The sequence below is a fragment of the Denticeps clupeoides genome, unplaced genomic scaffold (assembly GCF_900700375.1).
Source record: "Denticeps clupeoides unplaced genomic scaffold, fDenClu1.1, whole genome shotgun sequence".
Lineage (NCBI taxonomy): Eukaryota > Metazoa > Chordata > Actinopteri > Clupeiformes > Denticipitidae > Denticeps > Denticeps clupeoides.
In genome coordinates, this window is record NW_021630089.1 from 300388 (window position 1) to 369630 (window position 69243).

At 48.6% G+C, this 69243-nt stretch overlaps 6 protein-coding genes across 15 annotated transcripts in view; 2 read left to right on the plus strand and 4 right to left on the minus strand.

The window, feature by feature from the left end:
• The first annotated feature begins 4174 nt into the window (after positions 1-4174).
• On the plus strand, positions 4175-25002 carry gabrb4 (gamma-aminobutyric acid type A receptor subunit beta4). Of its 2 annotated transcripts, XM_028968679.1 has the most exons (11): positions 4175-4276; positions 5555-5649; positions 15016-15083; positions 19046-19266; positions 20421-20503; positions 20986-21123; positions 21310-21462; positions 23911-24167; positions 24288-24377; positions 24466-24516; positions 24582-24742. In XM_028968679.1, the coding sequence occupies exons 1-11, from the start codon at positions 4197-4199 to the stop codon at positions 24600-24602; spliced, it is 1257 nt and encodes a 418-aa protein (XP_028824512.1). In that variant the 5' UTR covers positions 4175-4196; the 3' UTR covers positions 24603-24742. The 2 variants fall into 2 exon arrangements, with proteins under 2 accessions (XP_028824512.1, XP_028824511.1); XM_028968678.1 differs by having other exon boundaries at positions 24466-25002.
• Positions 25003-34329: 9327 nt separating this feature from the next.
• LOC114782986 (V-set and immunoglobulin domain-containing protein 1-like) lies at positions 34330-39824 on the plus strand. The gene is made up of 7 exons (XM_028968634.1): positions 34330-34465; positions 35054-35217; positions 35656-35863; positions 36102-36257; positions 36340-36456; positions 37715-37853; positions 39758-39824. Exons 1-7 carry the CDS (start codon positions 34423-34425, stop codon positions 39822-39824), a joined length of 894 nt encoding a protein of 297 aa, XP_028824467.1. The 5' UTR covers positions 34330-34422.
• A 2407-nt stretch (positions 39825-42231) lies between these two features.
• LOC114783005 (probable ATP-dependent RNA helicase DDX52) lies at positions 42232-47718 on the minus strand. The gene is made up of 15 exons (XM_028968668.1): positions 47127-47718; positions 46975-47050; positions 46818-46903; positions 46553-46738; positions 46126-46269; positions 45930-46041; positions 45772-45844; positions 45493-45696; positions 44814-44904; positions 44386-44508; positions 44161-44311; positions 43993-44068; positions 43849-43920; positions 43543-43635; positions 42232-42436 (listed from the first exon to the last, which is right to left on the minus strand). Exons 1-15 carry the CDS (start codon positions 47211-47213, stop codon positions 42376-42378), a joined length of 1635 nt encoding a protein of 544 aa, XP_028824501.1. The 5' UTR covers positions 47214-47718; the 3' UTR covers positions 42232-42375.
• A 167-nt stretch (positions 47719-47885) lies between these two features.
• Positions 47886-59351, minus strand: LOC114783004 (HEAT repeat-containing protein 6-like). 3 transcript variants are annotated; one of them, XM_028968665.1, is made up of 20 exons: positions 59131-59351; positions 58751-58858; positions 58262-58402; positions 58053-58168; positions 57841-57955; positions 56029-56130; positions 55770-55919; positions 55428-55663; positions 55168-55345; positions 54684-54890; positions 54489-54588; positions 53082-53350; positions 52895-53017; positions 52727-52801; positions 51196-51330; positions 50956-51069; positions 50102-50226; positions 49920-50004; positions 48725-48929; positions 47886-48470 (listed from the first exon to the last, which is right to left on the minus strand). In XM_028968665.1, the coding sequence occupies exons 1-20, from the start codon at positions 59296-59298 to the stop codon at positions 47938-47940; spliced, it is 3285 nt and encodes a 1094-aa protein (XP_028824498.1). In that variant the 5' UTR covers positions 59299-59351; the 3' UTR covers positions 47886-47937. The 3 variants fall into 3 exon arrangements, with proteins under 3 accessions (XP_028824498.1, XP_028824499.1, XP_028824500.1); XM_028968666.1 differs by lacking the exons at positions 57841-57955; positions 58053-58168; positions 58262-58402; positions 58751-58858; positions 59131-59351 and adding an exon at positions 57361-57832; XM_028968667.1 differs by lacking the exons at positions 57841-57955; positions 58053-58168; positions 58262-58402; positions 58751-58858; positions 59131-59351 and adding an exon at positions 57275-57832.
• Positions 59352-64099: 4748 nt separating this feature from the next.
• LOC114783002 (serine/arginine-rich splicing factor 1B) lies at positions 64100-67794 on the minus strand. 5 transcript variants are annotated; one of them, XM_028968664.1, is made up of 5 exons: positions 67418-67794; positions 66108-66292; positions 65863-66035; positions 65162-65754; positions 64100-64671 (listed from the first exon to the last, which is right to left on the minus strand). In XM_028968664.1, the coding sequence occupies exons 1-4, from the start codon at positions 67609-67611 to the stop codon at positions 65578-65580; spliced, it is 729 nt and encodes a 242-aa protein (XP_028824497.1). In that variant the 5' UTR covers positions 67612-67794; the 3' UTR covers positions 64100-64671; positions 65162-65577. The 5 variants fall into 5 exon arrangements, with proteins under 5 accessions (XP_028824497.1, XP_028824495.1, XP_028824496.1 ...); XM_028968662.1 differs by having other exon boundaries at positions 65162-65281; positions 65551-66035; XM_028968663.1 differs by having other exon boundaries at positions 65551-66035.
• A 178-nt stretch (positions 67795-67972) lies between these two features.
• The window catches only part of LOC114783001 (GPI transamidase component PIG-S-like), a 5150-nt gene continuing 3879 nt past the window's right edge, over positions 67973-69243 (minus strand). For all 3 annotated transcript variants that reach the window (XM_028968658.1, XM_028968657.1, XM_028968659.1), the window contains 3 exons: positions 68732-68832; positions 68437-68647; positions 67973-68360 (listed from right to left, as the gene is read on the minus strand). In XM_028968658.1, the coding sequence (XP_028824491.1) occupies positions 68082-68360; positions 68437-68647; positions 68732-68832 (591 nt within the window). In that variant the 3' untranslated portion in view covers positions 67973-68081. The remainder of the gene's footprint in view (positions 68361-68436; positions 68648-68731; positions 68833-69243) is intronic.

Consider the following 69243-nt stretch of genomic DNA (forward strand, 5'->3'; position numbering starts at 1 on the left):
CTGGAAATGAGCGAATGGCAAGAGCTGTAGCAGGTGTGGTCACCGGGGTGTGTCTGAGGGCGTGGTCTTCTTGCTGGGGTTCTTGATTACAGTGCGAGTGTCTGTGCCAGGAGGAGATTGTCCAGAAGTGCACCGAGAAAATCAGAAATGATGGAATACGCCGTATAGAACTGCTGTGAGAGGGATTTGTAGAAATGTATTTTCTTGCAAAACACAAATGAAAGCATCAGCTCAGCTACAGCGGTGCATAAAAACCAAACAGCCCTTGGGAATTTGGTTGGAAACCTGCAACTGTGCACTAATGCTTAGAAAAGCGAGACTTCGTGTGAAAAAAAACACTTAATTAGCTTTCAATCACAAGAATGAACGACACTTTTAATAAGAGAAACGCTGCAACACAAGCAGAAGAGCTTCCAAAGCACAATTTCACACCACCCTCCTCGCTCACTTCTAATCACTTCTCCTCGCTCGTCATCGTTTCTTCTTACTTCTTCTCAATTCTCAGCATTTACAGGGACACTTGCTCAGGGACACGATGTCACCCACTAGGCAATTTCTCATCACTTCTTGCTTTTCGCACACACATATCATACCTACACACTCCTTACACAACCATACACTCACAAACATGGCAACCACACATTCCCAACACTACTACTAACACAAATACAGGCGTACAACTCACGGCCATGAGCATCCCCACACAGTCCCATCAGGCCATGGGGCTTGGTGGATGATGCCAGTCCGCTCTGCTGCTCTGCATCGCGGCTCCTGCGGTTGCTTAGCAACTAGGCTGCACATCTAACCCTGCAGAAATCCTTATATCCTGCCAAAAAAATATTTCTGCTCTGTTGATGCCATATTACTTCTGGGTTGGTTTTTTTTATCTTTAAATTAGGCCTAAATTTCCAAAAACTCTAAAGACAAATCCTTAAATTGCTGAAACGTTCACTGCTCAGGTCAGAAACAGAACTATCCACTCAAAACCATGCAATCCTACATCGAGTCTGGCTGCAACAAATCACACGAAATGCATCAAATACATATATATACATATGCACTACAAACCAGGGAGAATTACCTCAAAATCTGTTCTGGTTTTTCCGGGACACATTTTCATCTTTTTTTCATTCCATGCTGTACTGTAGCCACAAGACCAAACTGAGTGGGAAAGTTAATCAACTAAGACATGCAACAGATCACGAGCATTGAATGCACTACATAAAATGACCAATGTGCTGTGATGCAGCAGTCAACGGTTAAACCGGCCAGAATAGTTGCCGACAATAGTCATGGTCACAATGACACAAAGCCGCCTCTCCTCAGGTGAGATCATAAAGTTGTATGTTGCCGTGGGGATATGACACAGGACACCAACATTCCTCTGTCCTGGAACTGTAATAGTGGCCCTGTCCTGCTCTTAACTGTAACTACATGTTAGGACAAGATATAACAGTATACTAATGTTTTCTTGCCTCCACATATTCACACATTGTTTGGCAATGCTCTGGATTTGTGAATATACAATATATACAGAAAGATATTTATGTATATACTGTACAGCATTTATATTTATAACATGATCAATAACATTTACCCAAATTTCATCTGAAACTTGAGCCCTTCCAACTACACCTCTACATCGCACATGAATTGGACCCCTCTTCCTCAGACCCCTATTCCTCGGAAACCTATTCCCCAGACTCCTTCATTGGACCCCTCTTCCCCAGACCCCTCTTCTTCAGACCCCCTTTTCCTCAGACCCCTCTCCCAGACCCCTCTTCCTCAGGAGACCTATTCACCAGACTCCAACCAAGCATGAAGTAAAAGGAATTGTCTGTAGACCTCCTAGACGGTTTTAAGGTTCCAATGAGCACAGTTCAAAACCACCAGACTCTTCCTAGAGCTGCCGGTCACCTAAACTAGTCAGTGAGGTGACCAAGAACCCGATGGTCACTCTGTCAGAGCTCCAGAGGTCCTCTGTGGACAGCAGAGAACCTTCTAGTAGGACTACCTTTTCTGCAGCAATTCACCAATCAGGCCTGTATGGTAGAGTGGCCAGATGGAAGCCTCCCCTTAGTAAAAGTCACATGGCAAATGTGCCTAGGCAAACACCACCTGAGGGACTCTCAGACCATGAGAAACAACATTTCGGTTTGATGAGACAAAGATTGAACTCTTTGGTGTGAATGCCAGGTGTCACGTTTGGAGGAAACAAGGCCAATACCATCCCTACAGTGAAGCATGGTGGTGTCAGCATCATGCTGTGGAACTGGGAGACTAGTCAGGATAGAGGGAACGATGTCTGCAGCAATGTACAGAGACGTCCTAAAGCACTCTTGAACTGAGACTGGGGGGACAGAACGCAGCCAAGATATGAAAGGAGTGGCTTCAGGACAACTCTGTGAACGTCCCTGAGTGGCCCCGCCAGAGCCCAGACTTGGTTCTCTGGAGAGATCTTAAAATGGCTGCACCGACACTTCACATCCAAGCTGATGGGGCTTGAGAGGTGCAGCAGAGAGGAATGGGTGAACCAGGATAAAAGTGAAGTGATAGTCATTGTGAAACACTGTAGCGCAGCACACAGTGAAATGTGTCCTCTGCATTTAACCATCACCCTGAGTGACAGGCTTCCTTAACCACTAGGCCACCACTGCCCCTAGGTGTACCAAGCTTGTGGCATCATATTCAAAAAGACTTGAGGCTGTAATTGCTGCCAAAGGTGCATCAACAAAGTTTTGAGCAAAGGCTGTGAAAACTTTTTAATAAAAAGTAAACTTTTTTTCCGTTGTCATTATTGGGTATTGTGTGTTGAAGTGAGAAAAAGTGCATTTAATCCATTTTAGAAGAACAAAATCTGGAACAACTATCAGGATCCAGTCCGGGGGGGGTTACTCCGGGTCCGGAGTTTCATGTACGCCGCCTCGCCGAGGTCCAAGGAGCCGGGAGGACGCCACCAGCCCCCTTGTCCCTGGCCAGTCGGCTTCATGTTCTGCAGGGTCGAGGACGCTTGCCCCATAGTCCCATGTCTGGTGGTGTCCGAGGTGAGAAGCAGACAGGGGGGGCCGGGGCTGAGGCCGTCAGTATTCGGACGTCCTCCCCATGCATGGACTGTGCCTGGGGGGGGAGGGTAGTGTCAGGATCCGGTCCGAAACAAGCGCAGGTTCTGATTGGCCGTATTACCTTCTGGGTAATTGTGAAGGATCCATATTGGCTCAGCAGAAGGTGCAGGTGTTTAAGACACGTACAGGGGCATCTTTTGGTGTTTGGTGATGATGTTTCGGGAAATTCCGCTTATAATCCTGGTAATAGTGTGTAAGCATTCAAGGAAAAAACGAATCGAATCGTCTTATAAACGCAGCAGCCAATCAAATCAACAGCACACACGCCACACATAGATGAGTGTGTGTGTGTGTGTGGGTGTGAGAGTTGCTTGGCTTTGATTGTGGTGTAGAATGTGGGGAGGTGGGAGGGACGCATGAAGACGCAGGGGAACAAGCTCCCAGCATCCTGAGCGCTCCACTCCTCAGCGGCGGCGCGCCCACGGGCAGCTGTGCGTCTGCGCTTCTCCATCTTCCACACTTCATCTCCACTCGGTGCGAATACAGCAGGGACGTTCAGGGCGAGCATGGTGGCGCTTCAGGACACCTTCTCCAGCCGGAACTCTGCTCCCGTCATCTAGATCCCTGCTGGAGGAGCAGAGGAACATGCGAGAGGGGCAGCCCTCAGCCGGGAGATCAGGCTTTTTCCAGAGGAGCTGATGGCTTTCTGACGTCGACCACGGGGGCATGAACACACCATCTCTCCGTTTTCATTTCTTCTTCCACCTTTTCCAGCTGAAAATCCTGCTGGATTCTGGCGCGTCACGGGGAGGATGAGGCTCCCGGAGACTCGGCGACAGTAAAGGACACGAACGCTTCTGCTGTCTGGGGAGAATAAGCGCGTTTCAGCGGGGACGTGTGGGTGTGTGCGTGTGTGCGTGTGTGTGTGAGTGTGAGTGTGAGTGTGTGTGTGTGTTTCAGCAGGATGGAGCTGGTTCTGGGGGTCCGGGGACCTGCGCGGGTCTCCTGAATGAGTCCGGATCCCCACCTCCGGATTTCACCTGATTTACCGCTCATCCCACCCCGCACTGTCCGCTCTTCTCACTGGAGCTCCGGAGGCTGGAATCAGTGAAGCTGCGGACAGGATTAGTGGAGATGTTGGGTCTTCAGGAAGAGAAAATGTGTGGAATTTTATCCGCTCTGGCAGCCCTGGCTTTTCTCCGCTTCGCGCAAAGGTAAAATTCCCATAAAGCGCGCGCTCTCTCTCTCACACACACACACACACACACACACACACACACACACTCTCAAAAAACACACACTCTCATACACACACACACACACTCTCAAAAACACACACTCTACACACTACACACACATTCCAAACACACATCTCAAAAACACACACTCTTATACACACACACACACACACACACTCTCAAAACACACACACACACACACTCTCAAACACACACACTCTCATACACACACACTCTCAAAAACACACACTCTCTCATACACACACACACACTCTCAAAACACACACACACACACACTCTCAAAAACACACCCGCCTTATAACACAATACACACACTCTCAAAACAAACACTCTCAAACACACACGCTCAAAGCACACACCCACACACACGCTCAAAACACCACACTCGTCATACACACATACACACACGCTCATACACACACACACACACTCTCTCTCTCAAAAACACACACTCTCATATACACACACACACACACACACACACACACACTCACACAGACACACACACACACACACACACTCTCATACACAGAAACACTCTCTCGTACACACACACACACTCTCTCTCTCTCAAAAACACACACTCTCATATACACACACACTCTTACACTCACACACTCTCACACACACTCACACAGACACTTACACACACACACACACACACACACACACACACACACACACTCTCATACACACACACTCTCTCATATACACACACACACACTCTCATACACACTTACACACACACACACACACACACACACGCTCTCTCTCACATACACACACACACGCACACTCTCTCTCTCACACACACACACACAAAAAGACGTGTATACAGACAAACGTCTGTGTGTGTGTGTGTGTGTGTATGAAACATAAATCTCAGGCGCAACAGCAGCATGGATGATGATGATGATGATGATTCTCACACATCTGTGAGAATCTGTGGAATAGATTTCAGATTTTATTCGATTCATAATTACATGATAGAAAGTGACCAATCACTCTGTAGCGCTGATATGCCGAGAGATGAAAATGATTCCAGTTAAAACCTGGCTGAGATCTTCATCTATGCAAATGAGCTCATTTAAATCCATGTGCTGGGAATGAAGAGCAGGCAGACAGACAGGGGCTGTGAGATGAAAAGATGTGTCCATTAGAGCTCCTGTCCATCACATGAAATGTCCTCCTGCTTGTATCTGCCCTAACCTGCTTTCATCCTGTCGCCCTCAGCTCGTCCACTGGAAACACTGGAATATCTGTGGCCAAGAAGACCGTGGACAAACTGCTGAAGGGATATGACATTCGTCTGCGTCCGGATTTTGGAGGTGGGTAGCTTGGTGGACTTGCTGAGACGGTAAACGTTCTTGTCATGTTGTTATCCTGGTGAGTGTGTATTTGCACTGGGGCCTTCTTGCTGGTAGGTGCTCCGCTCGCCCCATGATGGAGGATCACATGGTGCATGGTCCCCCCTGGTGCTCTGCTGCTTCTCTCGCTGCTCCTGTACTTTGTGTGGGTTTTGGCTCCATGCTCTCGGTAAACAGCCCATAGTGGCAGCATCTGATGGAGAAGGTATCAGGAGAACAAGCTCCATAAATCTCGTAGTTCTCTTTGGCCTGTGGGTGGCTGTTGTCTTGAGGTGGTGTGTAAATATGGAAACCTCATATTTAAGGTTTAAGTTATTTTAATAAATGCATTGCAGTCACCCCTGTCCCCATTTTGTAGGTTTGGTTTGGTTGCAAATGAATGGTCAGTATTACAAACCTGTGTTGCCATAATTCTGCCATGAATGAGGCAGAACCTTCTGATTTAATTAATGTTCCTGAACGTTAAATTAGGTCTAAGTATCGTTATTTAATCATCACCGTTCCCAAAAGGGACCCTTCACTTGTCAGAAATCTCGGTGCCACTGTGAACGTCTCAGTCCTGCTGGAGCCCGTCCTGGGACGTTCCCCAGTCTGAACTGGGAATTACATTCATGAATTTGAAATATTAATAATGAAGATGGCAATACTGATTAACCAAAGTGGAGTTTTGGAGATCATGTTAACCCATTAATCAGCCATGTTACCCTAATCAAGAGGGATTCAATGAAGCATTTAAGAAGGTGGTGGAATTGTGCTCTGTTCACTGACACCAGACCAGTATAGAGAACCAGTCAGGAGTTCTATAACATACCTAATAATGCAGCTTCTTTATGGACATGGATGACCTGTGGTTTGAAGCTTGTGAGATGTTCATGGTGTAGAGGATGAACAGAAGTTATCCCAGTATTGAGCCTTGTGGTCCTCCTGTTGGAAGGTGCTGCAGAAGACTTCTGACAGGTTCTATTTGATATGAACAGGATATGCTACGTTTTTTGATATGCTGGTTCCCTCAGCTTCATTCAGAACCTTCAGGAATCACTGCAGTAAGGTTGGTCCTCCTGTATGTGTTCTGCGTCCATGTCTTGATGGAACAGCAGAGTAGGGCACTTCAGTCTTGAAAACCCTTGGTTCACATCCATGTTGGTGTGTTCACATGTTTAACCTTTTGTACAATCGTAACTGATGCGTGATGAAGACTTTTAAGGTCTGAGGTTGACCGGAAATGAGTTCATGTCTTGATGTTTCTTTTGGGAGCATTACAATTGTGGTTCAGGTTCTCCATACCTGGTCTACATCCATATGAATGGGCTGTTTATGGCCTGCATTCAATCACAGGATCATTTCCCTCAGATTACACAGATTGGCTGCTCTTCATTTATATGAAGGATTAGGTTAATCTCCTAACCCCAACCAACCACCAAATCCCCACTGGAAACATCTGAACCATGAAAACTGAAGATCATCCGACTGGTTCATTTATGTAGTCAATATTTTGGTAGTAGTCTGTAAGTGGTAGTAGCCTAGCGTGTAACAAACTCGTCTACGAACCAGAAGACCCAGGTTCAAACCCCACTTACTACCATCGTGTCCCTGAGCAGGACACGTAACACTGAGTGTCTCCAGGGGGGGGACTGTCCCTGTAACTACTGACTGTAAGTCGCTCTGGATAAGGGCGTCTGGTAAATGCTGTTAATGTAATTGTAAATATTTTTGTGCAAATAGTGTGTTACAAAATGTGGTAAAGTGTACTTCTTACAAAAGGTCCTCCTTGTAACCTGTGGTGTCCTACATTCCAGCAGCTCTGCTGCCGAGGCTAATTAAAGCAGGGAAAGTTCAGTCTGCAGAACGGAGCACAGTTGCCTGGATACCCGGCGTGTCACACCCGCGGCTGTGATTCACCGCGCCTTCGTACGGCAAGATGTTTTGTGCTGTTTGTTGTTTTAGTGAGCAGACTGTGTGAAGGATCTGGTGACTAATGCAGCAGCAGTTAATGTGTTTTAATTTCGACTGTGCGAGCACTCAGCATCAACCCTCATACACACACACACAACATGATCATCACCACCAGGAGACCACCATGTCACTCCAGGTTCTTTACACACTTGTGAGCTGTGCACCCTGAAGCCCCCCAAATACACACACACAACATGATCATCACCACCAGGAGACCACCATGTGGTCAGTGGTAGGTTCCTGGTGGCCTAGCGGTTCAGGAAGCCGCCCCCTAAAGCCGGTTTGAATCCCGATCCGCCAAGGTGCCACTGAGGTCCCTTGATGAAGGTCCCGTCCCCACACGCTGCTCCCCGGGCGCCTGTCATGGTGCCCCCTGCTCACCAAGGGTGATGGTTAAATACAGAGGACACATTTCACCGTGTCACCGTGTGCTGTGCTGCAGTGTCTCACAATGACAATCACTTCACTTTCATGTCACTCCAGGGTCTTTACACCACTGTGAGCTGTGCACCCTGGAACCCCCCCAAACACACACACACACTCACAATGAACACTGAGCAAACACTCCTGATGGACATTCCTGAAGGTAGTGTTGGTGTTGGAGGTTCAGGTTGGATGGATGTTATTCCACAGTAGAAGGTAGAAGGTTGCAGGGACAGGAGTAAATGTGTTTGCTTGACTCCACATGGGGTACGTGGGCCAGCGGTGGCCTAGCGGGTAAGGAAGTGGACCTGTGATCAGAAGATAATCTCCAAGGTGCCACTGAGGTCCCCTTGATCTTGGTACCCTCCCCACATCCTGCTCCCCGGGCGCCTGTCATGGTGCCCACTGTCACCAAGGGTGATGGTTAAATACAGAGGACACGTTTCACAGTGTCACCATGTGCTGTGCTGCAGTGTTTCACAATGACAATCACGTCACTTTCATTCTCAATGTGGTCACCAGACATTCTGCTGCTCCATGTTACTGTTTAGTCTGCTAATGCTGACTGTGAGTGTGTGCGCGTGCGCTGTTACACCATGCTGCCACAGTTGTGTCACTGCATCCCGAGGTTCTGGTTGTCATGGACACCAGCATCATCTTGTTGTCATGGACACGCAGCATCCCTAAAACACCTGCAGCATTGAACACATACCACACACACAGAGAGTCCCCTCACACACATCTTAGATGAGCATGTTTAATGCTGAAATAAATAGACATTTAAATAAAACCCTTTTACACCGAATTACAGTGATGATGTACATCTCACTGACGAATCTGGACAAGGGCGTCAACTAAATGCCGTAAATGTAAATCTAAAAATGTGGGTTGCATCCTCCAGAGTGGTGGAAATGTAAGAGGGAGGAGGAGGGTGGAGATGCTCTTCTCTGATTGATGGGAATCTGTGTCCTTGGGAGGTGGGTGTGGGGCACAGAGCTCTGATGTTTATATATATGAAGAGGGAGAAGGCCTGCCGTTTATGGCCCTTCCCCCAGCAGGAACACACATACACACACTTTCTTCTTCCTTCCATCCTTCCTTCAATGCTCATTGAGCTCCTCTTGCTGAATACATGTCCGCTCAGGCTCTGCATGTCACTGCTTGTGTTATTAGCTTCAAATATGCTAATTATATCTGGGCAGCAGAGAGCTACTCTGAACATCTAGATCACATGAATTCATGGTGATGATGAGAATTCATCTCGCTCTCAGATCTGGATTGTGATGTTTTTTAATAAGTACCTGTTAAATGTGCCTTAAACCGCCAACGTGCCACTGAGGTCCCCTTAATGAAGGTGCCGTCCCCACACACTGCTCCCCGGGTGCCTGTCATGGTGCCCACTGGTTAAATACAGAGGACACATTTCACCGTGTCACTGTGTGCTGCGCTGCATAATAACTACATATGGCTTCATTCCAGCCGTTTCCAATGTTGCACAAGCTCCACCATCTCTTGCCTGTCTGCTGTGGGACATCAGGAGAGAAGTATTAAAGGATGACACTGATGGACTGGAGGAGAAAAACAGCAGTTGAAGATTGAACAGAATGTGCGACAAGCCATATAGTGTTTTTCTCGCAACATTCCTGCGACAATAGAGCACTGTTGCTAAGGAACCCTCTGTTGCTAAGCAATGAGTGGATGATAGAATTGTAAACTGGTGGAAGAGCAGTGAATTCTGCAAACGCAGCTCCGGGTTTCTTCTGTGCGACATGCTATTTTCCAGAATAACAATATACACACAATACATTTCATACAGACGCCCGTAGTGCATTTGCACAAGTAAATACAAAGATTACATGTCCGCAAAGCTACATTACATTAAAAGTGTTTTTCCGCAATTTCGATAGACCTAACCACCTTATACGGTGCACCAAAACACAGAGTACGAAAATGTTCAGCACCCGGTGTACACTAGCAGGCCATCATCTTGGTCCCACGAAGGGAAATGGGTGGACATACTTATTATTCCAACACAAGCACGTCCTCGAACTTGCTGAATGACACATTGTGCAGTTGGGGAGGTAAGTATAACCCTGGAAGATGGAGGTTCTCATCGTACAGCGAATTTCTCCTCCATCAGCACCTGAGTATAACACTGAGTATAATCTCGCCAGTTCCCCAACTGTGGAGGCAAACAGAAGCATCAGTGGGAACAATGTGACCTCCTGAGGGGTCAGATAAATATCTGCACTGAGAAAGATGCCATCTGGCTTCAGAGCACAAAAACACATTGAGAATATAAATAAGTTAATAAAGCCTCTAATAGTACAGCAAATGATTGGGTGACGATTGTGTTCTGAAGGACACTGAAAACAATTCTGTTCCTCATGGTTCATTAGATTTATTTTTAAGTAACAAGTTATCTTATTAAGTTGATCAAACGTGGCATTGAATCCAAATTAAAAGTGGTATTCTTGCATGATTAAATATTTTTTTACTTAAAGCTGAATTAACTTCATACATATGGTTTGAAATAATGCAAAGGAATTAGGACAGCCTAAATCAAATGAATCGTGCGGAATTCTTTTTCAGATTCAGTACAGCACAATACAACACTGTTACAATGCAGCCCAACGTCATAAAATTACACACAGTACAGTGAAGTGAAACACTGCAGCACAGCACACGGTGACACATCGACACGTGTCCTCTGTATTTGATCCATCACCATTAGTGAGCCGTGGCAGCCATGACAGGCGCCCGGGGAGCAGTGCGACTTTCTGATTACGGGGCCGTTTCCCCTACAAGGTATTCCCAGGCGGACTCCCAGGCCTGACTCTGCTTAGCTTCTGAGACTGGACAAGATTGTGCATTCTCAGGGTGGTAATAGAGTCCAAACACATTTACATTTACTGCATTTATACAGTCAGTAGTGACAGGGACAGTCCCCCTGGTAGTAAGTGGGATTTGAACCTGGGTCATTGTGGTCGTCTGGTTTATAGGCGAGTGTCACACACACAACATAATAGTCAAAACACAGTCCTACACAGTACCGCACCACACAAGCTTAGTACAGCCAACAACAATACAGTCTGAAGAAAGGACACCTGGGTGAAGACGGGTCCACTAGCATGAATGGAAGTGTACAGGCGTGCAGGAGATCCATGACATGACGAATGATTAAGCAGCTCAAAAACACGACTGGACCGAATCTGTTGTCAAGACCATCACCAACAACAACTATTTCCTTTGTATAGCCGTAGAAGCAGCATGTCTCCATGGTCTTCACAGCCAATACAGATGACACCCATACGTAGACCCTCTCTGGACAAGGAACTACAGAGATATCTGCACATGCACTCAGACTGGGTCCATAGGCGAGATTTTAGGTGGTGCCCCCGGTTTGAATCCAGACCGTTTCCACACTCTGCTTCTTGGACGCCTGTCCCAGGACGCAGGGGTGACGGTTTTTCACCTTTTATACTCACAAGGAATAGAGTAGCTTTGTCTGAGACGTTCTTTTATTTAAATAAACCAATTGCAAATACACAAATATGTTGAATTAGACAGAGGGCTCTCAAGTGTCAGTCCACGAAACTTGACACAGACAATTCAACAAAATGATTTAGCCTATTTGGAGAGAGAGATGATTATAATGTGAACGTGAAGTGAAAGTGATAACTTTTATTTCGCAGACGCTTTAATCCAAAGCGACTTACAGGAGGACGACACCAGCAATTCTCATTCGGTTTCTATAGATTTTGAGTTTACAAAAACTAAGAGCCCTGATAAGGCCCAACTTGTCAGGAATAGAGCATGCTGGGAATTGTTAAGTGCTGGACCATTTGTGTGTGTGTGTGTGTGTGTGTTAGTGTTAAATTCGTCTGAAATACTTTTTACATTTACAGTATTTATCAGACGTCCTTATCCAGAGCGACTTGCAATCAGTAGTTTCATGGACAGTCCCCCCCTGGAGACACTCAGGGTTAAGTGTCCTGCTCAGGGACACGATGGTAGTAAGTGGGGTTTGAACCTGGGACTTCTGGTTCATAGGCGAGTGTGTTACCCGCCAGGCTACTAACACCCCTTTTTAAACAAGTTATTAGTAAATGTGAGAATATGTCCGTCATCCAATGATTCCGAAATGTGACCGAGACTACTTGTTGTCATGCTGGTTGGACATGGCGAGACAGTAGATCTGGAACGATGGCTGGACATGGCGAGGAAGAAGGACACGTATGCACAACATCATGAAACAGGGGTTTAATACGAGGTGAACAGGACGGGGGACGTCCCGATGGCAAACAGAGACAAACTGGGCAGCTTTATACAATCATACACAGGTGTCACTGGCCGAGTTCAGGGACACATTTGCAGGCATGCTTGGAGCGAGGGGACAAGTCGTCATGTGGGGAGTAGACACTGGACGAGCTGGGGAGGGGGTGAGTAGGGACGGGAGTGTAGCCTGGTCTGGTGCTCTCTGGTGGGCTGGAGACAACAGGTCAAAACACACAAATACAGCACAACACAACCAGAACACAACCAAACATATTACATTTTAACAGACACAGTACTGCACAACACAACATACAGCACAGTCATTACACAGCCAGAACTCAGCCAAACACAATACAATCTGAACACACTCAGCACACAGTACAGCACAACACAATACAAGTAGAACACAACCAACAATAATACAATCTGAACACACTCAGCACACAGTACAGCACAACACAATACAAGTAGAACACAACCAACAATAATACAATCTGAACACACTCAGACACAGTACAGCACAATACAAGTAGAACACAACCAACAATAATACAATCTGAACACGCTCAGCACACAATACAGCACAACACAATACAAGCAGAACACAACCAACAATTATGCAGACTGAACACACTCAGCACACAATACAGCACAACACAATACAAGTAGAACACAACCAACAATAATGCAGACTGAACACAATCAGTACACAATAGTATGTTTACTTTAAGTAAATACAGGAAGTAGATCTTGTGTTCTGGACTACTACATGTTTGTGTGAAATTGTGCGTTTTTAGTCTTCCTTCCTCTTCCTTGGGGTCTTGGTGCGAACCTGAAGGCGATTATTTTGTTCACAACAGACCAAACGAACTGCACCAAAAGGTGAAAGGAGTTTGATTAAAACAGACTGACCCTGACTTAGCGGCGTTATGCTAACTCTACACAACCTACGTACCAACTTACCAACACATGCAAACCATTAAACACTAAATATCGCAAACAGCTGTTTACCCAAGAGGCAGCGGTCAGACAGCATGGCGGGCGTATACACGTATCGGGCAGAAACAGACACTACACTCTGGGAGAAAAGGTTGGAGAAAGACTGGGCTATAACTGGAAACATCTGAGGGATCGATGATGGATTTCTTAAAAACTAGGATGATAAAGGGTCAATAAATGGATGAACCTTTTGGGACAAAACCAGATGCGACAAACTTATTAAAGATAAAGGGTGAAGGGTAGTGGTCATGGGAAACCGATTGAAGCATTGTAGGATGAATTGGATCCAGTGGACAGGTGGTTGGGTTGAATAAAGTTGAGTACCTCATCTGATGTTAGGATAGAAAAGTGTTCCAATGAAGAGGAAGGGGAGATCTTCTGTCCCTGTCCGCCCTGGATAAGGGCGTCTGATAAATGCTGTAAATGTAGAGTTGAGATCATGTTGGGTGAGGTGATTGTTGGGTTTTGGTGGAGAGGTATCACAGAAGGTGAGAAAGAAGTGGTCTATGGAGTGAACTCACCTTGCTGACTATATCCTCATTTTTGGGATCAGCCCTTTCTGTTTCATTATTGGCATTGTTAAATCAACTTAAGTCTGAGCTCCATTTCCGAGGTGACTGCTGTATCTGAGGAAGAATCAAAGGGCCGTGGAGTCTGTACTAAATATGGGATTAAAGCTGCATTTCAGTGCCTTGCTCCTGTCTCTACGGTGGGCCCATCCTGTACCACAAAGAACGTGCTGAGATCGAAGGCAGAGCTGGCAGCCAATAAAACATCATGAGCTGGCCCAGTCTGCAGCAGGGCTCACACTCGATAAATGAGGCTTAGAAGGATCTGCTGAGTTCTTTACGTTTTCTCATGCTGCTTGCTTATAGAGAGACTCTGTCCTGTACTGCAGGTTCCTTCCACCTGTGGAATGGTCAAATGGGATCTTAAGGGTTTGCTGGAAGTAGTTCTGAGTAGACAGAGGTCACTGAAATGTGCAGTAAGAAACTGATGGAAGAAGTGATGGAAGATTTTGTTTACAACCACCCAACAAATGGACTCTGACATCTCTTGGGAAAATTCTTCCTGGTTGCCTTCGTACGGCACTCTGGAAAATGGCTGCACTTTGTCTTTTTTAAGGCAGCAATGGAGCAGCGAGGAGCATGGCCGCTGGGCCTTTAACATGCGAGTTGCTCTGTGTCAACATGGCAGCGATGGGGGAGGGGGTAAAATCTTTACTACATTTATTTATATACGAGATGGATGCTCAGCTGCTTAATATTTCAGGTTTCGGTGGCTAAATGAAAGAATGTCACTAAACAGAGGAGTGAGTGAAGAAGCCCTGATGGACATCTGTGTGTCTGTACCTCCAGGCAGATGCTCAGCCATTTTGAAATCAGGGGGAGGAGATTTGAAAAATAGGCAATGAGGCAAACAGCTTCTAAAATATAAAAACCTTGACCAATGACCATCAACCACAATCTCTAGCCTAAAGTGCAAGGTTTAAGACTAATTTGATTGTGGTGTTTATCATATATATATGTCACTTACACTCACATCCAGACAACATCCAGTGTTATGTTTGCCTAAAAAAAGTCCAGTTGCGCTATCTGACCATGTCCTATTGGCCTGTCTGTGTTTGTGGGTGGGTTACTGTCTCTGCTCATTTCTGTCTGTCTGAACACACAGGTCCTCCCGTGGTCGTGGGAATGAGCATCAACATTGCCAGCATCGACTCCATCTCAGAGGTCAACATGGTAAGTGTCATATGACCCACCCCATCCAGCCAGGCTTTGTTGTGTCTGATTGTGTTCAGATTTACAGTCTTCATTTATGCTTGATTACCAGATGCTTTATTTAATGTATCAGATGATTTTTTTGAAAGTAACGGGCCCTATTTTGATAATCCGATGCATAAAGTGGAAAGGTATTGGCATATTTTGCTCCTCTACTGGCTGCTTCAGCGCAAACCAGGAAAGTGGATGAAGTGGAAATGCATGAGCACCACTGTTCCATCAAATAATAACTGTTCACTGTATACGGTGGATACGGAAAGTATTAAGACACCCTTAAATGTTCTACTCTTTTTTTTTTATGTTGCAGCCATTTGTTAAAATCATTTGTTAAAGTTAATTTATTTCCTCATTACTGTACACACAGCACCCCATATTGACAGAAAAACACAGAATTGTTGACATTTTTGCAAATTTATTAACAAAGAAAATCTGTCTGGGCCATTCACAGAGTTGTTGTGAAGTCACTCCTTCGTTATTTTAGCTGTGTGCTTAGTCATTGTGTTGTTGGAAGGTCGACCTTCGGCCCAGTCTGAGGTCCTGAGCACGCTGGAGAAGGTTTTCATCCAGGATATCCCTGTACTTGGCTGCATTAATCTTTCCCTCGATTGCAACCAGTCATGCTGTCCCTGCAGCTGCAAAACACCCCACAGCATGATGCTGCCACCACCATGCTTCACTGTTGGGACTGTATTGGACTGTGATGAGCACTGGCTGTTTTTCTGCACACATACCGCTTAGAATTAAGGCCAATAAATTCTATGTTGGTCTCATCAGACCAGAGAATCGTATTTCTCACCATCTTGGAGTCCTTCGGGTGTTTTTTAGCAAAGGCTTTCATGTGTCTTGCACTGAGGAGAGGCTTCTGTCAGGCCATTCTGTCATAAAGCCCCAACTGGTGGAGGGCTGCAGTGATGGTTGACTTTCTACAACTTTCTCCCATCTCCCAACTGCATCTCTGGAGCTTAGCCAAAGTGATTGTTGGACTGAAATAGGGAGGAATGGGTGATTAATGCAAAGTTATTTTCAATCATATGTGCTTCACATACCTATAATTTCCTCTTTGCATATGGTACAATAAGGCAGAAAGAAAACAGGGAGGTTTAGTATGCATGTAAAATGTTTCAAAAACAGGTATGTTATTGTCTCTCTGGTGTTCCGTAGATTGAATTTTGCATCAGGCTAAACCACCCACATTTCATGAGACCCATTACTCTCTCACATTGTTTACAAATGTGTCTAAATCTGTGTTAGTGAGCATTTCTCCTTTGCTAAGATAGTCCACCTGACCTCACAGGTGTGGCATATCAAGGTGCTGCTTAGACAGCATGAATATTGCTCCCACAGAAGTGGGGTATCTCAGTATCTTGTACCACTCAGTATCTGGCGTAGCCATATACTCAGTATCTCAGTATCTGGTACCACTCAGTATCTGGCGTAGCCAAATACTCAGTATCTCAGTATCTGGTTACCACTCAGTATCTGGCGTAGCCAGGTTAAATACAGAGGACACATTTCACTGTGTCACAATCACTTCACTTTCATCATGCTGCAACACAAGGCGATGGCCCTCAGGATCTCATCACGGTATTTCTGTGCACTCAAAATGCACCTGTGTTTGTTGTCCATAACATACCCATACCATAACCCCACCTCCAGGAGAGAGAAAAACAGAAAGGAAGAAACGTTGGGAAGGAGTGATAAAGAGAGGGAACCCCTTCCAGGTAGAGTGAGCGTGCAGTTTCTGTCCAGACCGCGATGAGGACGACGAGCATGCAGATGACCTTCCCTGAGACAGTTTCTGACAGTTTGTGCAGAAATTGCCGCTGTCTGGGTGACCGTCCTGGGCTGGTGTGGTTACGCGTGGTCTGCAGGTGTGAGGCCAGTTGGATATACTGCCAAATTCTCTGAAACGCCATTGGAGACGGCTTATGGTAAAGAATTCATTTCACGTGCAAAACCTATGGTAAATATTCGGACTGACAAATTTACATTTACCGCATTTACCAGACGCCCTTATCCAGAGAGACTTACAGTCAGTAGTTACAGGGGCAGTCCCCCCCTGGAGACACTCAGGGTTAAGTGTCCTGCTCAGGGACACAATGTGGGGTTTGAACCCGGGTCTTCTGGTTCATAGGCGAGTGTGTTACCCGCTAGGCTAATAACACAGTCTAAATGCATGCTGCCTCAAAAGTTTGTGCTGTGGCCTGCACACTGTCATGGCCGCCATCACACCAACGGGCCCACAGGGGCGCCTGGTCACCTACCAACACGCTGATTCGGAAGGGGGAGACCCCAGGGTCAGTACGGCCATAAAGACACGCAACCATGTTGGTTGCAGCAGACTCATTGTTGATTCATTCACGTTGTGCCAACCGCTCCATGTTTCGTGCTGACCGTTTCTCCTGACCACGACTTTTGGATTATCTTTGTCTGTTCCTGGTTGCCCTTGATGTTGCTTGACCCTCACTATGACCAGGGGACTGAACTCTGACCGCTTCCAGCCAGCAGTCTTCAAGTACAGCTGCACCCCAGTAGAGACGGCCTTTCCTACACCGTGCTCACGCTCGCCATTTCCGGCTCCTTCACGAGCCAAGCGTTGCCAGGCAACAAGCCCCAGCACCATCGGTGTCCAACGCCTCCGCACATGCACCCCTGATACACTCCTGTGCAATATTCATGCGGTCTGATCAGCACCTTGATATGCCACACCACTGATTTGGGAACAGTGCTGGGTCTTTTCTGCATATTAACTATATATATTTCCATGAGAAACCGGGACAGTGGTGGCCTAGCGGGTAAGGTTGCCGGTTCGAATCCCCTTGATGAAGGTCCCGTCCCCACACACTGTCACCAAAGGTGACGAGCTGGAGTTAAAGCAACTGCACAAATGCTACGTACACAGGCTCCTGTACTGGAAGAGTGTGTGTGTGTGTGTGTGTGTGTTTATACTCGCTACCTACGCACACAATCATACATACACATGGGTGCTCATAAACCTACAAGCGCTCTGAGGGGGCGGGGCTTTTTCTTCTCGCAGCTGTAGGCGTGGTCTAGTCACTGGTATCCTGTTCATTAGTTTTCATGGAAACCTGTGAGCTGAAAAAGCATCAGCCAGTAAATCAGACATGTTTCACATCTGTTTCCTGAGGTTTCACCTGAAGGTTCACTGCTGCTGCTGCAAATTCCCGTCCGCAATCAGGGCCAACAGCTTGTAAAACAAAGCAATGGCTTTAATATTTCATGTCTTTCCATTTTTCATGATGCGGAAAGTGGATTTTTCTGATGGAAAATGTGACTTTCCCTCTCTGAGGAGCAACGCCACTCAGGGAATGTAGGTCATTTCCTCTTTACCTGAATGAGTTTCAGCCTTTAAAGCACAATAGCGATGGTGGCACTGCAGCCGGCCAGCGAGGCCTTCGCTCTGACGTCCAAACGAATCGGCTTGTTTTAAAATGAAAGTGACTGTGGTCATGGTGACACTCAGCCACGAATGGCAGCCGGGGACATTTTAACCCACAATCTTCCCTGGACCAGTCCACTCGGCCACCGCTGTTAACATGCAGCGCGGGCCTGAAACAGACCAACCAGACTACAGCTGGACGCCGTCACCCGACACTAACCCTCCAACGCCGCGGTGCCTGGAGGGAACTCGGGCCACTTCGTCACCTTGAGGCGGGCATCTGTCTTGTCTTGATGAGTTCATGACGGACAGTAAATGTAGTGAAAATCAGTCTGGACGGAGACATGTTGTCCTGCTCTGTGTTTTAATGTCTCGGGACTGACGTGATGGAAATGAACAGGTTACAGCAGGTTTGACTGGTTTATTTACATAGTGGCAGTGCAGAAATATTAGGTGGGACGAATGAAATACAATTAAATACAAGTTTATCCAGCGTGTAATTATGCGTTTGTCCCCTGCACAGGACTATACCATCACCATGTACTTCCAGCAGAGCTGGAGGGACAAGCGACTGGCCTACGCTGAGATGGCCCTCAACCTGACCCTGGACAACCGTGTGGCTGACCAGCTGTGGCTCCCCGATACCTACTTCCTCAACGACAAGAAGTCCTTTCTGCACGGTGTCACAGTGAAGAACCGGATGATCCGGCTCCACCCAGACGGCACTGTCCTATACGGCCTGAGGTGAGACGTCCTCCCACTTCACGTCTCTCCCTCTGGCCAGAGAGAGAGCGTATTAGTAGTATTAATAGTAGTGTTAGTTTTAGTAAAAGTAATAGTAATACACTGTAAAAAGGCTAAACTTACACATAATATTTTAGCATTGTAAATTTATCAATCAAACCTGCTGTAACCTATTTACATTACATCAATACTAAAATATCTCTTTATGCAGTGTGTATATATATCTGTAAATTTAAACTGTTGCACACCCTTGGTGAGCAGTGGGCGGCCATGACAGGTGCCCGGGGAGCAGTGTGTGGGGACGGTATCTTCATCAAGGGGACCGTGTCCACACACTGCGCCTGTCATGGCCGCTCACCAAGGGTGATGGTTAAATACAGAGGACACGTTTCACCGTGTGCACTGTGTGCTGAGCTGCAGCATCACTTCATTTTCACTCAAATCAATCGATTTCTGGCCAAAAAATGACGTGGAAAAAACAGTTTCGGCATCTTTTACAGCATCTTCCTCTTGGACTGTCAGTCAATATAGAATGGAGCAACACACACACACACACACACACACACTGTTCTGCTGGTGGAATGTGAACGGATGAATTTGATATAAAGATATATGAGTTGATGGGTGTGTCCACCGCCTGACACGATATTAGTGAATTGAACTGAGTGCAGCAGCCGCTGGCGCAGGGAACACCCACACCCAATCATGCTACGGTGGAAATGGCTGCTTGGTTGCCATGGCAACCTTTGGAGATCCAGGGCTTTATTTTCCTGCAGACATGTTCTGAATGTGTAACACACTGCGCTTCAGCAGCAGCACCTCGGCATCCGGGACCATACTGACCCTCTCGTTCTGGACCACCAGGTGTGGCACACTGGTCACCGATCTTCTGATCCTTCTTCATCTCTCAGGATTATTTGTGTCAGGAATTGTTCATCAGTACGTCTCCAGCTGCGACCCCTGACCCTTTTACCTTAAAAACCATGAAGCACTCAGGAATACAGTAGACCAAGATCCCCTGTCATTGCCCAATCAGAGCTCGCTCTGTTAAACGCCATTCATATACGATCACATGGCTCAGTCAACACTAAGCTACTTCTTCCTGAAGGTTTCCACGGTAACGGTGCTTGTGCCCCTCCTCCTTTCCACTGCAGAATCACCACTACAGCCGCCTGTATGATGGACCTGAGGAGATACCCGCTGGATGAGCAGAACTGCACACTGGAGATCGAGAGCTGTGAGTTTACACACACACACACACACACACAGCCATGAACAGTGTACCCCGGTGTACGGTCAGCACGTGCGGCCAGATTCTGATGATCGGACCATCGACCCGCTGACACACAGGTGCCACCCGCTGTGATGGATCTCCTGGAGTAAAACTGCAGAGTGGGGGGGTCTCAGGTGGGGAGGGAGAGTGAGTTCTGACACAGCAGAGGGACACACACACACACACACACACACACACACACACACTGGGCAGTCTACAGATTCACGAAAGGGGTGATATGGTGGAAGCCTAGCAGGTAACACACTCGCCTATGAACCAGACCACCTTAAATTCACTAAGCAGGACACTGAACCCCGAGTGTCCCCAGGCGGGACCGTCCCTGTAACTCCTGACTGTAAGGCGCTCTGGACACGGGCGTCTGGTAAACGCTGTAAATGTAATGATGATCCCAGAAGTGACACTGTGTCTCTGTGTCCTTTTGACAGATGGGTACACCACAGACGACATTGTGTTCTTCTGGCAGGGTGACGACAAAGCGGTTACTGGGGTGGACAAGTTGGAGCTGCCCCAGTTCTCCATCATGGAGCTGCGCTTGGTGTCCCGTGAAGTGAAGTTCACCACAGGTGTGTTGAACCATCGTGGTCGTTACTTTGCTGATGTGAACGTCAGCCCCTCTGGGGGCGTCAGCAGCACCGGCTGCAGAAAAGCTGCCATTCTGCCACTTTCAGGACCTTTAATTGGACAGGAACTCCACCGGCACCAAACCTCAGCACCTTCTAATCTATCGACTGTTCCTCTCCTCCCATTAGGCTCCTACCCGAGGCTCTCACTGAGCTTTCGGATCAAGAGGAACATTGGATACTTTATCCTGCAGACCTACATGCCCTCCATCCTCATCACCATCCTGTCCTGGGTCTCCTTCTGGATCAACTACGATGCCTCTGCTGCCCGTGTGGCCCTGGGTAAATCTGAGCACCATCTACACCACATGATCTTCACCCTGAGAATGTCCTGCTTTAATACCAGCCTGATTATAAGTACCATAGTAAATCTACCATCTTTTATCCTGCCTACTACACACAGTGTACAGTCTCAAAAGCTGTTCATCTCTGCAGTTCATTTATAAATATGAAATCCATCCAGCCAGAGACAAGCCCTGCATGAAGATGGAGCTTTCAGGGACGATTCAGATCATTTTTTCACCCAATGCATCTGAATACGTCTGTTTTCAGGTGGAAAGTCCGATCCTGCAGTGTCTTTCCTGAACATTCCCTGTATGAACTTTTTTCCCATACTAGTCTCTCTAAACTATTACCTGTCCAAAAAAATCCACTCACTCTAATTGTTTCGGTTTGTTTCTGCAATGTAACTAGTTTTGTTTTTATCAACGAAATTTCTGCCGAAAGATCTTCATCAACAAACATTTTTGACGTGATTAAGACGAGACGTAAATGCTGGTCATGTGATAATAACTATAATGAAATATATCATCTAATATTGTTGAAAAGTGATGTGATTGTCATTGTGAAACACTGCAGCACAGCACACGGTGAAACGCGTCCTCTGTATTTAACCATCGCCATTGGTAACAGTGGGCACCATGACAGGCGCCCGGGGAGCAGTTTGTGGGGACGGGACCTTCATCAAGGGGACCTCAGTGACACCTTGGCAGGTCGGGATTTGAACATGTAACCTTCTGATTTCAAGGCCACCGCTGCCCTTGATGAATAAAAACGAGACTAAATGGTGTTTACAAGATAAAAACTATACTAAAATATACACTTCATTTTCATTTTCGTTTAATGGAGTTATTATATTGTGGTTTCTGCTTCCTGTGTCTCTTTTCTGGTCACACAGATGATGTAACTTCCACTTGTGATGGTTTAGCAGATGGCTGGGAGAAAATGATGAAGCCATCTTTCTTTACAATGAAGTGGAAAATGTGCGGTCAAAAAAATATAGAACAAATCCGAACGTCTTCTGTAGACACTTGAACTATATTGACTGGGTTAAATAGAATCACATTACATGGCCAATCCGCCAAGGTGCCACTGAGGTGCCACTGAGGTCCTCTTGACGAAGGTCCCGTCCCCACACACTGCTCCCCGGGCGCCTGTCATGGTGCCCGCTGTCACCAAGAGTGACGGTTAAATACAGAGGACACGTGTCACCGTGTGCTGTGCTGCTGTGTATCACAATGACCATCACTTCACTTTCACTTGAGCTTTATTGTCATTTCAGCTTCATACACAGACAGTACGTAGTGAAACGAAACAACCTGGCGCTACATGTAACGTTTAAACAACGTTACGTACTGATATAAAGTGACCGTGTGACACAGACAAACTGGGCGACAAACACAGACAGAGCAAGATTAACATTTAATAAAAAAAACATGTAGACAACAGCGAGACTGACAGAACTAAACTAGTCAAATGATAAATGAATGTGCAAAGTAAAATAGTGCAAAATAGATTATAATTATAATAGATAATATAACAGAGGTAGTGTGTGTGTGTGTGTGTGTGTGTGTGTCCAGAGTGGAAAGTCCCTGAGTGTTCAGGTGTCTGATGGCCTGTAGGATGAAGCTGTTCTGGCAGTGAGGGCCCGGATGCTTCGGTACCTTTTTCCAGATGGTAGGAGGGTGAAGATGCATGTGAGGGGTGTGTAGATTCCTTCACAAGGCTGGTGGATCTCCTGATGCAGCGTGTGTGTAAATGTCCGTTATGGATGGAAGAGAGACTACGATGATCTACACGGCTGTCCTCACTGTCTGCTGCAGGGAGCAGTTCCCAAACCAGACAAAATGTTCAGTGGAGAGTGGTCCCTCCGTTCTCTTCTCAACAATCATCTTCATTTGTCCACGTTCAGAAACAGATTGTTGACCTTACACCAGTTCATCAGTTGATGCATCTCCTCTCTGCACCCTGACTCATCGTTCTTGCTGATGAGACCCACCACGATGAACTTGATGACGTGGTTGGAACGGTGCATCGCTGCACAGTTGTGGGTCAGCAGGGTGAACAGCATTGGACTGAGCACACAGCCCTGAGGAGCTCCAGTGCTCAGTGTGGTGGTGCTGGAGATGCTGAGGCCTCTCCGTCAGGAAGTCCCAGATCCAGTTGCAGAGGGAGGTGTTTAGGTCCAGCAGGCTCAGCTTCTCGACCAGGTGCTGAGGAATGATGGTGTTGAATACTGAACTGAAGTCCATTAACAGCATTTGTGCGTATGTGTATGCGATTAAACATGATGCATTTTCTGCAAGATGTATGAGGTTTGGAGTCGTGATTTGGTGGTTCTGACGAATGATTGGTTTGCTGAGGGTGAAGCCGGATGTCTGTCTGGAGGTTTGGGTAAAAATGTCTCTTGTCAATCACAGTTCTCAGTTCTAATGCCCGTTTCAAATGCAGGTGTTACTACGGTGCTCACCATGACAACCATCAACACCCACCTCCGGGAGACGCTCCCAAAGATCCCCTACGTGAAAGCCATCGACGTCTACCTCATGGGCTGCTTCGTCTTCGTTTTCCTGGCCCTTCTTGAGTACGCCTTCGTTAACTACGTGTTTTTCGGCCGGGGACCCCAGCAGCAGAAGAAGATCAACGAGCGACTCAACAAAGCCAACAACGAGCGTCCACGCTACGAGGAGAAGCGCCTGAGAGAGCAGGTGTGGCCTTGTCCCCTCCCTACCTCACACCAGTAGACTGGTCAGCCATGCCTGACCAGATTCTTCATGGCGTTTATGGCGCGTTTAACTTTCTTTTCACTTTGTCTTTCACGCCACAAGGACTCCATGTCCACTCCGTTTCAAAGCAACACCCTCAGGTCATACACACAGCGGAGAAACCTGTACCTGGAGGAACAAAGGAAAGTGGGGGTACGTGTCTTCAGTGCAGACACTGGCCATGGGACACCATGTTCTGCAGAGTGTGGGTGTTTGACTTGTTTCTCACGCTGTCCTGCAGGTGGACGCTTACGGAAACATCCTCCTCACCACACTGGACATGAACAATGAGGTGATGCCGACCGACGTGGGCAGCAGCGTTAGTGACTCCCGTAACTCCGTCATGTCCTTCGACAGCTCTGGCGTGCAGTTCCGTAAGCCCATGGCGTCCCGCGACGGCTACGGCCACCATTCGCTGGACCGCGCCGCCATGAGGGGGCGGGCCAATTGCCGGCTGCGGAGACGCTCGTCCAAACTGAAGCTCAAAATCCCCAACCTGACAGACGTCAGCACCATTGACAAGTGGTCCCGGGTCATTTTCCCCATCACCTTTGGATTCTTCAACCTAATCTACTGGTTGTATTACGTCAATTGATGCGCATTCCGCTAGGAATCATGGGCCATATTTTGAGAGCACATTGAATTGGCTTTGATACAGTTGAGAAAATATGTATACACATATCCAGCAATGATACATATGTATATGCATATTTCTATATATTATATTTCTGTACACACACACACACACACACACACAAACCCACACTCACTCCTGTCAAATGAACGTTTCTGTAAAAAGTATGAAGAGAATGACTTGAATGTTTAAGAGTAATTATGGGAGAAACGTTTTGAGCGTTTTTGAATTTCTTTTCCTTTCTTCAAACGGCGAACATCCGATTCCCTCTCAGGGGATTTGGGACTGAAGACTGCATGATATTTTTGCTAAGAGAACGATCTCAAGAACAGAACAGAACAAAAGACTGGACTTTTTATCGATACTCACTGTTATCTACGCTCCTGATTGTGGCTCATCATATCCGGTTCCGTTCACTCTCTCTGCTGACCCCTGACCCCTCACCCCCGACACAAACACACACTCACGCACCTTCCTCGGGGGAAAACACACAACTTTCATCTTTACTACTCTGTACAGCGGGCGTCTTTTGGATTATGTGGCTTTTTGTTCTCTTTATTGGCCAGCTGACTGGCAGCCATCTGGGTGGTGAACATGGCTGCATTCTCTTCATTTGCCCGCCCTTCTTATTCTCGTGGATTTTGGAGCGGCTCCTCTGGGTATCTGTCGGTCCGGTCGTAAAGATTTGTCTTGGTGCCATTTTGGGAGAGTGTCATTAGTACATTATTAGAAAAGCAGACATGTCCGCTTCACTCATTCCACTCGTTTCGAGTAAATCAAGTGTGCATTCGCTCCTCCAGCATCCTCGCCCACATCATGGCTGATTAGTATTATCGTGCTCTTTCTTTGACCCGTTTGTGGTACGCCCGGCGTTTGTAGATACGGTCCTCATTGTCATGTTGGTTTTTTACGTGAGAAGGCAGTGGTGGCTGTGGTGGTCTAATGAGCGAACGTCTGAAAGCCATTTAATGTTCTCCAGAGCGCAAGATATTTTATCAACCTTACTAAGATTTTACAATGTTGTGTATTAGGGGGAATTTGAGCATCGTTTTCTACTGAAACTGACATTCAGCCCATCATGTAACCTGCTGCTTCACCTTCGCTCTACTGCTTCACCCTGATGATGATGATGATGATGGTGGTTGGTGAAATGTGCCTGTTCAGGACTGTTGGAGGTGTCTTCGTTCATTCTGCTCATTTAGAGTTCAGCACACCTGATGGTCCTGATGTCACGTCTCCATGGAAATGGTCCTGAAGGGTGGTGACATAATAAGGAAATCAGGAAACGAGCATAATCAGGGTGATAAAAGCCATGAACTGAAGTAACAACCAAAAAGGCCTATAATCCATCTCCTCTTGGGTTCCTTTTCACTTTTTGTTCTTGTTTTGTTCTGACCTGCTCCTGATTCCTCCAGCACTTTCATCTCCTCTCAGCCTTTACTGAAGTAGCTCACTCTGCATTGTAGCTCAACTCTGAAAGTCATAGTGGGATCGAGCGAGGTGGCCTGTGGCAGCTGACCTCTGATCAGAGGTCTGACGTCTGTAGCCAGATCCAGTCTTTGAGGGTCTGTTTTTTCACCATTGACTTCTCCATGTAGCATATAGTCCATTCTGAAGTGTTCTTTTCAGGAAAAATCTCTAAGTGCACTGTGTCCAACAATCATTAATGCTCCATCCAGAGAGTCAGGAAGAGCAGGAGATGGGCTCACGTGAGACGGACTCACTGTCATTTCACACTAGACACCACCGTCCCTGTCCAGTCAGTTACTGACCCTCCTGCTGAATGTGACGCTCCTTCGTGCAGATCAGCTGGCCAGTGGTGCTGTGTGGATGCCCTGCAAATCCATTTTTAATAGTCTAAATTCTGCTTAAATCCTATGATGTGGTCCATTTGAAACTGTGAGGAACGTTCACTGCTAAATTGTTTGAACTCTTGTCTCGAAAAAGAGAGTAAAAAATACAAGAAGATCCCAGGGCAACAATCTCAAATTTCAACCAAATTCCGATAAGACGTGCAGTGCAGAGTAGCTGTGGTGTAATGACGGTGAGTCCCACGCGGTGGGAGTTACAGAACCAGCAGGGCTTCACTTTAGCACTCCATCATCCCACGGTCCTCCATCTGCTCCAGCAGGAAGTCACCTCTGTCCCTGAACACGTACGCATTTCATCTGGTGTCTCATTGGTTCATTGAGGAGTAGGACATCAAAAATCTGTTGAACTGATTTCAATGTGAATTTTCTTGCCTCTTGTGTATATGTGTAATTACATGTGTATTGTACTGTAAATATATCTTTCACCTATATTTCTTACTGCATGAAACAAACAGGGCCGTTGGTAACAGCAGCTCGCCTCACTGCTAAAGGCATGAAGCGCTAACAGCACCGGCGCTCCTCCGCAAGCAAAACCTGACGTTCAAAAAAGAGCCCAGTCAAGAAAAAGAAACTGGTTTTGTTTTGCATGACTTTGGTTTGGGAAGTTTATTTTCATACTTTTACTATTCTCAGACTCTCCCTCGCCATCCATCGCCATGTCCTTGAGGCTACCGGACGGTGTTAGAGCCGGTCCTGGTGTTCAGACCTTAACAACACTGTCAAGCTAAAACAGAGAAGAATATCGGAGCGTTATATCTCCATTCTCTACCGGCTTTTTACGTACGGCAGAAGACGGTGAATAGACACGCCGACTGGTCTGCGGATAAAGCAGGACTTCTCAGCAGCTTTAAGCAGGATGTCCGGCGAGCACGAGAAGATGTCCTGCAGACGACCAAGGCCAACAACGTTCCACCGTGACTGACTTGGGTTTGGTTTCTAGTTGCCTGTATTTGTTTGACTTGTTACTATCGTTGTTTTCTCATAGGAAGATGATCACGGTACATTCTGCATTTTGTTTTGTACTCTGATGATTTGTTCTCATTAGTTCTGCTTTTAAGTTGGTCTATTAATGAGTTCGGTTTGATTTTAGGGTATGATTTGTCTTCATTAATTCAGCATTTGTATAGTATACAGTTGTATTTCCTTTTCTGTCAGTGCCAATTAATGTAATGGTGTCAATCAGCTTTTCTAGGTGTTTGAGCAAAATGTGTTTTTTACCAATACAAGATGTTACAGTAAGTGGTACAAAAAGGGTTACAATTAAACCAACTGACTTTTTACAAATAAAGGCTTCTACGGTAACAATGGGAGCAGCCCTGTCGTCTCTATACCGAGCTGATGAACAGTAATTCATGGGACATCATAAAAAAACCCATCTGGTCTTTACCAGGTTCGAGAATTATTTCAATATAACCTCAAGTTTACAAAACACAGATCCCACCAACGTTCCTACTCGTCACCCCTCTCCATAACTACTAAACCACCGAGTCCTCACACGCCAGCCCACCCAGCGCACAAGTCTCTGGATGGGGGGAGGAAACCGGGACAGAACCCCTGGCCGCTTCCATATAACTCCATTTACAGCGTTTAACAGGGACAAGCCCCCCGGTCAAGTGTCTTGCTCAGGGACACAATGGAAGTAAGTGGGGTTTGAACCTGGGACTACAGTGGGGCAGTCAACGATTTTGCAGGTTGTCCCACATAAAATGAGGTCGAATGTTCATCACACGTACACTTCAACTGTGAGAGACAGGAAGTCTCTTTTTTAAAGATTCTTCTTTTATTTAATGATGCCAATCAAGGTTACAATACAAAATATTGAGGTGAATTTTTGCATTTTTTTATTGTAACCTTGGTTGGCAATGACAGAGGTCAAACATTTCCTGCAGGTCTTCACACACTGTGGCTGCTATTTTTGCCCATTCTTCCATGCAGATCTTCTCAAGAACTGTGATGTTCTGGGTTGTTGCCGGGTCTGTTACACAGACTTTCAAATGGAGGTCTGGAGCCATGTTTCTTCTTCAGTGCTTTCACGGTGAAGGATGGAAGGAGTTTTCTGTGCCTTCCTTTCTTTCCTACTTTTCAGTCGTCCAGTCCCCTTTGTAGAACAAAGCCACCATCATGCTTCACAGTAGGTATGGTGTTCATGGGATGCAACTCAGCATTCTTCCCCCTCCAAACACAAGTTCTATTTTGCTTTCATCTAATCACATGACATTCTCTCAATCCTCCTCTGGACCATCCAGATGGCAAACTTTGGCATGGACACGTGCTGGCTTAAGCCGGAGGACCATTCGAGCGCAGCAGGACGACGTAGTGTGTTACTAATAGTAACCTTTGTCCCAGCAATCTTCTCAAGGTGAGAAGTCAGGACCAGAGTTCCATGTTTGTCCCGTGTTACTATGCTTCCTTATGGTTTTCACCTGTGTACCTGTATAAAGATGCCCTGTTTGTGTCTGTTCTCCATCAGGTCATTGTTTGGTGAAGTTTCCCCTGTCATGTGCTCCATGTAATAAATGTCCTGTCTTGTCAAATTCCTTGCCTTGTCCAGCCATTGTGACATGAGATCTCGCATGGATCCCCTGGCTGAGGGACATTGTCAGTGGGTCCATTTTCTGTTGTAGATTGGCTCGTCCCAGTCTTCTGTAAGTGTTCAATCTTGTCCCTGGTGGAGGTTGGAGTCTGACTGTTTGAAGGTGTGGACAGGTGTCCTTTATACAAGAACCAGTTCAAACAGGTGCCATTAATACAGGTAGAAGAGCTAGAACAAGTTGTGAGGGACAGACTTCTTGCTTGTTTGTTGGGGCCAAGTACTTGTTTTCTGCATCATTATACAAATAAATGATAAAAACCATAAAAAGTAACTTCCTGGATATTTTACATTGTGTCTCTCACAGTTGAAGTGTAGCTGCGACAAAACCTCCACCTCAATACAAACCTCCACCTCAATACAAAACCTCCACCTCAATACAAAACCTCCACCTCAATACAAACCTCCACCTCAATACAAAACCTCCACCTCAATACAAACCTCCACCTCAATACAAACCTCCACCTCAATACAAACCTCCACCTCAATACAAACCTCCACCTCAATACAAACCTCCACCTCAATACAAAACCTCCACCTCAATACAAAACCTCCACCTCAATACAAAACCTCCACCTCAATACAAAACCTCCACCTCAATACAAAACCTCCACCTCAATACAAACCTCCACATCAATATAAAACCTCCACCTCAATACAAACCTCCACATCAATATAAAACCTCCACTCCAATACAAAACCTCCACCACAGCACAAACATTCACCACTAGACACTCACAACTGGAAACGTACCTCCACCTCAACATTGTCCTCTTTCTATATATAATGATGGATTTGTCAGCTCTGATCACATCAGTGTCTCACCACCCAACATTCTGATCTACTTTTTGGTCCTGTTTTACATGGCTACATGGCGAGATGTGGTGACCACCCCAGCCTGGGAGCAGAATGGGACCCAATGAACACAGAGAGAATCTGTTGCTGCTCCAGACTAAAAAATAAGAGAGCAAAAAGCTCCCCATGCTGCAGATGATGCATCCTGGAAACACCCTCGCCCCTCCGTGGATCTGCTGCTTTAAAAAAGTTGGGAAACTCTCCCAAAGGAAGAAGAAGTGGTTGTGGAGGCACTCAGGCTGGTGCAGTTGGACTGCAGAGTGGCTGAAGTAGTCCTGCACTCTGCTATTGTCAGCACTCCATATAAAAACATCAAATATTGAAAAGCTGCATTAACATGGAGCACAAACTGCACCAGAGGGGCTGCTAGTGGTAAATAACTTCTTCATAGTGTCTGACATGTGTGGCTTGTAGGAATGTCGATGTTGTAATGGTCATTTTTGTGTCAGTTTTGGGGGACTTGAGTACGTGGTCACCAAACAGACTCCAGTAGCATTCCCAGCCCATAACATTCGGAGGCTGTAAGATGTCTGAAGATCTTCTGTACTGGGCTTCTGTACTGGTGTGTATATAATGCCTACAAAGTGCAGCATGAGCGTTCTGTCCCCTGAATGATGGATCACAACAGCGACAAGTGAACTGGGGGGCGGGACTTACGTAACTGAGTGATGCAGAAACAGCTGAGGGCCAATTCTGACCTGAGAGATGCTGCCCTTGGAGGTGTCCAGTCAGTGGTGTGCGACTCCGGGCTTCTCCGTGTGATCAATGCGGCTGAAGAAGTGTGATGCGTGGAGGGGAGGAACGTAACGGATGAAATATTAAAACCCTCCTCTTTTATCCTCACGGTACAGTATCTGCGCTACAGAGCTGGAGCATCTCCTTTTCTCTCCATCTCAATCTCACGCTCATGTTTCTCTGTCTATTTTAACACACAATGACCTCTGTGTGGGAACTAGACGTTGGTGTTGACCAGTCCAACTGCAGTTTCCAGAAACGACAAAACATCACTACTGCACCTAAAGTGAAAGTGATCTTTGTGATCTTTGTGATTGTGTAGTGGGGCAGTGGTGGCCTAGCGGTTAAGGAAGCGGCCCCATAACCAGAAGGTTGCCGGTTCGAATCCCTGAGCAAAGCACCGTCCCCACACGCTGCTCCCTGGGCGCCCGTCATGGCTGCCCACTGCTCATCAGGGGTGATGGTTAAATACAGAGGACACGTTTCACCGTGTCACCGTGTGCTGTGCTGCTGTGTTTCACAATGACAGTCACTTCGTGTCACAGCACGCATTATACATGAGTAGTGGGCAGCAATGGGGATGGTACCTCAGAGAATCTGAAACTGTGACCTGATCTTGTGTCTGATAGATCGTTCTATCACAGGTAGAGGAGAAGGGAGAAGACAGAAAGTCTCTCTTCTCTTCTGTTGATGTCCTTGCTCCTCTGTAGCTATGTCTCACTGATGCTCCTCTGCCTTGTTGACCAACGCTGCCCTCTGCAGGTGCTGGGCAGCACTGCGCTCAAGGGCTTCCTTAGTGGCATGTCCTACTTCCAAAAGACAATAATGCTGTCCTAAAAGCCACCATGGCCACGTTCATCTGCTCCAGTTCAGTCTGCTGGTCTCTGCTGGGATGACCTGCTGGAGATGCTGCAGATGCCAGAGGGCAGAAAGGGAGGGTGAGTGGCGAGCAGCAAGATAAAAGTCCCAGTCAACCAGGTCGTAACTATGGTGAGAAAAGTAGAGACAATGAGATGTTCCTGAAGCAGGTCACATGACCAGCTGAGATCAGATAGGTTGGTAAGGAAACAACAAAACCTGGAAGATGTTTGCATTCTGTCAGAACAGAGGACAGCTGAACTGTCAAAAGCATTTCCATGGCAACCCTGATTCTGGGGCACAGTGACAAACATCGACTGCGGTTATACGGTAAGGATGCTCAAATTCAGTATGACATAATTTCAGCAACATCACAAATAACACCGGGATGGTGGGGCAGCAGGGTGATGGTGCTGGAGATAGCAGTGTCACGACATCGTAGCGAAAGGAACAACACATTCGCACGGCACATCGCAGAAGAAAAGAGTTGATACACCACACAGCCGGTACACCGGGCACGCCGGGCACAACGGGCACTCCGGGCACGCCGGGCACAACGGGCACACCCGGTACACCGGGCACAACGGGCACTCCGGGCACGCCAGGCACAACGGGAACTCCGGGCACGCCGGGCACAACGGGTACACCGGGCACGCCGGGCACGCCCGATACACCGGGCACACCGGGCACACCGGGCACGCCCGGTACACCGGGCACGACGGGCACGCCGGGCACACCGGGCTCGCCCGGTACACCGGGCACGACGGGCACTCCGGGCACGCCGGGCACAACGGGTACACCGGGCACTCCAGGCACTCCGGGCACGCCGGGCACACCGGGCACTCCAGGCACTCCGGGCACGCCGGGCACACCGGGCACGCCCAGTACACCGGGCACTCCAGGCACACCGGGCACACCGGGCACAACGGGTACACCGGGCACTCCAGGCACGCCGGGCACGCCGGGCACACCGGGCACGCCCAGTACACCGGGCACTCCAGGCACATCGGGCACACCGGGCACTCCAGGCACTCCGGGCACGCCGGGCACACCGGGCACGCCCAGTACACCGGGCACTCCAGGCACATCGGGCACACCGGGCACACCGGGCACTCCAGGCACTCCGGGCACGCCGGGCACGCCGGGCACACCGGGCACGACGGGCACTCCGGGCACGCCGGGCACAACGGGTACACCGGGCACTCCAGGCACTCCGGGCACGCCGGGCACACCGGGCACTCCGGGCACTCCGGGCACGCCGGGCACACCGGGCACGCCCAGTACACCGGGCACTCCAGGCACACCGGGCACACCGGGCACAACGGGTACACCGGGCACTCCAGGCACGCCGGGCACGCCGGGCACACCGGGCACGCCCAGTACACCGGGCACTCCAGGCACATCGGGCACACCGGGCACACCGGGCACTCCAGGCACTCCGGGCACGCCGGGCACACCGGGCACGCCCAGTACACCGGGCACTCCAGGCACACCGGGCACAACGGGCACACCGGGCACAACGGGCACACCGGGCACTCCGGGCACAACGGGCACTCCGGGCACACCGGGCACAACGGGCACACCGGGCACTCCGGGCACTCCGGGCACAACGGGCACTCCGGGCACACCGGGCACTCCAGGCACACCGGGCACAACGGGCACTCCGGGCACAACGGGCACACCGGGCACTCCGGGCACGTATTTATACCAGCTGAAACAGGATCAGGTGGATCACAGAGCCGGAGTCCCCGTCCAGACGTTCCTGACTATGTGAAGGTGAAGTGATGGTCATTGTGATACACAGCAGCACAGCACACGGTGACACGTGTCCTCTGTATTTAACCGTCACCCTTGGTGAGCAGTGGGCACCATGACAGGCGCCCGGGGAGCAGTGTGTGGGGACGGGACCTTCATCAAGGGGACCTCGGAGGTTCGGGATTCGAACCACCACCCGCCCCTGATTATGGATGTGTACAACAAAGAAACAATTCCATCACACAGAGAAATGTCATTTGTTCTGTACACATGACAATAAACCTTTGGAATTCCTCACACCTCTGATAGCAGCGGTGATGTAGTGGGGATGGTGGGGATGATAATACTTCACACGAGTCCACACGAGTTCCTGGGAGATGATGGTGACTCTACAAATTCCCCCAGGACCTCATACAGACTGATGGTGGCTCTGGGTTCCACAAGCATCTCCACTGTTTTTACAGCATTTAGCAGCAGCTTTTGTGAGTGGAGGTGTCCACACCCTGGACACACCTTCTGGTGGAACTGTCACTACATCCTGCTACTCATCTTCGCCCCATACTCTACTCACATTACTGTTTATGGCATTTGAAGTCTTTTTTATGTATGAATGTGTATGTTGTATTGTGCAGCTCGAGAGACCATGATGGAGTTCTGAATCAGGATTTAGCCCCGCCTCTCCCTGTCCACAATCACATTTTAAATCATAAAAGCAAACAATTCTGAGCAAACAGCACAACGGCTCTCCAGCCTGTGCTGGTCACCACTGCTGATCACATGATTTGTCTGTGGGCGTCGCCCACCTGATAAGACCCGGACCAGAGAACAGCTTTTTGTTTCTGGCTAAGAAGTCCAGCCTGCAGCTTCTGCTTTAACAAGATCACTGGAAACTTTTGTTAAATGATGACTTCAACCCAGGTCCTCCTGCTGCTCAGCATCGCCGGTGAGAAACGATTTCACTCGTCTACCTGGGCATGACCGTAACGCCAGGCTGAAGATCTCCTCTTCGCCTGATAATTATATGTCTGTATGATGTTAAGCTGACCTCTAGACCTCAGTTACCTCGCGGTGGGGTTCAGTAAAGCAGCAGTGATGAACCGGCTGTAATGAATCTGTAACTGATGATTGATGGACCTGAGAACCAATCATGGGCTGCACAAATATTCTAGATTTTATTTTATATATATATATATATATAAAACTTCTGCACACAAACCTGATGTTCCACTGACACATTCTCCGATTACACATTTTGCAGTTGCCCACCTGGCCACGCCTTCACATGAGAAAAGCCTCTGTGGGCACTTGTGTGTTAGATGAGGTGAATCATGGGAAATCGGGTTGGGCTGTGGCAGGGTACGAGAGGGGATCAGATAAGGAGACAAGAGACCTAGAAAACTTCCTCGTGAACTTTAATAAAAATAAGGAAGCACAAGGGGCTTCAGTCCTCCCCAGAACAGTGTGTGTGTGTGTGTGTGTGTGTGTGCACGTGTGTATAATGGTACATTTTCCTCCTCAACTCCATTTGCAGGCTGCAGCTCTGCCATCCTGGTGAATGTTCCAGCCAAGACAGCCAATGTTACAAAGGGTGGGACAATCTCACTGGGCTGCACCTTCAGCTCTTCATCCCCCACCACCAACCTGGTGGTGCAGTGGTACTTTGTGGGTCAAAAGTCGGCAGGCCAGGTGGAGACAGTGAGTTCAGACCCATTTTCTGTTTCAGTACTGGGACCAGGATCCCCCCAGCAGACTGGACCTCTTGCTTTATATCATTTTAAATCATCAAATCATCTACACAATTCTGCCTAGGTACCAAAGAGAATAAAATGAAGTGAAGGACAATGACCAGGTTCCCCCTGTAATCACAGACCTGCATTCAAACACACACTCACCCACACTGGCGACATACTGTCCATAATGTGTGTGTGTGGGTGAGAGAGAGAGAGAGAGAGAGAGAGAGAGAGAGAGCTAGATAAGATGTTTGCCTATTCAAGACACACCCTAACTAAACAAAAGGGATTTCGGGACAGAACCATAGTCACACACACATCACACACCTCAATCCACACAACAGTTCTATTTGTATTATTTTCAGGCCTTCAGAGTGACTCTGTTCTTGTCTGTTCTTGTCAGGTTCTGTATTATCAGGCCGGAACCACAGCCATCGGGAAGATGTTTGAGAATCGCGTGACGGTTCTCTCCAACCCACAAACCAGCATGAACGCCTCCATCTCCATCAGCAACATGCAGCCGGCCGACACGGGCACCTACACCTGCGAGGTGAACAACGTGCCCGACGTGACGGGTCAGAACGAGATGAGCATCCTGGTTAATGTTTTGGGTAAATTTAAGACTCCTGAAATATCTTCTAATCCTGCATGATAGGGTAGGGTTTGGTCCTGTTTGGTGCTGTACCGCACACACCGGATAAGAGGAATCACACCCGAGGAAAATCGAAGTTCAGTTTGATTGAAGCACACTAAAGCCTCTAGGTGTGGTGGCATGCTAGAGATTGTCAGGAACCAGCCCAGGTGCTCTGAGTGCAACGGTGTAAAAGTATGAATATGTTCTCCTGTCAGTGAAGCCATCATACCCGTACTGTGCCGTGCATGGTGATGTGGAGAGCGGTCATCTGGTCACCCTCACCTGCCACAGCGAGCAGGGAAACCCCCCGCCAACATACACCTGGAGCAGGGTTGGGCAGGGTGCAGGGAGCGGCGTCCTGGGCCTCAGCAGTGAGTTCACGCTCCCATTCAGGTGCGTGTGTCTGACCTCTGATGCTCACTTTCAATTTCCGTTTCGTTGTCCGCGTTGCAGACGTCCAGACTGGATCTTTGGTCATCAGCAACATCACACAGTTCCAGTTTGGTCAGTACCAGTGCAACGCGTCCAACACTGTGGGCTCTGCAGCCTGCACCATCACGCTGCAGGAAGGTATGCCCCGCCCACTCACGCCCCGTCGGTTATCACTGCAAGCCATGAGCTACATGCCCTCTGTACTCTTACCCTCTGTACTTAACCATCACCCTAAGTGAGCAGTGGGCAGCCATGAAAGGTGCCTGGGTAGCAGTATGTGGGGTTCCTAGATCAGTGGCATCTCGGTGGCACCTTGGCTCTTTGGGTTCTGAACCAGGTAACCTTCTGATTACGGGTCTGCTTCCTTACCAAGCATCTAAAAAATGATGACAGCACCTTCAGCTGATAAGCCATGTTGGGCTTAAATGTCACCATGCTACCTTCCCCTAGGATGGACAGAGAGGGCTCGCAGGTCACCCACTCGCTTTGCAGAAGCCAAGAATTGACTCAGACTTGAGCTCCTGATTCAGTGGATCAAAGGGCAGCAGACTAAGTCTGTCTGACACCAGCTGCAAATCCCACTGAGGAATCAATCTCTGGGATGCAGCCGCCAAACCCCTGGTAAAACTGTTTGAGCAATGGGTGCCTAGCAAAGGGTCCCAAACCCCTGGTGGCTGGCAGTAATTGTTGGTGCAAATACCTTGCACAATGATTCTGAAGGAAGGTTAGTCCAGTCGGGCAGAAGCCACGATCTGCACACCACCCTGCAAAAAAGTTTTTCTCTGCCACTCTGTTGTGTATGGAGTATATAAGCCCTGTGCATGCTAAGCTGCTCAAGTGCCACACCATCATCTCGTTGTGCTTGTCCTACAGCCTCAGACGGTCAGTGCACCGTGTAGTGCACCTTGCACCTGCTTTTCTGCTCTCCAGAGCAGTGCACTCCTCAGCTTCACGCCTGGGGCCAATGCAAATAAAGCAAGGAAGTTGACACAAACGCCACAGAAAGAAATACTTGGAGCCGCATGAATAAGTGAAGTGAAAGTGAAGTGATATGCTGCAGCACAGCACACGGTGCACACAGTGAAATGCGTCCTCTTCATTTAATACATCACCCTGAGTGAGCAGTGGGCACCATGAAAGACGCCCGGGGAGCAGTGTGTGGGGACGGTACTTTGCTCAGTGGCACCTCAGTAACATCTGGTGCCACTTCTGATTACAAGTCTGCTTCCTTACCCACTAGGCCACCACTGGGAATATGGGATATGTCCAATAGGGAAGTCAGTTGAAGGGCGGAGCCTGTACGACATAGAAGCCACTCTCAGCGTAGAGTGGCCAAATTAATTAGTCAAAAATGCATCATAATAGAAGTGAAATATTTGAATGCCTGTATCTGCAGAGTCGCATGATGGGGTGATCGCTGGTGCTGTAATTGGTGCCCTGCTAGCATGTGTCCTCGTCATCCTTCTGGTCTGGTTCATCACCCACCATATGAAGAAACAAAAATACCAGGCAGCCAAGAGCAGTGCTGAGATGCAGTAAGTTGGAAACTCGTGATGTCCACTAATGGCCCTTTCTCAGATTTTGCTGTTTTAACTATAAAGTGATATAAAGTTGTGAATTGTGAGCAAATATCCTAGAATGCTTTTTAATTTAATATAAACTGAAGGGCAGACCTCACATCACAGTCGCACTGAAATGTACAGTTCAGGCCAAAAGTTTGGACACCTTCTCATTCTACGTGTTTTCTTCATCTTCATGACCATTTACGTTGGTAGATTCTCACTGAAGGCATCAAAACTATGAATGAACACGTGGAGTTCTGCCGTATTGCATAGGGCTTCTATTTATCAGCGCCGGGGCTGGAGTTAATGGTGCTGGAAGCAGCAGCCAGCCATGTTCTAGTTGTTCATGGGTGGTCGCTCTCCTTGGTGCTGCCTCTTCTCCGTGGATGTTCGTTGCGCTGTTGGTGGGTGCCTGAGGTGCTCCGTGATAATAGTTAGATTCATCTCTCTGTGCAATTTTAAGCAGGATTCCCCTGCTGGACTCTCTGCTTTCATGGCAATGAACTCCGCCTGTTCTCGACTCTTCTCTGTCTCTTCTCTCTACCTGTTCATTACTCCTCCCACTACCTATTCTTGACTCGTCTCTAACTGTTTACGATTAGTCTCTCGGCCTCTTCTCGACGCCTCTCTCGTCCTGTTCTTGACACGTCACCCCGCCTCCACATTGCTCCTGGTCATGCCTGCAACCTTGGAGTATCAATAGACAACCAACTCTCCTTCTCGACTCACATCAGCAATCTTTCCCGCTCATGTAGATTCCTTCTCTACAATATCAGATGAATCCATCCTGTCAACCCAGGCCACCCAACTACTGGTCCAGTCCTTAGTAATCTCACGACTGGACTACTGCAACTACCTTCTAGCTGGTCTACCACTATGTACCATCCGACCTCTACAACTCATACAAAATGCAGCAGCACGACTGATCTTCAACCTTCCCAAGTTCTCCCCACCGCCCCTCTTCTACGTTCCCTCCACCGGCTCCCAGTAGCTGCACGCATCAGGTTCTAAATACTGATGCTGGCCTACAAAGCCAAACATGGAGTAGCACCATCCTACCTCACAGCCCTTATTACACCTCGCACTGCACCTGGTATACTCCGAGCCTCCAGTACTGCTCGCCTGGTCCCTCCATCTCTGAAGGTACGAGGAAGATGCTCATCTAGACTCTTCTCCATCTTGGCCCCTCGGTGGTGGAATGAACTTCCAGCTCAGTCACTGAGCACCTTCACACGGCAGCTCAAGACCTTCCTCTTTAGAGAAGATTTAGATGAACTTGTAACCTTCTTCTGTATAGAAACTAGAACAGAGTGAATAAAAAGATTGTATTCATAGTTAAAGTGAAGTGATTGTCACATGTGATACACAGCAGCACAGCACACGGTGCACATAGTGAAATTTGTCCTCTGTATTTAACCATCACCCTGAGTGAGCAGTGGGCACCATGACAGTGTGTGGGGACGGTGCTTTGCTCAGTGGCACCTCAGTGGCACCTTGGCAGATCGGGATTCGAACCGGCAACCTTCTGATGACGGGGCCGCTTCCTTAACCGCTAGGCCACCGCTGCCCCAAGTGGTGGCCTCTACTCATCTCTCTGCCTCTTTTTGTCTCCTCTCTGCCTGTTCTCGACTCCTCTCAACTCCTCTCTTTGTCTTTTGTCAACAGGCCTATCGGCCTCTTCTCTTGGACTCTTCTCGTTTTATCTTTTCTGAGTCTTTTCACGACTCATCTCTGCCCTTTCTCCACTCGTCTCTCTGCTCGTTCTCCACTCGTCTCTCTGCTCGTTCTCCACTCGTCTCTCTGTTAAACACAACTTGTAATAGTTGAATGCAGCATAAAGCTTAATGAAGATCTGCTGTTACTTACTGCCCCCACAGGCCCATGAAAGACGGCAGCCACCCGAGCTCCCAGCGGCCTCAGTCGGAGGAGAACCCAGAGGCGTAGGGGCTGGAGCAGCATGTTCTGGAACACAGACAGACATGAAGATGCCCTTTTAACAGTTGTTACTATGATAGAATGTACATACGTTTTATAAGAACTGTAGCTGGAGAACCAGGACAAGTTAAAAGTTCGGTTAACGATAAAAAATCTTGAAGAAATCAGTAAACATGAGGAAAATGTGTTTCAGGGGCATTTCCTGTTTTATTGCTTGTGTGTTACTAACGTGGGAACATATCTGAAGATATTAAAGATCAGCAGTGCTGTCATATATACACACAAAAAGCTTCAAAGTTGACCTGTTAACTGTGTGTCCTTGTTGGCCATAACTTTATGTGTAACGTCTCCAGGATCTCCTGAGTTAAGTAGTCCCCTAGCACGGGGTGCCTGTGCCTGGTGAGACGCCAATTCAGCTGCTAACTCCACAGTTCCACAGCTTTGGCGAGTGTGAGGTCACCTGATGACACAATTATCATAATTAACGGATCCTGTATACACTCGTCTTCCATCGTCCCAAACTTACAAGAACAGGCCAGTCCCGCAGGTCCTCCCAGGGTCAACGGTCCCAGGACGCTGGCAGCTCGCTGGGTAAAGCCAGAAAAACTCCATCCTTTTCAACAATTCCTCACACCCGGACGTCCCTCAGATGTTTAGGATGTCGTGAAGTATGAAAATGGTCATCATCAGTTGCTAAATGTTATTGCAGCTCTGCTATGATAAATCCGACCTTTGAGGATTGAGAGTAGATATTTTCAGGCTGAAGGAGGTTTGGTTGTTTCAGCAGCGGCCTTGGGCCCCTATTGGGGTGACAGACCCCTCATTTTGTGGTTTCTATGTAATGGTCTCATTGTGTACAGGAGTGTCTTATATTGGGGACAGTACCAAGACAACCGTTCTCAACGTGACATCAATTTCAACATTCTGTGGGTATAAAAAGCTGGTATCAGTAAATAATTCCAAGATCATCATTCAAACAGCCATGAACACACGACGTCACTTAACAGACAAGCAGCGTCACATGGACATGGCACGGCTTGGGGTCGGTGGCAGGCGGTCAGATGTTGCTCGTGAACTTGGTGCGTCTCAAAGTGTCATCAGCAGACTTGCATCAAGACACAGAACAGCTGGCAGAGTTCATGCCAGACCAGGAGCGGAGCTCCACGAGTGACAGACCGCAATGGTGACCAGGACCTCAGGACCCAACTGCCACACAGCTGCAGGCCCGGTTACGAGATGTGAGGGTACGAGGGTTCCCAACCGACTCCAGCGCTTTACGACCGTTGCAGGTGACACCAAAACACCGGCGTGAACGTTTGCAGTGTGAACAAGACCCTGTGACCTGGACAATGCAGCCAGGTCCTGAGTGTCGCGTCATGTAGTTGGGGAAGGTGAGGTGAGCGATGCGCTGAGGTCACCATGGTCCCCAGGGTTTCCGTTGGTGGAGGAGGTGTGACAGGCTGGGCAGGAATCACCAGTCGGCACTATTGTACACGTCTCAGTCACCGCACCTTCTTACCTCAGAGCCACCGAGACACGCTACTGACATATCAATTTATTTGGGGCTATCCCAGTTTTTGTCTAAATTTTGGGGGTAATAAATATTAAACTAATATAAATGGTGTTTCTTCTCGTACATTATTAGTAATATCAGAGGGAACTTTAATTCATTTCATCAAAAGTCAGAGCAAATAGCAACATCCCTACATGATTGTGAGTCCTCAGTCCCGTGCTACACTCCCTGTACACATATGACTGTGTGGATCCTGGTTCCTGGCAATGAGCTGCTGACGAGTCGACTTGGCATCAAACGTACCACCACCATGGGGACCAGAGGGCCACCACAGCCACCACCATCGTAACAGCTAAAGCTTCACGGATCTTCAAACGGACCAGTAGCATCATAATGGACATTGTGATGAAATCTACTCTGAACTGTCCTCCACGAACCTGTAGGACTTTTCTCTGCTTGGACAAATAGTCCCCAACCCAGCACTGACACCAACTACAGGCTCACTCCTTGTGTGCAGAAGGGTCAGGTGTGGGGGGGTCAACTGTAGGGCCTGTAGAAGCCCATTGAGACAAAGTGAAGTGAAGATGAAGTGATTGTGATTACATCAGCCATGAGAGGATTCGAACCGGCAACCTTCTGATTACGGAGCCGCTTCCATAACCACTAGGCCCATCAAGACCCTTGCCCCCACCAAGTATATAGTAGAATGTTCTCAGCTGTCTTCACCATCCTCTGTAGACCAGATGCTGGAGAAAACGAATAACATTTCCTATTTGCATAGCCAGGATGAGTTAGGAGATAATTGCCAACTTCCTTTATAAAACTGGATCCAAACATGGGGGTGGAAACACTACGCTTCAGGGGTGTTTCGCTGCTTATAGAAAAAAAATCATTCGGGAACGGTTGAAGCAATATCTCTATTATCTCAGTGTGACCGTGATCACGTGACATTTTTAAACAGCTTTTTGTCCACCACTGACATGTTCCATTAGCAGTAATACACAGTTCAGTCCTTGTAGTAAAAGGCAACATGTTGAAATGTCCACATCAAGTCCCCGGTTCCGATGGCTGTCCACTCTCAGGTGCAGTGACTTTCTTTCCTGGTCTCCTGGAAAACACAAATTAATTAAACAAATTCATATAAAAGCCTCATACTTATACTACTGCAGTAATAAAATCTTTGTACACTGGGCCCATGATCAATATTTCCTCCTTAAACAACTATTTACGTTCCTACATAATCTAACAGCTGTCGCTTCAGAGCAGTAAATACATGCAAATACCCAATTAGATATTAAAATATCTAATTCTAGAAGATGCACAAATTACTCTCCACATTTGAAACATATTTTGGGGTATTTGCGTCACTAGATCTAGTTTTATAAAGGAACTTGGCAATTATCTCCTAACTCATCCTGGCTATGCAAATAGGAAATGTTATTCGTTTTCTCCAGCATAACTCCAACTCACTGTCTGGTCTACAGTAGATGGTGAAGACAGCTGAGAACATTCTACTATATACCATCATATTATACATCATTTTTTATACTGTATTCAGTAAATATACAGATTCGCAGTCAATGACGCTGCTTGTCTCAACCTGCACTGTATTATGGGTCGGTGCACAAGGTCCTTCGCACTGACAATTTCACTTTACTAAGCTATAATTCACATGGCACTAGTACGTGAACAAGCTTTAAAGATCTTTATTTCACATTCTCAGCCTTTTAATGAATTCAATTTTGTGTTCAGACAATATGTTTTTTTGATCAGGACGAGATCAATTCAGCGATATCTCCCCATATCGTATCTGGAGGAATATTTACACACAGGTAACATGAATATTTGTATAAAATGTTCTGTTGATGTTTTATGTTTCACCTGCTGTAGTACATAATAATGTCAAATTGAATTAGAATTCAGTGTGGAGCTGGTAGTGGCCTATAAACCAGAAGAGCACAAAGTGCCAGGTTCTGGATAAGGGTGTCAAGGTTCTGGCCAGGACGCATTAGTACTGATGTTGGAAAGGGAATAAGATGGACAAAATGTCCTCCACGCTGCAGAGATCCTGCTAATGGTTCATCAAACATGGAGGACATTGTCATTGTCCTCATTTCCCTCACTGCTTTGGACTGTTTGAATCTCAGTAGTAATAAACTCCATTTCTTTATAGACAGTATATTCATGGTCCATGAGAAAAGTTCATGCCCTCACCTCTTCCTCTTGCCTTTCTGAAGGAGGAAGCGTGGGGTCGTGCGGATGGTCGCCCTCCATGGAGGTCTCTTCTCAATCTGCCTTTTCATCTTACTGCAGAGAAGAGCCACAGACATTCATTCTTAGTCAAGGTTTGGTCTCGTCTGGACTCTAGAAGGGCTCAAGGCAGGGCTACAACTTGGAGAGATGATTCCCGGACATGGAGAGATGATTTACGAGCAGAGCAGAACCAACCAAGTGAGCGGATTGGCTGACTGGACTCCCCGAGCTTCTAATATTGGGATTGTGTATTTCGAGGGGACCAACCTCTTGGTTTTCTTGAATCCCAGCATGTAGTCTGGGATGGAGCATCCGGTCTGTTTCATAACTGTGGCGATGCTGTATGGGAACAACACAGACTGAAGTTAAACCGGACTGGTGGGCGCGGTCCCGGTGTTACGGGTTGGCTACCTCCGCAGCATGGGTCGGTCACTCTCTGTGAAGAAGGTGATCGCCCTGCCCTTGTGTCCTGCTCTGCCTGTGCGCCCTGTGAAAGACACGGAGAAGAAGGACGTCTGATTCGTTACGGCCGGGACACTGTTGGCAGCAGTAAAGGACGGCGGGAGAAGCAGCACTGACCGATGCGATGGATGTACTCCACAGCGCTGGTTGGGAAGTCGTAGTTGACCACCAGGTTGACGCCTTTGAAATCGATGCCTCTGGCCAGCAGAGCGGTGCAAATAAGGACCCAGATCTTTCCGGAGCGGAAGCTGGTCACCACATTGTCCCTCTAATAGAGGACAGAGAACATGCTGACTGTGATATTTGGCGCATACGTAAAAATGTCACGGCTGCGTAAACTACCTGCTGCTGAGTGCGGTCTGAATGGATGACGTCCACGTGTATGCCTTCGTAGAGAAGCTCGTGGAAAAGCTCTCGCGCTCTCAGGACTGACTGCACAAACACCAGCACGGGGGGTGAAAAGCCCTGAAACGAGGACACACAGCAGTCTTCACCAGGACAAGAAGAACTCACGTTCTTATTAAAACCAACAGAAAAGCCTGGATGAAGGATGCTGCGGTATTATGTGACTGGGGAGAAGGTCTGGTGAAACGTTAATCTCCTCTCCAGCAGAACATCCTACATCACGCCACTCTATATCTGACATCTGGTGGAGACCAAGGCAGGATGGGTGACAGGGACAGTCCCCCTGGAGAGACACTGGTTCATAGGTCAGTGTTTCACACCAGGCTACTTCCACCTGTGTGTGAGGAACAGATACACACACCAACCTTTTTAATGAGGTCCCTCATGGCCACCAGTTTCCCACTTTCAGCCCCAACAAACAGGAGCGACTGTTCCACTGTCTGTGGTGCGGAGTTCCTGAACACAAAGTGATTAAACATTTACGGCATTTACCAGACGCGACTTGTAACATGGCTTCCATGTCACCATGGATGAAGTGGTCAGTTCTGGTTCACTAGGACCCCCAACTATGAAGACAATCTTTTTATTCACTCTGTTCTAGTTTCTATACAGAAGTCAGACAAGAAGAAGGTTACAAGTTTATCTAAATCTTCTCTAAAGAGGAAGGTCTTGAGCTGCCGTGTGAAGGTGCTCAGTGTCTGAGATGGAAGTTCATTCCACCACCGAGTGGCCAAGACGGAGAAGAGTCTAGATGAGCGTCTTCCTTTTACCTTCAGAGATGGAGGACCAGGCGAGCAGTACTGGAGGCTCGGAGTATACGAGGTGCAGTGCGAGGTGTAATAAGGGCTGTGAGGTAGGATGGTGCTACTCCATGTTTGGCTTTGTAGGCCAGCATCAGTATTTAGAACCTGATGCGTGCAGCTACTGGGAGCCGGTGGAGGGAACGTAGCAGAGGGGGGGTGTGGAGAACTTGGGAAGAAATTACACTCTCTCTCTCACACACACACACACACACACCAGGCCATTGCATGAATCAAGTCTCACCTTGGACCAATATTGACACTAACAAGGTTGTCCAGGTGCAGCTGGCACCACTGCTCCACGTCCGGCGCACAGGTGGCGCTGTAGAGCGCTCGGCGCACTTGGCTGGAGCTGCAGGCCTGAAAAATGGCGGCCAGCTGGTCCCTGAATCCCGTCCGTCCGTCTTCAAACAGCTTGTCAGACTCGTCCACCACCAGCCACTGAACGCTGTTCAACAGAGAGATGAAGAGATGAGAGCAGCTCCACCGACACCAGACCAGCGGCCGCCCGGCTCACCCTCACCTGCTCAGGTCCGCTGCGGGCGGCTCCTGCTTCAGGAGGTACACCAAGCGGTTGGGGGTCGTCACCAAAACGTCTACGGAGAAATGGAGCTTCAGTACAACAAAAGGAATTGGAAATCAAAACCACCAGCATGCAGCAGGACCGTTAAAGTCCTTCACCAAATTTCTTGGCAGACTTGGGGCCGAACTTCTTGGTAGCATCATGTCCTTTGTTGATCATGTGAATCCTGAAGCCCAGACCTTCTGACAGCTTCTTCAGCTCTCTGTGTGTCTGAGGGAAGAGAAGTGAAAGCATGAGCAATAAAAACCTTAATCCAGAAGCACAGATATCCAGGTCTTCATCGTGATCTTCAACCTGGCTGGCGAGCTCTCTGGTGGGGGACAGGATCACCGCTCGGAAGCCGACGTTGAGAGGCTGGCGTAGGTGGGCCAGGATCGGCAGACAAAACGCCACGGTCTTTCCAGAACCTGTCGGCGCGCATGCCAACAACTCACGCCTCTGAAACAGAAGACACGCAAGTCCAGGCTTGAAGAGGAGACGTTTCTGCATCAGAGAGAACTTTGGTCATTCTGCTTCATCATTTGTCATCAATTTTTCAGACACAACTTCCTGTCTGAGCCAAACGTTGTGGTTGGTGAATGGTGATGATGTCATTTCTATAGGCCATGATGATGCTCATGATGATTCCACAGGGTGGTGGTGGCCTAGCAGGTAAGTGTCCCTGAGCAGGTGCTTCAGAGTAATATAAAAAGTGGATTCAGGATCGTGGCGGCGAACTCACATTCATCATGAGGGGAATTGCCTGCATCTGGATGGCCGTGGGGCTCTGGAAGCCGGCGTCTCGGAGGTTCTGGATGATCCGCGGGTCGAGCTGGTACTCCTGCTGTAGCTCCTCGAAGGTGCAGACAGGGTGGGGAACATCACTGCCGTGGACGTTGATCCGGTTCTGGTGTCTGACCTGGTTCACCTGAAAAGTGAGAAATAACGTTTCAGCAAAGAATTCCTGGACCTTCAACTTCCTGAGCGAAGGATTCCAAGGTCCCAACCTTCTCTTGGTGAAGCTGCTGGCGTCTCTTCACAGATAATTTGCGAATCTCCTCTTTACTCTCCTCCACATTCATATCGTCATCATCTGAAAGTTGGATTATTATTTTGGGATTATTTGGGATTCTCTGGGATTATTCTCCGTCTGCGTTTCTCTACCTTCGCGACTCGGAGCCACCGTCTCGGACCCGGAGCCACCAGCGCCGCCGTCTCCGCGCCTCGCCACCTTCCTCACCTGCCGGGAGAGAAGAGCCGCGTCCAGCTGAGAAAACGACGGCAGCGCCGCACTGACGCGCAACCACGGAACGGACCTGGAACCTCTGGGCGTCCCCGCCGAACCTCTTCAGGTCGAACTTCGCTCCACGGCCGAGTTTCCTGAACAGTTCGGCCGCGTCCATCTCCACCGCGTGTCTGTCCGCCTCGCACCGGGACGCTGGTCGGGCTCCGGTCCGCAGTGCTGCCACCCCGCGGCTCGGAGGGGAAGCGACGCCCACATCAATTTAACAATAAACATTATATAACCGAGGAATATATTTAAAATTGCTTCTCATTATTGTTATATGAGGAAATCAGGAAGAATTATAATCACATTTTAATGTTTATGATTCATTTATGATTTTAGTGTTTGTAATGAAACGTACCACTTTCACTATTGAAATTATACTTATAGTATGAAGGACGACTGAGTAAAGGAAGGGTGAATGGCTATAAAAATTAAATAATGACAGATAAAATAACGCAACGCTCATGTAAGAAATGTGGTTTAATATGCTTATAGAGGGTGGTAGTGGCCTAGTACGTAACCTATGAACCAGAAGACCCAGGTTCAAATCCCACTTACTACCATTGTGTCCCTGAGCAAGACACTTAATCCAAAGTTGCTCCGGGGGGGGACTGTCCCTGTAACTACTGATTGTAAGTCGCTCTGGATAAGGGCGTCTGATAAATGCTGATAAATTATATGGTGGTTGAAGATGGATATAGTGGAATAGTGGAAAATAAAATGACCTTCAGCACCTTGGAAGAATCAAGCAGTCATATAAGTTTTGAGGTAAAAGTTTCTAATTTTGTAAAGTTAATCAAAAATGTATTTATTGTGAAGTGTTCGAACAACTGCAGAATTTAAAACGGGGCACTTCTGTCCCCAGGTAAGCTCCTCAGAACGTCCTCCAGAAAGTCCACCAGTGTGTCCGCGTGTGTTTGCCCAGAAAACTCCCGGAGTCTGACGAGAGCCTCTGACGCTACCTGCACCCGACCCTGCAGCACAGCTCCGTCTTTCCCCTCTGCAGCAGGTGACCCGTCCTCAGTCAGGTGCTGGACCAGAGAGCTGCCAACGTGGCCAGACAGCGATGGTGTCAGGCCCGCCAGGTCCTCAGGCTGGCAGAGGGACAGCAGGTGCAGGAGAGCTTGGCACAGCTGCGTCCGCAGACTGGAGCTGTAGCGGTACTCCAGGAAATCGGCAGAGTCCACGCTGCCTTCCAGGGCCTCCACCAGGGCCTGCCACACCCGCGCGAACTGAGCGGCATCACCGTAGTTCTGCCGCAAGGGCGGCACAGACAGGGCAGCAGCTGCATTGATGCGGACCTTGAAATTCCTGCACGATGCCACCGCGCCGGTCAGCGCTGAGAAGGCGTCTGCAGACCAGCTGGCTGAGCCTGGGCGGGGAGAGAAGGTGAGAAACATCACCATTCCAGCCGATATAAAATGGGGGCACATCCGGAACTGGAAGGTTGTCCCCCACTAAATTCTGGGGCGGTGGTGGCCTAGCGGTTAAGGAAGCGGCCCAGTAAACCCGCCAAGGTGCCACTGAGGTGCCCTTTTAATGAACTTCAGGCCAGGTTTACGCTGCTTCAGGTGTTACAGATAAAGATGGCGTGCGTATGTGTGTTTGAGTGTGTATTTAGCTCACCCAGGTTCAGGCTCGGATTCCTGAAGGCATTACCCAGACCGTAGCAGGCATTCCAGCGCACCTTCATGGTGACGTCGCTGCACACTGTGGAGGTCAGCGCATGCATGGCCTCCTCTATAGGACTGCTGAACTGCGGCCGGACAATCTGCTCTGGCCCAAGGAAATACAGAAGGTTCCCCAGAGCCCGAACTGCGTTACTCTTCACCTGCGACACAGAACAGAACCTCTACAAACATCTGTAACATCACAGCGCAGGTTCCACACTCGCCTACCAACTAGCAGACCACTTCCAAACAGAAGGTTTTACTGGGGGTTCAGCTTAAGGTGGTGGGAAGACAGCCAAGATGAAACATCAGAGAGGCAGTTTGAGGTGCAGGTATATAAGCGGGGCGGCCTTAGCTGGGGATGTAGCTCAGTGGTAGAGCGCTTGCTTCGCATGAGGTCCCATGTTCAATCCCCAGCATTTTTATTGCTGCTACCGGTCCGCCTGGTTCGTCTAATTTGTCTTGACCTGCACTATATTATGGTCGGAGTACAACGTCCTTTATCATGTTGTGTGTTATTTCCATTTGCACACTGTGAATCCCTTAAGCTTCACGATCTCGTCTCTCTGTGTATTTGTATCTGGTGAAATGACAAAGTGGTCTTTGACTTGACTTTGAGGAAGACACTTGTTGGTCATCAGGGGGAAACGAGAGGATGAGATGAGTATCAACTGGTAACAAAGGCAGCAGAATCAATGTGAGCCTATGACATCTCAGAGTGATCTAGTGTATAAGGAGAAGAGGAGGGGTCCAAGGACAGAGCCTTGTGGAACTCCAGTAGACAATCTTCTCGGGCAGACTGGGATCCTTGCCATGACACCCAATGTTTGATTCTGGAGAAACGTTGCAAGCCACTTCCTGGCTGAATCTGAAATCCCAACGTTAGAGACGGTTTTACATGGTGCTGTATTCTCCATAGAGACAAGTGGACATCCTACCTACTTGTGTCTGTTATAGTGAAGCTTGATCTGTTGACTCGGTTTTCCGTTGTGCATTGTGTTTGTCCCTCTAATTTGTGTGTCTAAACAAGGTTCTGGATTTCTGGATTTAAACACAACTACTTTTGACCGCACACATTTTGACTCTTCTGTGTAAGCTGTGTAAGATGCTTTCCATCTCTTGTTTCTCTGAATCGTGTAGATGCCTCATACTCTGTCTTTATCTCTGGATGCCTGTGTTGCAGCGGTCAGCATCTTCAACAGCAGCAGGTCAGAAACCTCGGACCTCAGCAGCTCCCTGATGGAAATGCAGTTCATTCATTGAGAAGTTCAACACCACACACACACACACACACACACACACACACACACACACACACACACACAGAACTCACATGTTAACGATCAGCGTGTCTGCAAGATTACCAAGTGACCAAGCAGCCATCGTTCGGACGTTAGAGGAGCAGTCAGTAAGACAAGCCAAGATGGCGTTGGCTGCATCTACCACAAACATTACGTCCTATAGAGATATCAAAATCACATCATTTATACACATCACATGAGTTCAGGTTTGCTGCTGAAAGCACCCTGACCAAGCAACTTGCTTCCTGATGCTTCATATTCTATTGGATTCTTTGGAGGACCGTGTCTGGGGACCACATGGCTGGGATTTGGCTTGATGAAATCAATAAAAGAGCATGATAAAAATCCATAAAATAAAAACTATTATTTGTGCGTGACCTGAATAATGGCCATGGAGGTGAAAATATTAACGTTCCTCACAACGAATTAGTAGACACAAGTCATTTGAAGTAATGGTGATGCAAACTAAACCAACTATAAACCTAAACCTATCAGACAAAAGCACTATTGTAAAAACGACCACTTAGTACTGCATCTCCTTCAACTCAGGAGCCATTTGGAACCACAACTAAATACTCTGGGACCCATTCACTGTCAGGCACACGTAGGGCATTTAGTGTGTTGCTTTGGTCGGAATCAGTCGGTGAGTTTGTAACGTTGAATCATTTTTCATCTAGATGTAGTGACGTCGAGTATAGACATAGAAACCTGGGAGCCTTTAACCAAAATTTCATGTCTCTTCTCTCTACTATCTGGAACCCCATACAGGGTTCCTGAACCCTCACATCATTTCAAATCATAGAAAATGCTGTAGCTGCAACAGAAAAAAAAAACATTTTAAACCAGTGTGTGTGTGTGTGTGTGTGTGTGTGTGTGTGTACATTACCTCTTGTAGGCAGGGGAACAGCACATACACCCCTAATGCTCGGACCGCTGCTGCCGAATTTCCACCGTAGGTCAGTCCCAGCAGCATTGTCATGCACATAACCTGACTCTTATCCTGAAGACACACACACACACACACAAAAACACAGTAAATAGAACCGGTTCCGGATCGGCACCTGCATCCACTTCATATATATTGATGGCAGGTTATGTATATTAATGTGTGTGTGTAAATAGTTACGGGCAGTTGGCTGAAGGCCTGTGGTAGTATGGAGGCAAGTGCATCACAGGCACTGGTCTGCAGGGTTGGATGCAGCTCATCTTGTAAAGCAGCAGTCAACGGCCCATTCAGGACATTAGACCAGAACTGGACCACCTGAAAGTGGAATCAAAAAGACAAACACAATCTATATCAGAGCTTCTTATTAAGAAGGAAGAATGGTACACAACTATATATGATCTCCTGCGCGCATGGTTTTTCAACCTAAGCCTGAGGCTGGGTTGTGTGGTACTCTTGTGTGGTGCAGCTACAGGCCGGTGGCACTGACATCCCACCTGATGAAGACCCTGGAGCGGCTGGTCCTGGCTCAGCTTTGGCTCCTGGTGAGCTCATTCACTGGACCCCTACCAGCCTGGCACTGGGGTGGACGATACCGCTGGGAGAACTGTGAGAATCGTGTTCTTTGATTTCTACACTACCTTCAACACCATCCTTCCCACGATCCTGAGGGACAAGCTGGAGCACACTGATGATCTCTGATGACTCTGTTGGCTTCATCACAAATGGGGACGACAAGGAGTACAGAGAACTGACAAGGGACTGGTGCCAGCAGAACTACCTCCAGATCAACACTGGAAAAACCTGGAGCTGGTGGTAGACTTCCGCAGGCACAAACATCCTCCACTGCAACCGCTGAACATCCAGGGTGTGGACATTGAGGCAGTGGAGAGCTACAGGTACCTTGGTGTTCATCTGAACAATAAACTGGACTGGACTCACAACTCTGATGCCCTCTACAGGAAAGGGCAGAGCAGGCTGTACCTGCTGCGAAGGCTCAGGTCTATTGGGTTAAAGGGTGCACTCTTGAAGACCTTTTATGAGTCTGTGGTGGCCTCAGCCATCTTTTCTGGTTAAAGTGAGTTAAAGTGAAGTGATTGTCCCAGCAGCACAGCACACGTTGCACACAGTGAAATGTGTCCTCTGTATTTAACAATCACCCTTAGTGAGCAGTGTGTGGGACCAGTGTGTGGAGATGGCGCTTTGCTCAGTGGCACCTCAGTGCCACCTTGGCGCTTCAGGATTCGAACCTTCTCCACACACCTTCTGATTACAGGGCCACCACTGCCCAGGAGAATGACAGGAGAATGGTGGCTAAGCTACCATCCCTGCTGGACAACATCTCCCACCCCATGCAGGACACCCTGACAAGACTGAGCCTTCAGTGGCAGGCTGCTGCACCCACGATGTGGGATGAGAGATTGAGAAGGTCCTGCAAACCGCTGTCAGACTCTACAACAGCTGACCACACACATCAGACCACCATCTCCATCTTATGAGCAATATGTGTATATTTACCCACTCTGTACATGTAAAACCTCCCAAATATATCTTTTATTTTTACAACTCACATTCACTTTATTAGCACTATTTATTTGCTTTTTTGTACATTGAACTTTTATATTATACATCCTGTACTAGCGCTGATAGATCCAGTTTTATTTCAGCTTTTAAAGACTCTTCCTGGTCCAAACATCCACACACACCGACTGACCTGTGGGAGCGGTAAGCAGCTGTCACCCTCTGCCCTGTACAGCTGAGTGATGGCGCTTCCAAGCTCCTGCAGCAGCTGAGAGACATTTCTGCTGTGAACATTACAGCTTTATCACAGGACACATGCAAAATAACAATTCAAGGGAGGGGTTACAACGCAACGACTGACCTTTGACCCATGCAGCTGGATGTACGCATCTTCCTCCCCGAGGCAACGATTGCATAAGTGGCCGAGCTCCAGCAGAGAGTTATGGACCAGAGAGAAATAACCCTTCACCATCAGCGCCAACACCTGACAGAGGGGCAGAGTTCACAAAAACCAACAAGCAACACAACCGCCGAACACCAGTTCTGACCTGCATGGCTTCCAGTCTGACAGGCAAAGGCTCCATGGCAGCAGGGCCATTACGATGGGCGGGGCTAGTGGCAGAGTCACTGTCTGAGTGGGCACCGTCACGGGGCTTCGTGACCAGACACATGCAGAGCTGGAGAAGCCAGCATGGCCCCTCCTCAGAAGCCCCGCCTCCATCTCCACTTTTCAACAGCTGTGCGACCTCCGTCAGGGGCGCCTGGGCAGACACCAGCGCCCCCAGCAAGGTCAGACAGGACACCCGCACGTTCACATCTACAGGGAAAGGGCGAGAAAGCAAGAAACATGCCTGCATAACGCCAGGATTGGGACAGAAATTCATGCACCGGTAATAATTAATACTAATACGCTTTTATTAACAAAATGACCGCAGCTGTTTTATTCTATTTGATGCATGCATGCATGTATACATACATTCTTTTGTTGCTCAGTGTACCAATAGAAAAAAGAAAAATGTTCCAGATAATCATCAGAAAATATAAATATTAGTCAAAGACAAGACAAGTAAAGTGAATCATTTTGTATTAAGGGAGGAGGAGGAGTCTTTTGTTTTAAACCTTTTACTTCCATCTACTCAACAGTACATCTCCAGTACATGCATACAGCACACTGAGCACTCGACTATCCCCAGTATCTCTGGTAACTGATGTCCTTCTTAATCAAGAAATCACTTAAATAAGACCTGCCAGACAAAGGGATGTAGACCAAAGGATCATCAAAAGCTAGTACTCATGCCAAGATCCAAAGAAATTCAGGAACAAATGAGATTTCGATTGAAATCTCAAAAGGTTATAAGCCATTTCTGAAGCTTTAGGACTCCAGCCAACCACAATGAGAACCATCATCCACAAAAGGTGCGGCGACAACTCATCACAGAAGACCCCACAACAACATCCACTTGCCTCAGTTAAATTCAGCTTTCATAAGAGACCGGGCAAAAATGGCCTGCATGGCAGAGGGTCAAGAAAAAAAAAAAACAAAAAAAACACCAGAAAACATCTTGAGGATCCCAAAGACTCCTTGGACTGACGAGCCGTGTGTCTCTTTATATATGGTGTAAAAGTAACATGGTGACCTTGATCTAAAACACACCAGCAAGTCCACCTCTGTAAACAGAATGAGGACATTGGAGTGGCCTAGCCAAAGTCCTGACATGAATCCTATTGAGATGCTGTGGCATGACCTTAAAAAGGCTGGACTACGGAACTTTATTTGCTGCCTTATTGCAGTTGTTGCTAATAAAAGGCGACCACACCAGTTATTTATGGGCCATGGAGGTTTGGATCTTAATAATAAAATCCTTCACTTAACTGCATTTTGTATTTACACGTGTTGCCTTTGACTAATATTTTTTAAAACATTACTTGTACAGAAGTGAAGTCGGTTCTCGCACCTCTGTGGCGGATGTAGGGTCGTATCTGCTTCCAGAGGGGGCTGAGGAGTCCTGGCCGCAGGCGCTGATATGGAACGTTACACACCAGGTGGGCCAGACACTGGGAAACATCATGCATGAGTACGAGCGAGAAGCTTTTCAAACCCGCTCCACCCCACTCCCCAAAATATGGCCAGAGGGCGCGTGTTCGTGTACCTTTATGACCTGTGTGAGAGTGTGTGGCGATGACTCTGCCAGTAAAGCCAGGCTGAGGCTGCGATGAAGCTCTCTCAGGCTGGCAGCAAGGGTAGCAGAGAGAGGAGTGAAGGCCTGGCGAGGGACACTCACGTCCTCTGCAGTGGACAGAAAGCCCCGAGATCCATCCAGCAACGCTGACAGCACCTGCAGAGAACCAGCCCTGACCTGCAGCCACACCAAGCGGTTTTCAGTAAGTCATCGTCATTGTGAGACACTGCAGCACAGCACACGGTGACACGGTGAAACGTGTCCTCTGTATTTAACCGTCACCCTTGGTGGCAGTGGGCACCATGTGTGGGGGCGGTGCTTCCTTAACCGCTAGGCCACCACTGTCCCGTAACCACAATTCATTCATTAGAACTAGTAGAATGATGGTTCCTCACCTACCAAACCAGCTGCTGACCCCTGGAAGACCTGGACGTCTGATGTGCAGCAGACTCACCTTGGGAGAAGGGTCCTTCAGCACAATGGTGAGGAGGGTTAGGGTGGAGGCGCTGCCAGGCGTCGGTGCATCTGGGAGGAACGATGACCAATAGCCAAACAGCACACGCTTTTCCACACACTTCAGCAGAGACAGGAAACAGTGCAGCGATGACAACCGTACACGTGCCTGGTAGAGTCTGCACACACACACACACACACACACAATCATCAGATGTGAACACACACACACACACACACACAAAAAATACCCTTTCAAACCTGATTTTTCCCTGCATGCCCCCCTCAGGATCAGATACTTCCGAATCAGAACTTCCCTTCTTCCAGGAGGGGGAGGGCGTGGCTCCAGACACTAACTGGACTCTGGGGCTCCATCTGTCTGAGGCTTGGCCCCTTGTTGGCACCACCTCTCTTTCCTCCTGTACATCTTCTGCCTCGCTCCTTCTCCCCTCCACTCCAGACTTCCTGTCCCGCCCATGGGACTTCCTCTTCTTGCTCTGCAAGAGAGGAAATTGAGTCCATGGATGACTTCAATAACGGTTCAATCAATCCTGATCCTGCTGCTGCTACAGTCAGGAGCCATCAGACAGGAGACACACCCACCGCTGAGACCCTGCCAGCTTCTGGGGTGTCCTGAGGTGCAGCTGTAGAAGATTTGACAACAGTGACAGAGTCATACTGTGACAAGGGCGCTGGATAAAGGACTGGTGGCACCTCCTCAATCACCCCCGGCACGCCGAAGAACATGAATTTCTGTCAAACAGCATGAGACGTTGAGGTGTTGCACAGAAGAAAGGAATCAGCGAGGTTCATCTGATGGACAGAGCAGCTAGTAAATTAGTGAGCGTGAAGCTAGATGTACCTTCAGGATGCCCAAGATCGATCCCAGCAGATCATCTGGTCCAGAGCTCCACTTCTCTCCATTCAGATAATACTGTAGGCCTTTCAGAGCACTCTGCAGGAGCTGTCAACAAAGGCGAGAAGAAGATTCACTCCACCTCAAATTCAATCTCATCCATCCCATTCTTTTCTCAAAAATGGTGATCATACAAGTTCACAGAGCGAATAATAGACCACGGCAGTGTTAAATAAACCAACCTCAAAGCAAGAGCTACCGTTTTTACCTCAAAACTGCCCACCTTCACCAACACTTTAATCAAGTCATCCATTGGTCTTAGTTCTGTTCCTTTATGTCTGAAGAACCACGTCTTTTATTGAATTACAGGCCTAGTTCTATCCATTCGTGTTCGGACCAGGACCTTTAAAGTGAAGTGAAGTGATTGTCACATGTGACACACAACAGCACAATGAAATGTGTCCTCTGTATTTAACCATCACCCTGAGTGAGCAGTGGGCACCATGACAGGCGCCCGGGGAGCAGTGTGTGGGGACGGTGCTTTGCTCAGTGGCACCTCAGTGGCAACCTTGTGGCACCGAACCGGCAACCTTGTGATTACGGGGCCGCTTCCTTCAGCGCTAGGCCACCACTGCCCCTTGTACTGCCGCTTTGGAAGTTGGAATATCTCCTGGTTCAAAACCTACTTTGTGCAACTCACATTCACAGTTTCTCTTTTGTAGGCCTATTTACTTGCTTATTTGTACATAGAACCTTTATATTATACAGTCGACATATTGTCTGTGCGGGTTCGAGCTCCGCCCGGTTCCTACATCTTGTACTGCCCACTTTCTGCCGTGACAGATTTGATGGACTATAGATTGGAGTGTGCTGGTTTTTCAGATGTCCTAGTACATCAGCTGATTTGTCATTTGATTGTCACAGGAAGGCGTACTTCCACCTAAAAAACATTGATAGAGTTAGGAACTTTCTCTCCATCTCAAGGTCGGATCTCATTACGTCTGTATTGTCTTCAAGATTCTGCGTATCGCCTATAAAGCTATGCATGGTCTTACTCCAGTTTCTCAGTAACCTACTAGTCTCATTCTACCAGCTGTCCCCCGTACGTCACTTCTGGAAATACAGCATTTGATTATAGAGCCCAAACCTTTGGATCAACATTCTGAGGAATGTATGGTATTCAGACACAGTGGGAATATTTAAATCCAGGCTAAAAACCTGCTTCTACAGTCCAGCCTTTAACAACCCTCACCATTCGTAACGCTGTAGTAGTTGTGTCCGCCAGAAATGTCCGGTTCTCTGATCAGTTACTCTCATTTGTTGCTAACTCATCACTACCTCGCTCTTCTCTTTTCTCTTCCCTTCGCCTTCACTCCACTGTGGATGGTGCATCTGGCCTGGGGAGTCTCCTGGTACGGAGTGATCATGTGACCTGGCCGACCTCCATGGACTGTCCTGCTTGGGCCTCTGCTGACCCAGTCTGATACTCTCCTGCTGGGACTAACACGCTACCTGGATGCTGGACGTGGACTGCAACAACCTTCATATGCCGGAGGCACCTGGGGCTTTGAACACTGTTCTATTTGTTAGGGTAAAAAGATTGATTTAAATTCATTTTCGAGGAATTTATAACATTTGTAAAATAGTGAAAAAATGGAAGCGGTGATATGGAAGAAATAATCTGACGAGTTCATTTCTGGCAGCCTGAATTGTTCCTACCATCCCCCTCCATTCGGTCACTCCTGAACCATGTTCATATCCTGATCTCCTGCAGTAACTAGGCTACTGCTAGCAGCTCAATAGGAACCCATCACTGACCATGCAGTAGACAATGTCGTCCCCTTCTGGAGGCCGGGGACACTGCAATGTCTGCAAGAAAGTTTTGAAACACACTCCACGATAGGGCTGCTCTAGACATGGCTTTCCTGGAAGCCTACGGATAACAGAGGAGAGGACAAAGTCAGAAGAGCTTGCTGAATTTCCTTCTCAACAGGCAATTCAGCTCATCAATACGCAAAAAGCCGACTCACCCCATGCAGAGACTAGACATACAGTGCACTGCTGCCTGCCGCAGTTCCATATCTGGCTGACTGGGGGCGCTGTACCTCATCAACAGCCCACTGGGTCCCAGGAGCTCTGGCAGGTGCTGGTGGTTCACATGAGATTTGAGTCCATCGGTCAATCTAACGCGGGGATTCTCAATGCCAGTAAGAACGTGGCTCTAATGAACAATTTCTACCCTCTTGCACTGGGGTCCATTGGCATAAACCAGAGCCGACATCGCCAGCAACACCTCGGGGTGGGTCCATGGGCTGCAGGAGTAGAGCGCCTGGCAGGTGTAGGACACCAGCGTGTCAAGAGTCGGTTCATCAACGATGACCTAGAAGACAGACCACAGCAGTTTACACTCCAGAAACCGCAGCAGATACCCGATACAGAGGCTGGTCTTCAGATCAATACAATACTACACATCCCCGTTTATACCTCTTTATTAGGACACCATTACAACGCCGGGCACTAGAAGCGGTTTCATATGAAGAATAACGGGCCAGTGGTGGCTAAGTGGGTAAGGCGACGGACCCGTAATAGTAAAACGGTGGGTTCGAAGGTGCCACTGAGGTCCCTTTTATCAAGGTACCGTCCCCACATTTCATGTCTATTTCTATGATGATAAAATGTAGAAAGAACCTGGAAGGTGTCAACAGAAGATGATAAAATTAATAATAACCTGTAGCTGATTGAGAAGTTGGTGGATCAGTTGGCAAAGTTTGACCACAAGGTGCTCCTGACTAGGAGGGACCAGACGGCTGGCTTGTGTGAGGAGCGTACATATTTCCTGTTGGGAGATTAATATTAAGGGTTCCATGAGATGAAAACATGACTTTGGGAGATGATTGAACATTAATACGAGTTCCTCCAGCCTCTTTTATGGTCCTGCAGTGGCTAGAAACGCAGATAGGTGTAAAGAGGGCGGCAGCTCAGCTCAAGGATACAGAATTTGAGGACCAACCAGACCGATATAAAGCAAAACAATACATGACAGGGGACGTTTAAGATCCGTTGAAGGTCTAAATAAGAAGAGTGAGTGGGTATTGAAGTAAATCTCGCCTCGGGGCGGATCTCGGCGCCGCTGTAGTTCTCGGAGATCAGCTGGTCCAGCAGGAGGTTCAGCTCGGTCCGCAGCTCCGGACAGGAGGGCTGCAGGCCGCCGAGTCTCCGGCAGCGGCCCCGGAACTGGGCGTGTGGCGCGGGGAACGAGCTTTCCTGGCCGGCCATGCTCCCGCCGAGCTTCTCAGCCGGGGAGGACCGTGTTGTTACAGCAACGGGAGTCGTCATCCGGGTAAACGCCTCAACTTCCGGGTTCAAAGGTCAACATGCATTCACATAAAACTCGCGGGTCGCGACACAAAACCGTAATTTTTCACGCTGTGAAACGAGGCCCTTTTATTTACTCATCGTTTTTCCCAATTTCTCTTCTTTTATTTAGCCCCATTCCTTCGACAAGATCCATTACACGCACCATCTGTTGTGGTCTTTGCAGACATTATAATCATGATCGATATTACAATATTAAAAACGATCCCATAAAAATCCCACAAATGTGACGCCACTTTACGTCGATATTGGCTTTTATTTCATAAATCAAAAGCAACAAAAAGTTACAACTTAATTTTGAAGGAATGCTGCATATTATACTGAAGCAAGTACAGAAAATCAAAATACATTTTCGGCATTTATCAGACGCCCTTATCCAGAGCGACTTACAGTCAGTATTTACAGGGACAGTCTCCCTGGAGCAATTTAGGATTAAGTGTCCTGTCAGGGACACAATGGTAGTAAGTGGGATTTGAACCCGGGTCTTCTGGTTCACAGGCAAGTGTGTTACCCACTAGGCTACTACCACCCCGAAATAATGTATAATGTACAAATTATACATTTCCACAAATCGCCAGGTAATCCCCATACAGTCTGTTCACCCCGATTTGAAGAGAAGAATGGCCACTTGGCCCAGGTAGAAAAATAGATGAAGTGTTTGGTCTCATGAGTCACATAGCTGCCAAAATTTCTGCCCACAATGCAATGCCATGTAGGGTTGTATTTCTTGTCAAATTCCTGTTTGAGGAAAAAATAAAATCAGCGAAGACTTCACTTTAATGCCAAAATAATAATCTGTCATAAACTGTAGAGAAAGTTAGTGGCCATAATTACCTTTTGATATAGGCAGCAATGTCTTTCTCGATGTTATATTTCTCCATGGACTGCATGGCACAGTCGACGGCGTCCTGCTGCATGTCCTCGGACATGTCCGCATTCTTGATCACGGCCTTCCGGTCAGTCATGGTGTCAGCATCAAAGAACGAGAATTCTAGCACTGCTGGGATCATGGCTGAAGACCACACATCTCACAAATCCCACAATCAAGCTCATGGACTCAATGGTAAAAATGGAATTCCACGAGGAGGTCTGCGCACAGCTTCATGGTCTGTGTGGAGAGGTTGGACTGGAGATCCATTTTCACCATGCTGGTCAGTTCGGTATCTGGCCACCACTCGGTACCTGGTAGAACTGCTGTTGACCACCACGTTTTGATAAAATAAAAGATAAAGTGAAGTGATTGTCACATGTGATACACAGCACACGGTGCACACAGTGAAATGTGTCCTCTGCATTCAACCCATCACCCTGAGTGAGCAGTGGGCAGCCATGACAGGCGCCCGGGGAGCAGTGTGTGGGGACGGTGCTTTGGTCAGTGGCACCTCAGTGGTACCTTGGCAGATCAGGATTCGAACCGGCAACCTTCTGATTACGGGGCCGCTTCCTTAACCGCTAGGCCATGCTGGTGAGTTCGGTCTCAGACCACGTTTTGGTTTATAAGAAGTGGAGTACCTGGTAGAACTGTTATTGACCACCATGCTGGTCAGTTCGGTCTCTGGCCTGTCTCGGTTATTAAGAAGTAGAGTACCTGGTAGAACCGCTGTTGACCACCATGCTGGTCAGTTCGGTCTCTGGCCCGTCTCGGTTATTAAGAAGTGGAGTACCTGGTAGAACCGCTGTTGACCACCATGCTGGTCAGTTCGGTCTCAGACCACGTTTTGGTTTATAAGAAGGAGTACCTGGTAGAACCGCTGTTGACCACCATGCTGGTCAGTTCGGTCTCTGGCCTGTCTCGGTTATTAAGAAGTGGAGTACCTGGTAGAACCGCTGTTGACCACCATGCTGGTCAGTTCGGTCTCTGGCCTGTCTCGGTTATTAAGAAGTGGAGTACCTGGTAGAACCGCTGTTGACCACCATGCTGGTCAGTTCGGTCTCTGACCACGTTTTGGTTTATAAGAAATGGAGTACCTGGTAGAACCGCTGTTGACCACCATGCTGGTCAGTTCGGTCTCTGGCCTGTCTCGGTTATTAAGAAGTGGAGTACCTGGTAGAACCGCTGTTGACCACCATGCTGGTCAGTTCGGTCTCAGACCACGTTTTGGTTTATAAGGAGTACCTGGTAGAACCGCTGTTGACCACCATGCTGGTCAGTTCGGTCTCTGGCCTGTCTCGGTTATTAAGAAGTGGAGTACCTGGTAGAACCGCTGTTGACCACCATGCTGGTCAGTTCGGTCTCTGGCCTGTCTCGGTTATTAAGAAGTGGAGTACCTGGTAGAACCGCTGTTGACCACCATGCTGGTCAGTTCGGTCTCAGACCACGTTTTGGTTTATAAGAAGGAGTACCTGGTAGAACCGCTGTTGACCACCATGCTGGTCAGTTCGGTCTCTGGCCTGTCTCGGTTATTAAGAAGTGGAGTACCTGGTAGAACCGCTGTTGACCACCATGCTGGTCAGTTCAGTCTCTGTCCTGTCTCGGTTATTAAGAAGTGGAGTACCTGGTAGAACCGCTGTTGACCACCATGCTGGTCAGTTCGGTCTCTGGCCCGTCTCGGTTATTAAGAAGTGGAGTACCTGGTAGAACCGCTGTTGACCACCATGCTGGTCAGTTCGGTCTCTGGCCTGTCTCGGTTATTAAGAAGTGGAGTACCTGGTAGAACCGCTGTTGACCACCATGCTGGTCAGTTCGGTCTCTGGCCTGTCTCGGTTATTAAGAAGTGGAGTACCTGGTAGAACCGCTGTTGACCACCATGCTGGTCAGTTCGGTCTCTGGCCCGTCTCGGTTATTAAGAAGTGGAGTACCTGGTAGAACCGCTGTTGACCACCATGCTGGTCAGTTCGGTCTCTGGCCTGTCTCGGTTATTAAGAAGTGGAGTACCTGGTAGAACCGCTGTTGACCACCATGCTGGTCAGTTCGGTCTCAGACCACGTTTTGGTTTATAAGGAGTACCTGGTAGAACCGCTGTTGACCACCATGCTGGTCAGTTCGGTCTCTGGCCTGTCTCGGTTATTAAGAAGTGGAGTACCTGGTAGAACCGCTGTTGACCACCATGCTGGTCAGTTCGGTCTCTGGCCTGTCTCGGTTATTAAGAAGTGGAGTACCTGGTAGAACCGCTGTTGACCACCATGCTGGTCAGTTCGGTCTCTGTCCTGTCTCGGTTATTAAGAAGTGGAGTACCTGGTAGAACCGCTGTTGACCACCATGCTGGTCAGTTCGGTCTCTGGCCCGTCTCGGTTATTAAGAAGTGGAGTACCTGGTAGAACCGCTGTTGACCACCATGCTGGTCAGTTCGGTCTCTGGCCCGTCTCGGTTATTAAGAAGTGGAGTACCTGGTAGAACCGCTGTTGACCACCATGCTGGTCAGTTCGGTCTCTGGCCCGTCTCGGTTATTAAGAAGTGGAGTACCTGGTAGAACCGCTGTTGACCACCATGCTGGTCAGTTCGGTCTCTGGCCCGTCTCGGTTATTAAGAAGTGGAGTACCTGGTAGAACCGCTGTTGACCACCATGCTGGTCAGTTCGGTCTCTGGCCCGTCTCGGTTATTAAGAAGTGGAGTACCTGGTAGAACCGCTGTTGACCACCATGCTGGTCAGTTCGGTCTCTGGCCCGTCTCGGTTATTAAGAAGTGGAGTACCTGGTAGAACCGCTGTTGACCACCATGCTGGTCAGTTCGGTCTCTGGCCCGTCTCGGTTATTAAGAAGTGGAGTACCTGGTAGAACCGCTGTTGACCACCATGCTGGTCAGTTCGGTCTCTGGCCCGTCTCGGTTATTAAGAAGTGGAGTACCTGGTAGAACCGCTGTTGACCACCATGCTGGTCAGTTCGGTCTCTGGCCCGTCTCGGTTATTAAGAAGTGGAGTACCTGGTAGAACCGCTGTTGACCACCATGCTGGTCAGTTCGGTCTCTGGCCCGTCTCGGTTATTAAGAAGTGGAGTACCTGGTAGAACCGCTGTTGACCACCATGCTGGTCAGTTCGGTCTCTGGCCCGTCTCGGTTATTAAGAAGTGGAGTACCTGGTAGAACCGCTGTTGACCACCATGCTGGTCAGTTCGGTCTCTGGCCCGTCTCGGTTATTAAGAAGTGGAGTACCTGGTAGAACCGCTGTTGAGGAGGCAGCTCGAACGTCCGCAGCTCTGCGTGCAGCGCTTTGATTGCTCGGCCCAGCCCACCCCGCTGCGCCGCGGCTCTGATTGGCTGGAGCGGCTTCTCGCTCTGCGCGTTTTCTAGTAGCTCCAGTTTGTCTGCGTTTTGTTCCGTGAACCAGTACTCCCTACTTGCTTTACGAAACATTTGTCACGTCACCAGAATGTATCTGGTCGTTACCCGGGGGGCATCGCGGTGGGGTCGCAATTTAATTTTTTTGTGTGCCCATGCTGCCCTGACATCATTGCATGGCCACGGATCGGTTTTTTTATTCTGTTTACGGGGGAGTCAGGGCCGCAGAGAGATTCTCTGACTGGCTGGAGGGCATCTGACAACCAGTTCCACCTTAAATACTGCTCAGTACTGTTAGTAATAGTACCGTTTTTTACTTCCACTGTTAATACTAATGCTCTAGTGCTTCTTGTACACAGCACCTTTCGGCCCAGGACAGTTTTACGTGGTTTGGTGGAGAAGCCCAGATCTTCTGATCCCAGGTCCTAGACTAACCCAACCTTCCCACCTTTAGACCAAGAGCCAAAAATGACCAAACACAAAATTCGGTGACTTTTTCATCTTTTTTTATTGTTTGTGTAGGTGGGGGCATTACTTTGCTCACATTAAATCCCTACAAGAGTAAAGAGTTTTTAATCGATTAAATGCAACTCAAAAACAAAACCCTCATAAACACAGAACACTGCCCACCCACCCACAACCAAGACCCTTCTAGTTACCAAATTCCTTATGCCGATTCCATCCTAGGAGATCGATCCAGCCTCCTGGTCCTCCTTGTTTTGCTCCATTTTAACACCAAATTAACTTTATTATAATTATAAAAAAAAAAAAAAAAAAAATCAATCGTTGGATCCCATGCACACTCCTCTGGGGTTCCATAAAAAGAAAAAATGAATTTGGGACTACAGAAGCCAATTTGAAAGTTTTTGAACTTCCTTTAACTGTGGTTTGGTGAGGGGTGGGCTGGGGTTGGGATCCTCTCCTACGGTTCCCGCTCCCGGTAATATGATCCCGCTCCTTGTATCCATCCTTATCCTAATCCTAATCCTGCTCCTGATCCTGAACTGATCCAATGATCCGGCTCCAAGGATCGGGACACAGTGAGCCCCTCCAATCCAAACCTTAGAAATACCGGCAAAATCAAAAAAATAAAGTAAAATAAATAAAAACAAAAAAAGGAGGCAACAAGTTAGAATCAGAAACTAGCAAAAATGTCTACAAATACATGTAGGAGCTGTTCACAGTTCACAGGACTGCTACCTTTTACATCTGAATGGGGGAAATGGAGGATATGGAAGCAAATTCACACGTTTTAGCTACTTTTCCAGGTAAAAATCAGTTGTCACACATTTTCCTTTTTCAACTACTGCTGCCTGGGGCTAAAAATAAATTTTGGTAGAAAAATAGGCCAAAACCATTTTACACAATAGCAAAAGCTCTGTATGGTGCACAAGCATTGCAACATTCAGACATGCATGCTTAGCAGTCGATGAACTAGTGAATGGAAATGAGAACGATGACAGCTGCGCTACACGTCTAGTTGTGCCTTTCACAGAAAAGGATCGGCCATTTTGTTGGTTTTAAGGTGACTTGAGCCACTTGCTGTCATACCATTGCCTCCTTAATTGAACTGCCTGCTCCTCCTCCTCCACAAACGCTTTATCCTAATATGAATGAACTGTGCTTCACAATCCTTTATTCCAAAGCACTTTAATCCTGCGTCTCTGATGTCTATAGAAAGACACATGAAAAGGTAAAAATAGAACAGCATTGAAAAACCAAAAACAACGTTCCCTCCCAAATTCAAACACATCAATGGCCACCTTCTCCCTTCATTAAACGAACAGAAACAGGACACGACAGAACAGAGGACGAGTACAGAGAGGGGACGGGCGGGGTCGAGTGGAGGGGAGGCGGGGATCGGGGGGAGGACCCAAAATTAACCGGCTAAAAATCAAAGTGAACATAAAACGCGGCGGGAAGTGAACGTTAGTAAGTACAGGAGAACTGGACCGTCCCGGCGGCGCTCAGGTGCGGGAGCGGGAGCGGCTGTGGCGCGGCGAGTAGCGGGGCGACCCCCGGCTGCGCCGCGGCGAGTAGCTGCGGCTGCGGCTGTTGCTGCGGCTCCGGCTGCGGGAGCGCGAGCGTCCGTAGCTGGGGCTGCGCGGTCCGTCCACCTTCACGCGGATGTAGGCCGTCTCGCCCTGCAAGGACAGCAGAGTCTTTCCGAGAAGCTGGACGGAACAAGGGAGCTCGAACCTCCTTACCTCCCACCAGCTATGCCCTGCGCGTGCCACGCCCCTCCCACCTACCTCGTGCGAGCGGAACTTAGTGTTATCCAGCTTTCGTACAGCGTAGGTCATGTCTTCCTTGCGCACAAACTCCACTACGCCGGTGCCGTCCCGGAAAACGTCGGCATAACATACATCACCTGCTTCACGCATGTGATCCTTCAAGTCCTGCCAGCTGCCGCTCGGGGGGAGTCCTGCGGGGACACGGCGGCGGGTCAGTCCCGGCACGTACGTACGCCCGGGCGGGCGGGCGCGGCGGTACCCACCTGACACGATCACCCGGTACTCCGAGCGGCGAGACGGCGGTCCGTACCGACCCCTGGGGGCTCCCGCTCCGCCCCCGGCACCACCACCACGGCCCCCACCGCGGCCGCTCCTGGGAAACTCCACCCGCAGGCGGTACCCGTCGTAGTCATAGCCATCTCGTCCGTACACGGCGTCCTCGGCATCTCTGTGGAGACAAGAAGCAACACGGCGACGTCACCGCGGTCCTCGACTACCGGACACGGCACCGCGGTCCTCGACTACCGGACACGGCGACGTCACCGCGGTCCTCGACTACCGGACACGGCACCGCGGTCCTCGAGTACCGGACACGGCGACGTCACCGCGGTCCTCGACTACCGGACACGTCACCGCGGTCCTCGACTACCGGACACGTCACCGCGGTCCTCGACTACCGGACACGGCACCGCGGTCCTCGACTACCGGACACGGCGACGTCACCGCGGTCCTCGACTACCGGACACGGCACCGCGGTCCTCGACTACCGGACACGGCACCGCGGTCCTCGACTACCGGACACGGCACCGCGGTCCTCGACTACCGGACACGGCGACGTCACCGCGGTCCTCGACTACCGGACACGGCACCGCGGTCCTCGAGTACCGGACACGGCGACGTCACCGCGGTCCTCGACTACCGGACACGTCACCGCGGTCCTCGACTACCGGACACGGCACCGCGGTCCTCGACTACCGGACACGGCGACGTCACCGCGGTCCTCGACTACCGGACACGGCACCGCGGTCCTCGAGTACCGGACACGGCGACGTCACCGCGGTCCTCGACTACCGGACACGTCACCGCGGTCCTCGAGTACCGGACACGTCACCGCGGTCCTCGAGTACCGGACACGGCGACGTCACCGCGGTCCTCGAGTACCAGACACGGCGACGTCACCGCGGTCCTCGACTACCGGACACGGCGACGTCACCGCGGTCCTCGACTACCGGACACGGCGACTTCATTTACTCCAGTTTATCAAACTACATGCTGCTTCGCAGTCGTGGAAGTCGTACGTAATAGTGGCGTTAACGTGTTCATTTAGGGCTTTTATTCATATTTAGTAAGGATCCTGTCTGGGTCATATTTTAATTTCGGGTTGTATTAGTTTATTTTTTAGTTAACCGAATTAGAAAAGCTAAATTAATGAGTTAAAATATTAGCGTTTATCATAATAATTCCAGGAACAATCGCCCAGCTGCGCTACAGTATAATAGAAGTTGCACCACTGGAATAATCAGCAGACATCTTCACACTCGCAAGGCCCCGTTTCACCGAACCTCCTCCGCACCTCGGGTCCTCGAACTCCACGAAGGCGAACGGCGGTCCTCCCCTGCGGTTTTTCAGGTCGATGTCGCGGATGGCCCCGTACTTGTAGAACACGTCCTCCACGTCCTTGGTGCGGATGTCGGGTGGCAGGTTCCCCACGTAGATCCTGCAGTCGTTGTTCCCCGCCGGGCCTCGGATCACCCCGCCGCCGGACATCTCCCCGCCGACCCAGTACCAGCCACAACACGGGAATATCACGCAGGGAACTGGCGGAAATGTCTCCTGGTCACAAGTAGCGACGAGTCGAAACTCACAAAACACAAAAAAGGAGAAACGATTCTTCCTCAAAATGGCGCCGCGGCTCCTTCCCCGCGCTGCTGACGCGCTTCTAAACAGCCTGCCGTAAAGCGGCGCCCAGAGGCGCAAACTGTCGCAAAGACGGCTCTCGTCGGACGACGGCTTTTTGCAAATAATCCGCAGGGAAAGGATTATTTTATTACTAGGATTAACTACATTTTAGAAAGCCCATTCACTTCAACGTGATATTTCGATAGCAGAGATGAAATTGAGAAGATCATTTTTTTTTAAATTAGTTTAATTTTGTAAAACGAGTCCCATAATAAATAAATGTAAACATCTGAGAAGTGGCACGGCCATCCGGTCCAGACACTGATGTGCGACATCCGTCAATCCCGCTTGGCCCGTTTCTCAGCACGATGCTGCTGCACCTCTCGAAAGATCTTCAGCAGAGACAGCAGGATGGGGACACACATGGGCAGGAACAGGGGGATGTAAATGGCAAACTTCTGGTCATCGGGGAAGTAGAGGAGATGAAGCAGCGATGGGTCAAAAAAGGCCCGTTCCGACGCGGAGATGGCCTCCCGGCTGTGCTCCAGGGCGAGGGCCAGATTCCCCGCCTCCAGCTCGGCCACCGCGGCCTGAAGCGCCGTCACGGCACTGGCCACCTGAGGGAGCGGCAGGAGGAGCGGGTGAGGAACGTCCGCGCGGCCTCAGCGTGGCGTTCCGGCCTTTTCCACTCACCTGCTGTGCGATGTTGTCGTTGATGACGATGTTGGCGATCTGATCCAGCAGCTGAGCGAGGGAGGTGATGGAGGCGCTGGCCGTGGCCACGTTCTCCACACTGCGACTCCACAGCAGCCGGTCCAGCTCCCATTCCGCCACGCCCTCCCTGCCAGCGGCCTCCAGCACGAAGCCTGGAGGAGCACCAGTCTGCTGGAAGCCCAGCATCAGCCTGTTGTGTCCACATACAGACAGCCAGTCAGTCAGTCAATACAGACTGTTCAAGAGAAGACAGCAGGTATCAAATAAAGGCCACCTGAGCTGTGACAAGAAGACGCCCATCACTCTGGACATGTCAATGGCGATGTCCACTGGGAACTGCGTGTCGTTGCCATATGCGCCATCCACGTTGTACACCTAAAAGAACCAGGACAGGAAAACACACCGGACACGTCTCAGGTCTCCTTCAGCTTCATGTGTGGTGGTCAGATCTGTGTAACGAACGATGTCCTTGTAACGTCCCCTGTCTGCAATACAGAAGTCCAGTCGGAGTGGCCTGTTCTTAGTGGCCTGACTGCTTTGTTTCGTCTCTGTGTCCAGGATTAAAAGAATTTCTTTTTACTTATTACAATTGTTAAAAACGTCCGTAGTGTTTCTCTCCTGCTTTCCTGTTCTAGACCAGGGCGTAATAATCACGTACAGTACGTCTCAATGGGCTTTGACAGGCCCTACAGTTGACACCCCGACACTTGACCCTTCTGCACACAAAAACATCTGTAGGAGGGAGAAAAAAGGTGGGAAGGAGTGATAGAGTGGTAGAGTGAGCCT

Coding starts and splice junctions, on each gene's coding strand:
- LOC114782986 (XM_028968634.1), top strand. CDS start 34,423: ATGATGACTTCAACCCAGGTCCTCCTGCTGCTCAGCATCGCCG. Junction 36,258..36,339: donor CGGCGTCCTGGGCCTCAGCA/GTGAGTTCACGC, acceptor TCCGCGTTGCAG/ACGTCCAGACTGGATCTTTG. Junction 37,854..39,757: donor AAGAGCAGTGCTGAGATGCA/GTAAGTTGGAAA, acceptor CTGCCCCCACAG/GCCCATGAAAGACGGCAGCC.
- LOC114783002 (XM_028968663.1), bottom strand. CDS start 67,611: ATGTCCGGCGGCGGGGTGATCCGAGGCCCGGCGGGGAACAACGACTGC. Junction 66,293..67,417: donor GTGGAGTTCGAGGACCCGAG/GTGCGGAGGAGG, acceptor TTGTCTCCACAG/AGATGCCGAGGACGCCGTGT. Junction 66,036..66,107: donor GTACCGGGTGATCGTGTCAG/GTGGGTACCGCC, acceptor GTGTCCCCGCAG/GACTCCCCCCGAGCGGCAGC.
- LOC114783005 (XM_028968668.1), bottom strand. CDS start 47,213: ATGGACGCGGCCGAACTGTTCAGGAAACTCGGCCGTGGAGCGAAGTTC. Junction 46,270..46,552: donor CAATTCCCCTCATGATGAAT/GTGAGTTCGCCG, acceptor CTTCTGTTTCAG/AGGCGTGAGTTGTTGGCATG. Junction 44,509..44,813: donor TGAGGGACCTCATTAAAAAG/GTTGGTGTGTGT, acceptor TCCTCGTTTCAG/GGCTTTTCACCCCCCGTGCT.
- gabrb4 (XM_028968678.1), top strand. CDS start 4,197: ATGTTGGGTCTTCAGGAAGAGAAAATGTGTGGAATTTTATCCGCTCTG. Junction 4,277..5,554: donor TTTCTCCGCTTCGCGCAAAG/GTAAAATTCCCA, acceptor TGTCGCCCTCAG/CTCGTCCACTGGAAACACTG. Junction 15,084..19,045: donor CCATCTCAGAGGTCAACATG/GTAAGTGTCATA, acceptor TCCCCTGCACAG/GACTATACCATCACCATGTA.
- LOC114783004 (XM_028968665.1), bottom strand. CDS start 59,298: ATGGCCGGCCAGGAAAGCTCGTTCCCCGCGCCACACGCCCAGTTCCGG. Junction 55,664..55,769: donor AAGCTGGCAGGGTCTCAGCG/GTGGGTGTGTCT, acceptor CCTCTCTTGCAG/AGCAAGAAGAGGAAGTCCCA. Junction 48,471..48,724: donor GAATCCGAGCCTGAACCTGG/GTGAGCTAAATA, acceptor CTCCCCGCCCAG/GCTCAGCCAGCTGGTCTGCA.